At 39.2% G+C, this 72,089-nt stretch overlaps 1 protein-coding gene across 1 annotated transcript; it reads right to left on the bottom strand.

Moving 5' to 3' along the window:
* Positions 1-19,416: 19,416 nt before the first annotated feature.
* Positions 19,417-26,172, bottom strand: LOC131430587 (uncharacterized). The gene is made up of 2 exons (XM_058595672.1): positions 25,283-26,172; positions 19,417-21,979 (listed from the first exon to the last, which is right to left on the bottom strand). Exon 2 carries the CDS (start codon positions 21,975-21,977, stop codon positions 20,406-20,408), a length of 1,572 nt encoding a protein of 523 aa, XP_058451655.1. The 5' UTR covers positions 21,978-21,979; positions 25,283-26,172; the 3' UTR covers positions 19,417-20,405.
* Positions 26,173-72,089: the final 45,917 nt, after the last annotated feature.

The following is a 72,089-nucleotide window of genomic DNA, read 5'->3' as shown; positions in this document are numbered from 1 at the left end:
TTCATGACAATATGCATCTCTGAATTTCTCTGCTGGTGTCATTATCGGCAGTCATCAGTGAGCCCAAGTATACGAACTCGTCGACCATTTCGATTTCATCACCGTCAATCAGAACTCGTAATGGGTGGCTGACATTATCTACTTTGTCTTTGACACATTGATGTCCTCAGCTTTTAGTCCTATGTACGTATCTTCCATCTTCTCAAAGTTGTGTGCTATAATGTCAATATCATCAGCGAAACCATGTAGCTGGACGGACTTTCTGAAAATCGTGGCACTCGTGTCTATCCTCGCTCTTCTTATCACACCCTCTAAAGCAATGTTGAATAGCAGACACGCAAGGCCATCACCTTCCCGTAGCCCTCTGCGAGTTTCGAAGGGTCTCGAGTTTATCCCCGATACTCGGACAACGCACATCACTCGACCCATCGTAGCCTTGACCAATCGTATCATTTTATCCGGGAATCTGTAGTCGTGCATGATTTTCCATAGTTGATCTCGATCGATTGTTTCGTAGGCTGATTTGAAATCGATGAATAAGTGATATGTGGACACATTGTATTCGCGGCACTTTTGCAACACCTGGCGGATGGCGAACACTTGGTCCGTGGTAGCGCGTTCGCCCATAAATCCTGCCTGATATTGTCTCATGAATTCGTTTGCAATTGGTGAAAGTCGACGGCATAAGATTTCGGAGAGTACCTTGTAGGCGGCGTGCAGCAGAGTTATCGCGCGGTAATTGCAGCAGTCCAGCGTGTCGCACGTTTTTTAGATGGGACACACGATTCCTTCCATCCATTCCTTCGGTAAAATCTCTTCCTCCCAGATCTTGGTAACGACCCAGTGCAGTGCCTTCACTAGTACATTACCACCGTGTTTAGTAGCACGCTTGGTAGTTAGACCAACTACCAAGCGTGCTACTAATTCATTTGAAAATTCATAGTCGAGTTGAAGAAAAAGTTTTCACTTTGAGGTGGTTATGTCGATCTTAGTTTTTTTAAGTAAAATTTTTTATTGGGCTCATTTGCGTTAGCTTGACATGGCCGATTGTCTTGTTGTTAGGTGGAAAAGAGTGGAAGCCGTATTATGGTCCGACCTTCTCCCCTAGAGTTAGTAAATGATTGTCAGGAGGGTGGTACCTATACTGTATTGATTTTGAATATATTTTGATATTACAAATCATTCATTAGTAGCTTGCATCTTTTAAACACACTTTGCATTTCCGAGTTCTCGACGTTCTCCACATTGTAACGAGGAATAGACGATACTAAACTCGGATGCTTTGTTGGTGTACTTTGATATTGGTGTGTCATTTATGGATGGTTTCCAGCAATTCAGCTTGACCAGTGTTTAGTTCGTTTGGGGTAGGACCACTGTAGAAGAAAGAAAGAGAAAGAGAGGGCACTAGATTTGCACGTTTATAGCTTTGAGGAAGTTATAGAGGTAGGTCATGTAAAATAGATCTCGGGTTGCCAAAACGTCACGGACTGGAACATAAGGCCCGAAGGGAATCAATTAGCTGGAGTCTGACGTCGCAATACTCGTAGTACACCAAAACAACATGCTCGATGTCATGATAACCGTCTCCGCAAACGCAAAGATTACTCTCACTAAGGCCAACACGATAAAGATGCGTTTTGAGCAAAGAGTAGTTGGACATAAGTCTTGACATTGTGCGAATAAAGTCCCGGTTCACATCCAACCCTCGGAACCAAGCTTTCGTCGATGGAATGTAACCACCGTCCTAGATATCCATCATTCCAGGAGATTTGCCAGCTGACGAGCTGACGACTGAAAAATTCATTGAAGCAGATTGGTCTTTTATAGGGTTCACCTTGTAATGCGCCCACCTTGGCCAGTGAGTCCGCCATCTCATTACCCCTTACGGAACAATGTGATGGGACCAAAACCAAAGTAATCCAGTATGATTTTTCAGATAAAGCACTCAGTTGTTCCCGTATTTTCTCCAGGAAATACGGTGAGTACTTTCCAGGCTTCACTGAGCGAAGAGCCTCGATAGAGCTGAGACTGTCCGATACAATGAAGTAATGGTCTGTGGGCAAAGTTTCAATGATCTCCAGGGTATAGTGAATTGCAGCTAGTTCAGCGACGTAAACTGAAGCTGGATCACTGAGTTTATAGGAGGCGGTGAAATTTTCATTAAATATACCGAAGCCTGTGGACCCGTCGAGATGTGATCCGTCAGTATAAAACATTTTATTACAGTCGACTTCGCGAAATTTGCCATTAAAATTATTTGGGATCACTCGAGGGCGTACGGGATCCGGAATTCCACAAATATCTTCTTTCATGGATGTGTCAAAGAACACAGTAGAATTAGAAGTATCAAAGAAATGAACACTGTGAGGATTGTATGAAGAAGAATTATTGTTATGTGACATGAAATCAAAGTACAATGTCATAATTCGGGTCTGAGAATTAAGCTCGACTAGCCGTTCAAAGTTATCGATAACCGACACATTCAAGACACTACATCGAATGAGCTGTCGATATGAGAGATCCCAAAAACGGATTTTCAACGGTAGAACTCCCGCCAGAACCTCGAGTTTCCTCGTATGAGTCGATTGCATACAACCTAAGGCTATACGCAGACAACGATACTGGACTCTCTCCAGATTGATGAAATGTATTTTCGCGGCGGAACGGAAATAGAAACATCCATACTCCATAACTGATAATATCGTTGTTTGGTACAGCCTTGTTAGATCTGTTGGGTGAGCTCCCCACCAAGTTCCGGTTACTGTACGGAGAAAGTTGATTCTTTTTTGGCATTTTCGTTTCAGATACCTAATGTGACATCCCCAGGTACGTTTGGAATCGATCCAGACCCCGAGATATTTCAATGTGAAAACCTGAGCTATGGTTTGACCCATTAGATGAAGGTGTAGTTGTGCAGGTTCATGCTTCTTTGAAAACACTACCAGCTCAGTTTTCTCCGTGGAGAATTCAATACCCAGCTGTAGAGCCCATGTAGACAAAGTGTCCAAGGTAGTTTGTAATGGTCCTTGCAGGTCTGTAGACTTGGCTCCTGTAGTAGATACTACGCCATCATCTGCAAGTTGCCTTATCGTGCAAGAGTTTTCAAGACATTCATCGATGTCATTAACATAAAAGTTGTAAAGAAGGGAGTTGAGGCATGAGCCCTTGAGAAAGCCCATATAGCTAATCCGTGATGTTGTCAAGTCTTCATGTGTAAAAAACATGCACTTTTCAGACAATAAGTTGTGTAAAAAGTTGTTTAAAAGTGGGGAAAGACCATGCTTGTGCAGCTTCTCCGAAAGAATTTTTATGGAGACTGAATCAAAAGCCCCCTTTATGTCTAAGAATACTGATGCCATTTGCTTCTTGCGAGCAAATGCCATTTGAATTTCTGTGGTAAGTAGCGCAAGGCAATCCGTTCGTTCCTTTGCCTTTACGGAAGCCAAACTGTGTATCTAAAAGCAAGCCATTTGTTTCCATCCATTTGTCGAGACGAAACAGAATCATTTTTTCCAACAGTTTTCGAATACAGGAAAGCATTGCAATCGGCCGATACGAGTTGTGGTCGGAGGCTGGTTTACCCGGTTTCTGAATAGCAATAACTTTCACTTGTCTCCAGTCTTCGGAGACAAAGTTTTGTTCGACAAACTTGTTGAATAAGTTCAATAGACGCTTTTTCGCAAAATCGGGAAGATTTTTAAGTAAGTTGAATTTGATTCTATCGCATCCAGGTGCATTGTTATTGCATGATAATAGGGCAAGAGAAAACTCCGTCATCGAAAATGGGGTATCGTTACCAGTACATCGGGTGGGCGCGGCGCGTTAGGTGTTTAGTTCACGAACAAAATCCGGACAAACTTTCTTGGCGAAACCAAATATCTAGCGATTTGAATATTCTACGGATTCGTTACTACTGGTTGCATTTCTCATACGACGGGCTGTATTCCACAAAGTGGTCATCGATGTTTCCCTAGATAGGCCATTGATGAGCCGACGCCAGTAGCCCCGTTTTTTCGCTTTAATCAGATTTTTCATAGCCTTTTCTAACGATGTATATTTTTCGTAGTCTTCGCGATTCCCACTGTTGCCGAATCTTTTATACGCGGATAACTTAATTTTATACATTTCTGAGCATTCTTTGTCCCACCATGGAGTTGAAGGTCGCGTAGTGATTGTAGTTTTGGGTAATCGTTTTGTCTGGGCTTGAAGCGCGGCGCTAAGAATCAAGTCAGCTAGGGATTTGTATTCTTCTTCTAGCGAATCTGGTTGTTTCGTTTCGAGAGCTTAGAATATCACGGTCGAATAGGAATTCCAGTCGATGTTTTTCGTGAGATCATATGTCATATCGACTGATGTCGGTGTTTGTGCACCAGTGGATATTGAAACCAAAATAGGCAAGTGATCACTACCGATCAGAGATTACCTTCCACTTGCGATCTAGCTGTAGTGAAGCCAAGCAAAAGGATAAGTCCAGCGCACTAGGGCGGGCTGGCGGTCTTGGATTGCGTGTCATTTCACCCGTATTTGAAATTGTCATATTGAAGTTGTCGCACAGATCATAAATTAACGAAGAACGATTATCATCATATAGGCAACCCCACCCCGTACCATGCGAGTTAAAGTCTCCTAAAACTAACCGCGGGTGGGAAGAAGCTCCATGATGTCTGCAAGTCGTCGATGCCCTATAGAGACTCTGGGAGGTATGTAGATAGAAGCTATACAAAGATCTTTGTCTCTAATTCTGATTTGGCAAGCAACAACTTCAATGCCCGGGATCGAGGGGAGGTTAATTCGATAAAATGAATAGCACTTTTTAATCCCTAAAAGTACCCCTCCATAGGAGTCTTCTCGATCCAGTCGTATAATGTTGAAATTGTGGAGGTTAAAGTTTATATTTGAAGTAAGCCATGTTCCACATAATGAAAATACATCGCAGTTACGAGAATTTATCAAAAATTTGAAGGAATCTAGTTTTTGGATGATACTTCTGCAATTCCACTGGAGTATAGTGATCATACTCTCGATTTCTGTAGGTAGTTCAGCCATCGATAGATACGATCGCTGCATGGAGGGGCCATTGTTCTGTCATCTTTTTCAAAAATGTTCTTACTGTTGGTAATAAAGCCGTTAGAATATCTTTAAGAGGATCAGTTGTATTGAAGGCTGTTAATATCCAGTCCACGATATCAGAGAGTTTCAGTAATCCAACGTTTGAAGGGTTTTCTGGTTGTGTTTTGGGATCACTTGGGGTTTTCGGTGTCCCTGGAAGTGCAGGAAATTCCTGGTTATATTTTTAAAATCCAGGAGGTATTGGCTAGGGTTCTACGGAATTTTTTTGGTTCAAGTTTATTGTTTTATTTCCATTTTGATGTTCACTTTGTAGTATTTTTAGACCTTTGCGAGGATGGTAAGGAGTGGACATAATATGTCTTTTCCTATTTGTTCCTAGCTAAAGAGATGAAGGTCCCACACCGGAGTCATAAGAAGCATCAGCATCAGTCGACAAAAGAGCAAACGGATTGCCAGGGGTAGGGGGAGTGGCTCGTTTGAGGATTTCCGCGTAAGATCGTTTGGAATGCTCCCTTACAGTTCGCTTGAGCTTTTCCTCGCGTTGTTTGAACTTGGAGCATTCAAAAAGATCATGAGGATTCTCGCCACAGTAAATACACTTTTCGGTCGTTTTCCTGCAGGAGTCATACCCGTGTCCCTCGTCACATTTACCACACCGTGGTTTGTTACAACAGTATGGTGCCGTATGTCTCATCTACAACCTGACGGTACATACAACCTGACAGGTAGACGAACCCCTCCCACTCAAACGTAATTCGGAAGAGCAGAACCGACGAATGTTACACGAAAAGAGTCTGATGGGTAGTACTTCCCATTTTGTGTCGATTTAGAGTGCAATTGCTTGCACTCCAATATCTTCACTGGTTGAAGATCGGCATTCTTGAAACGGCCAATCCCATCCTTCATTAGATCTTCAACCGTTAATCTCTCCTCGCGAACCACATCGTCGATTTCCACCATCCGAGAAGGTACGTAGACGCGATACTCCCTCGTGAAGATTTCATTGCTAGCAATATCGTTTGCTTGTTTCAGATCAGTCACTACAACGCGCAGTTTATTTGGGGACACCTTGTCAATGCGTTTCACTGCCGAGTAACGCTTAGTCAGATCTCGAGCTATATTAAGGACTCTAAGAGATTTAGCTATGGGCCGGAAGTATACCATCCACGGGCCATCCGATCCGTCATCCTGATAGACCTTCCGACGGAGGGGTGGTTTTTCCAAAGAGGTGGCGGGGATATCCATATCAGATGTGTCACCATCAGAGTATTCATATAACCGTTCCACATTCACAGGTACATCATCATCTTCCCCGGGATTCCCCCCATCGGAAAACATATCTCCCACAACAACAAGAAAAATAGAGCAAATAGATAGGGTAGTAAGAAATAGAAAGATAAAAATAAGGAAAAAACTACTTCACCGGTATGGTTTGTTGAGCCGATAGATGAGTTTGCTTCGATTGTTTCCCTCGCGTGACTTTGATGAATCAACCACTGCTGGTGCCGATGCTATTGAAGCGACAGGTAGAAACGCTGAAGCACATAACTGTCTGCTGCCGGTGTGTATCACTGTCGATCACTTATTCGATCTAAGAAAGATCTCACAATAGAAATGTTTCCGCTAGCTTTTGCTAGGGAAACACCTTCGCACTCGAGATTTTGTAATTAATACCGTCCTGAAACGGAGCGAAAAAACAATAAGTGTATAGCGGACGACTGCTCGGATACGAATGTTGATCTTAGTTCATTGTGCGAAATCTACCGTTTATTCAGAATAGAGCATTAAACTTGGTTTGATACCATTTTTCGAATGCCTGGAAAAAACAAATAAAGTATCCTAAATAAATAGTACACGATCGATATACTCGAGAAATCTGTTTAAAAAAATGTTGATCTGAAAAAACCTTACCTTATCCAATTTAAAAAAATTCTGAAAAATTTTCCATGTTTAATCGTAGTTTACACTTAAAAAAGTAGTAGTAATCACTTTGAAATCGATTTTCTTCTACTCCTAGTGTCTTTTTATTGCTGATATCTATTTGTGCTATTGAATGTTGCAAATCACTACTACCGATATAAAAATTTCCCAAAGAATCCTTCTTTTCTTGGTTCCATTTTTATTGGTACGTGTCAGGTAAATCAGCTTGGCGACAATGTGCCAATTGAAAACACAAATTTTCTATTGTACAATCCAAAAAGCGTGGTCACCACGAGATAGCGTTACGGTGATTGTTTTGACATATCCCATGTATTTAGAACAAAATCAGCTTGGCGACAATGTGCCAATTGAAAACACAAACTTTCTATTGTACAATCCAAAAAGCGTGATCACCACGAGATAGCGTTACGGTGATTGTTTTGACATATCCCATGTATTTAGAACAAAATTTAACGATTTTTTCCAACTACTTGAGTTTAAACAAATGCAGATGGAAAAACCTTACAAATATGGGTAAAAAATCGATTATTCATGTGTTATCATCAAACATATGATTTAAAATTATCCTATCCACTTGAACATCTCGGATGAAATTTGAAATTTTCAGCTCACATACACATACGCCAGCGGCCTTATTATTTTTCAACCGGCTTACCTCCTCCTCGACTTCTTGGAGGTCTAGGACCGGCAGTCTATCGTCCTCCGCACGCGTTCCCAAGTTCGTTATTGGGCCGCCACTTTCGTATTCCGCCACATCGCCATTGAGGTGCTCATCGAAATACTCGATCCACCTCTCGACCACCTCACAGTCGTTCTTGAGAAGATTCCCGTCGGTGTCCTTGCACATATCGGCCTGTGGCACATGGCCTCGCGCGAACGGTTCACTTTCTCGTAGAACTTCCTTGTGTCATTAGCACGGAACAGCTGTTCCATAGCTTCGCGATCTCGATCTTCCTGTTGGTGCTTTTTTCTACGGGATACCGAGTTTAATCTGTTCTGTGCCTGTCTGTATCGCTCCTCGTTTGCTCTAGTCCGGTGTTGCAGCTTGCTCGACCACTAACTGTTCATATTCGTCTTCGAACCTGTCGTTCCTTATGTTCGGAGCCGCTGTACCTTGCGTAGATGAGGCAGTGCTACCTATGGAAAAACGGATGTCTCTCCATCCATCTTCAATAGTAGCCGCATCAAAACTTGGTCGTTTTGGTTTTCCGTCTGTTGGTTAGGTGATCTCTAGGTAGCTTTGTGGATATCCTTGCGGAGAAAGAAGGTGCTTATGACTACCATTCATAGGGAGGCCGCAAAGTTAACACATCGTTGGCCGTTGTTATTCAATGCGGCATGCAGGCTGTTCGGCCCGATTACCGGTCGGTACTTTGCCTCTCTTCCTACCTGGGCATTCATGTTACCGTTGACAATTTTTACGTTTCTGCGTTTGCATCCGTCATATGCTTGTTCCAACTGCACGTAGAACGCTTCCTTCTTGTCATCGGGCCTCCCTTCGTGTGGACAGTGCACGTTAATGATGCTGTCATTGAAAAAAACGGCCTCTAATTCTCAACTTACGCATCCTAGCGTTGATCGGCTGCCACCCACTCACTCGCTGATGCATCTTGCCCATCACTATAAAGCCTGTTCTCTGCTCGTTCCTTGTGCCACCGCTTTGGTAGAAGGTAGCCGCTCGATGTCCGCTTTTCCACACCTTCTGTCCCGTCCAACAAAGCTCCTGCAGCGCTATGACGTCGAAGTTGCGAGGATTTAGTTTATTTATTTATTTATTTATTTAATCAACAGACAAATTTAAGTCCTAATGATTGTTTCTAAGAATATTTAAAAAAAAATTCTCTTATTCGGTAGCGGGAAAAATGAAAATCGAATCCCGTCAAAACACCGTTGAAGGTTCGTTGCAATCCAATGACGGCACCGTTGATTCCGTAGTTAGTACGACGTAGAGGCAATCTGAAGAGGTTGTTGTTGCGAAGAGCTTTAGAACGAACATTGATGTTGATTTGACTAAGAAGTGCTGGGCAATCGATATTGTTCGTCAAGGCATCGGCAATCAGCATTGCACGGAACAGGTCACGACGCACTTGCAAAGTATCGAGCCCGATAATCATACCACGGCTTTCGTAGCTCGGCAGCGGATGAGGTTTGGTCCAAGGCAATTTGCGAAGAGCGAAACGAACGAAACGTCGTTGGATTGACTCAATTCTGCGAACACCGTTAACATAGTGAGGGTTCCATATCACCGAGCAGTATTCGAGTGTTGAGCGAACAAGTGAGCAGTAGAGCGACTTCAAACAGTATATATCTGTGAAGCGCTTAGCAATTCTCATAACAAATCCCAAACAACGAGAAGCCTTCGTAACTATGTAACCAATATGCTGCTTGTAATTCATTTGTTCGTCTAGATAAACTCCAAGATACTTGACACCAATGACTCTTTCAATCGCTGCATCATGGAGACAATAATCAAACCGCAAAGGGTCTTTCTTACGAGTGAATGTGATAATAGAGCATTTACTAATGTTTAAAGTCATTCGGTTGATCTCGCACCACCTTGAAAAAATGGACGTTGAAGGTATGAAGCATCCTCTGCACTCTTGATTATTTGGTATAACTTTAAGTCATCAGCAAAAGATAGTCGTGGGCCTTCTAGTGAGTAATTTACATCGTTGAAATAAAGGAGGAAAATCAGTGGACCGAGATGGCTTCCTTGAGGTATTCCGGAAAAAGCAAAGAACTCCTGCGATAGACTGTCATTGATTTTAACCGCCAGCCGTCGATTGCAGAGATACGATTGCATCCATCGAAGAATACTGGAACCGAAACCCAGCCTATCCAGTTTGGCGATCGTGATAGCGTGATTGATTTTATCAAAAGCTGGAAGCCTGGAACCATTAGACATAGCATCCATTATGAACGTCGTGAAAGATAAGAGATTAGTTGCATTGGAGCGTTTCTTCATGAATCCGTGTTGAGTTTCCGCGATGTATTGTTTACAGTGCTCGAAAATTGGCTTAAGAACTACTAATTCGAACAGTTTAGGTATGGCGCTTAGGGCAGTAATTCCACGATAATTGTCAATGTTCTCTTTGTCTCCTTTTTGGTGAACTGGAAACATGTAGGAAGATTTCCACATAACGGGAAAGACTCCGGTCGTGAGTGATAGTTGAAACAGTTGGCATTACTATTGCACTAGAACATCATTTCAAGACAACTGCCGGAATACCGTCGGGTCCAGGCGAGTGTTGAAATTGTCTTGGTGCGGCTGCACGCCGATGCAGGCTAAATGGTTAGATTTTTCGCAGAATTCGCATTTCCAAAGATAGCGATCGTCAATAATAATACACGATTTTACACCTCACTTCATTATTCTGAATAAAAATCGTCCGAATACGAATGCACTATGCACTAAGGCTATAAAAAGCCAGCGCGCGACGTTAACTATGCGTAAAAAAATAAATAAATATAAATTATTTGCGGTGGTTGCTAAACGGCTGGACAATGCGTAATTCAGTCCCCAGTGTGGCTCTTAGCCTCTTGTCCAGTAACTCTAATCCCTACATCCCCGCGGTGACAGCTGGGGTACGAGCAACCATAGGAAAGATCGGATACCCAACCCCGGTGGGACCTTGGTCGTATGCTGACAGGGAAGGGGGTCCTCTTTAGAGGATGTCGAAGCGTCTGTACTCCATGTTAGGAGCGGCTTCAAACAGCGTATGTTCTGATATCTTGCGGCTGAGTATGAAATGCTGCGTCCCGTCCAGCTAAATCCAAGATGGCAACCCCACCAACGGAATCATCCTAGTGCTAGTTGGGACGTTAAACAGAGCAAGCACGATGATCCTCTGATAAAATATTTATTACAAATAATACAGGAGAGAATACGACCCGGAACAATCGGCATAGACCCACGCGACGAAATAAGGACTATGATTGGAAACTTGGAACATGGAACTGCAAGTCGCTAGTTTTCGCAGGTTGCGACTGGTTAATATACGCCCAACATATACAATCGATAGACGAAATTACTTCCGTACTGATGAGATCTTTATTATCGGTGATTTCAATTTTCCCGGCCTGAAATGGCTCCCTGCTTCCGACGGTTTCCTGTATGTAGATGCGTTGCATTCTTCCTTCCACACTGGTATCACGAACTTGCTTGACCGATACAGTCTCAACCTGTTACGTCAAGTGAATTACGTTCAAAATGAGAATGGCAGAATACTCGACCTCCGCTTCTCGAGCCAATCCGATTGTGCACCCAGAATTATCGCAGCACCCTTTCCTCTGGTGAAATCTGTTAGACACCACCCTCCGCTCCACATTGTACTCGAATCAGATGGATCGTCGCACGACCGATATAATTCTCGCATCGTCAGCTACAATTTCAAAAAATCCGACTACAATAGTGATAGTTGAAACAGTTGGCATTATTGTTTTTCTTTCTTACTTGACCTGGAGTGAAATTCTTGACAACGACGATGTTAATCGTGCGACTCGAACCTTTTCTAACGTTATGACGTATGTAATCGATCAATACGTTCCTAAGCGAATTATCCAGCCCTCCAAACAGGCTCCATGGCAAACCGCAAGGCTAATACGTTTGAAAAGTTCAAAAAGGACCGCATTTAAGAAATACTCGAAGAATGGCGGCTTAGTGTTTCGACAAAATTACATGCAAATAAATAAAGTATATAAAAAGACAGCCAAGCGTTGCTACTCGAACTATTTGCGCAATGTGCAGACAAGGCTAAAGTCCGATCCAAAATCATTTTGGAAACATGTAAACGATCGTCAATAATAATACACGATTTTACATCTCACTTCATTATTCTGAATAAAATTCATCCGAAATACGAATGCACTATGCACTAAAGCTATAAAAAGCCAGCGCTCGACGTTAACTATGCATAAAAAAATAAATAACATAAATAAAAATTATTTGCGGTGGTTGGTAAACGGCAGACCTGTGTGAGTGACGATCATGATAACTTGTTCATCTATTGTGCCGAATCAAATTGTGATAAAATTTATGTGAAATACATTACTTTTCGTAAAGAATTCAGTGCAACACTAAGTGCGAGAATGTATTTTATTCAGATAAGTAGAGTGCATTTTCTGTGCATGCCTATATTTGATGCTATTTTGATTAAATTATTCACGATCAGCGTTCGCCTGAACAAAAGGCGTCGTTTCGGGTGAATTGAATGATAGGTGTATTGTTTTTGCATTCTGTTTATTTGTCCTTCTGCTGTCTCGGACCGTTTGGTTTGCGCAGAAATGATGGGTGAGTGTTGCAAATGCAAAGAAAAGCTAACAGTATCGGATCGGATAGTATGTTCTTTTTGTAATAATGGTTTTTATCGGAAGTGTTCAAACCTTACGAAGGCAATGGTGAACTGGCTTTCCGAAACTCCGATGCTTTTGTAAAATTGTGGAAAATGTCTTTCAGGTGCATCTAATGTGGTGTCTGGTGGTGGTGATCATTCGTTCAGTAGCGATATGAGGAAAGAGATGGATAAACTAACATCCATCGCGGAATCATTTGCTGGTGAGCAGCAGAGCATCATAACGCAGATGAACATCGCATTGGAGAACGGAATTGAGAGACTGATCAAATCCTACAATGATACTCTTGAGAGTAAAATGACATGCTTGGAAAAAAAAATTACATGCAAATAAATAAAGTATATAAAAAGACAGCCAAGCGTTGCTACTCGAACTATTTGCGCAATGTGCAGACAAGGCTAAAGTCCGATCCAAAATCATTTTGGAAACATGTAAACGATCGTCAATAATAATACACGATTTTACATCTCACTTCATTATTCTGAATAAAATTCATCCGAAATACGAATGCACTATGCACTAAAGCTATAAAAAGCCAGCGCTCGACGTTAACTATGCATAAAAAAATAAATAACATAAATAAAAATTATTTGCGGTGGTTGGTAAACGGCAGACCTGTGTGAGTGACGATCATGATAACTTGTTCATCTATTGTGCCGAATCAAATTGTGATAAAATTTATGTGAAATACATTACTTTTCGTAAAGAATTCAGTGCAACACTAAGTGCGAGAATGTATTTTATTCAGATAAGTAGAGTGCATTTTCTGTGCATGCCTATATTTGATGCTATTTTGATTAAATTATTCACGATCAGCGTTCGCCTGAACAAAAGGCGTCGTTTCGGGTGAATTGAATGATAGGTGTATTGTTTTTGCATTCTGTTTATTTGTCCTTCTGCTGTCTCGGACCGTTTGGTTTGCGCAGAAATGATGGGTGAGTGTTGCAAATGCAAAGTGTGGCCAGAAAGTTGGAAGATTTGAGAAGTTTCTCGATTTCGAGTATTAAGCGAAATGATAATGAATTGGATGTAATGAACAGAAAAAAAGTTGCAGTAGGAAGAAAGACTTACTCTTAGTCTGATGGTAATGAAGTTAATGACTGATAATGAAGATGAATCGACAGGTATGGACATTAACGATTTTGAAAATAATGACAAGGTAAAATGACATATGCGAATGTTCTGTCTGGAAAATTTACAAATAAGAACAAAGGTAATAAAAATAGTAAGACTCGTTCGGTCATTATGATAAAACCAGTCGAGTCATCACAAACGAGTGATAATACTAGGAAATTTTTAAAAGACAAGCTAGATCCAAGAGCACATAAGATTAGTAATTTTAAAAACGTTAAAGATGGTTCGATTATTGTTGAGTGTGCAGCCGGGGAAGATATTAATTTAGTGAAAGAGAACATTGAAAGCAATTTGGGTGCCAACTACAGTGCTGTTATACCCACACCCGGAAAACCGAAAATTAAAATAGTGGGGATGAGTGATCGATATTCCTCTGATGTCTTCATCGATCTTTTGAGAAGTCAGAACGAGGGCGTAGCGATCGAAGATGTGAAAGTTGTTGCTAATTTTGAAAATCCACGCTTCAGATATAACAAATATAATGTGATAATAGAGGTTAATAAAAACACTTATAGCAATCTGATGGCAGTAAAAACGGTTAGTATTGGATGGGATAAGCGTTCTATTTACGAGGCCTTTAATGTACTGAGATGTTTCAAATGTGGAGAGTTTGGTCACAAGAGTACAAATTGTGCGAATAAAGAGACTTGTTCTAGTTGTAATGCTGCACATAAAACTTCTGAGTGCTCTTCAACTGATTTTAAATGCGTAAATTGTCTAAAAATTAACTCGGAACGGAGAATGAATTTGGACATAAATCATCTGGCATTCAGTAAACAGTGTCCAGTGTACCGTAGGCTGCTTGAATCGAAAAAGAAAAACGTTTTGTCAAGGCTATCGGAAATTTTGTATTTGAATTTAGCCGGTTTGTCTACTAACTTTGTCGCAATGCGGCATCTTGTGGAGGATAGAAGGCCCTTGTTAGTTATGCTATCAGAAACACATATAGTTGATTCCAGTGCATTTGATCAGCTGGGTATTCCTGGTTACACTGTTGCTTATTGCTTATCGCATTCAAGACATACCGGTGGAGTAGCAATTTACGTCAGAGAATCGATTAAATTCAGCATTCGATCAAACGAAATGGTTGAAAATAATTGGTTTTTGGGCATATCAGTTGAAAGAGGCATGCAGCAGGGAAATTATGTAGTTGTATATCATTCTGCTAGTTCAAGTGATCGTCGTTTTCTGGAAATTTTAGAAAACTGGTGGAAAAGCTTCTTAGATTTCAATAAATTAAACATAATTTGAAGAGATTTCAATATTGACTGGCTCAGGGACCAAGATTCGAATCATTTGAAACAGTTGTCAGAATTCTTCAACCTCAAGAAAACTGTGAATGAATTCACGAGAATCTCCAGACATAGTAGACCTTTAATAGATCACGAGTATTCAAAGTTTGACGGTATTCGTTCATTAGTGGCGGACGGTTGTAAGATTTCGGATCATGAAACAATCTCAGTTTACTTGACGAAAGGTTCCATACTAAAAGAAAAGAAAATTAAAATAAAATGCTGGAAAAAATACTCAAGCCAAGCTATATCTCAACTGGTATCAAGAAGCCTGGATTTTACGCAGTCAGCTGGAAATTTAGATAGCAGAGCGACTATTCTGACTGACGTGTTGAATAGGTGTACTAGTTGCTTGGTATCTGAGAAATACGTTAGCTTGACTAGCTCGAGCCGGTGGTACTCTTTAGACCTTTTACGGTTGAAGCGAGAGAGGAATAAAAAGTATAAAACGTTTTGCAGAACTAACAACGAAATGCTGTTATATACTCACGAGCTTTGAAAAAGACTAGATGTGAATATTTCCAAAGGAAGATCGATTAACATCAACGAAATAGCAAGGAGTTGTGGAAAATCCTTAAACAAATGATTAAGCCAACACATGGTTCTTCGAAAAGCATGAGTTTTAATGGGATAGTAGAATGGTGTGAACAAAACATAGTTGAAAAATTGAACAGTTATTTCATAAACAGTGTTCAACTGATCAATCAGAGTATTGATCAGGTCAGTGAACCTAGTGAAATAACACAGTCGATGAATAATCCATCAATATAGCAGACCACGTGTTCTTGCAGTTGGCTTTCCATGAAACCTGACAACCACTCCTCTCTAGAAGGAATTATTACATGAAAAGTCCTATATGAAAAACAACACGTGAGTGTGATGTCACTAGGGGCAAGGATTATCTCATCTCATGAGATCATTTCGGGCTTCAGAATTGTATGGCTGTTACCTAAGTTTATTCGATTTTCTTTCCAGAGACTAGTCGCCTGTAGTCTGTAGGCACAAGATAGCGCTTCTTGTTTTATGCGCACGTGTAAAGGTTTAATATTGAACAGAGCCTCTAGAGCAGCAGTCAGTAGTATTGAAAGCTCCTGACAGCGCCATAAGTGCAATTCAGTGCAATGATTTAGCTTTGATTTGACAGTCACCACTTCTCTTTGCCACTACACTAGGCAACCGTAAGTCAGTATTGGACGTTTGATTGATACATAAATCCAATAGAAATATTTTGGCTTAAGACCCTACGTTGACATTTCCCAAACGCCATGGATGCTATCTTGATTCTGAACTCTATATGAGCATTCCTGTTCAGTTTGGAGTCAAGAATAACTCCAACGTACTTAACCGTGTCAGAGAACAGCAACTCAGAACTATAGAACTGCAGAGGACGGGTTCCGGTTGTTATTCGCTTCTTTGTGAAAAGAATCATTGAAGTTTTATTAGGATTTACTGATAAGCCAACTTGTTGACACCATTCTTCGACTACCTTTGATGCCTGTTGCATTATGTCAAAGATTGTAGCAATGCATAGTTCAGTAATTTGTATAAGATAATCATCTGCGAATCCATATGTGGGGAAGTTCATTTAATTTTACCAGCAATCCGTCAGCAACAAGGTTCCAGAGTAACGGTGGTAGAACTCGACCTTGTGGAAAGCCGCGAATGCTCACCTTCCTTTTCTCTGCCTGTCTCAATGACGAATGAAGAATGCGATTGCTGAACATTACGCCTATCGTGTTTGAGACGCAAGTGGGTACTCGATGTCTGCTCATCGCTAGATCTATGGTTCGAAAAGATACACTCTCTATGTCCAAAAAAGTGCCTAAGCTAGATTGCTTTATCGAAAAGGTTATTTCGATATTGTAAACAGCTTCGTGCAGAAGCGTAATTGTTGATTTTCCCCGTTGATAGGCATGCTGATTAGTGTGCAGTGGATACTCAGCGAGGCACACATCTCTGATGTGATGATCGACAATGCGTTTGAGGGTCTTCAGCAGAAAAGAGCTTAAGGTTATTGGTCTGAAGCTCTTGGCATCCTCATAGTTCGGACGTCCACCTTTTGGAATGAATTTGACACATATTTCTCTTCATGCTTTTGGGATGTAGCCGCAAGCTAGACTGCGAAGCAAAATTTTTTTCAAAACATGCTTAATTATGTTGAATCCCCTTTGCAGTAAAACATCCCTGTAATAGACGTGACAAGTTCAAAGTTGCAGTGCGCCTATGCTGAAGGTTGACCTGTGCTACCTCAATCATGTCCGGGAAACATAAGAGTACAAGAGACTGCCAAGAAACAAAAACACAGTAGCAAAAGAAAACCAGTCAAGATGTGTGAGATTCGCTTTCAGCGATAGTGTTCGCCCCAATAGAATGTCTATTGTAATAGTTGCTCGTAAGACGAGGGGAGCTTCTCCTTCAAACATTCGAGAAATGATGATATGCATTTGGCGAATTCGCAGGAAGACTGTCCTCAACTCATGTGTCCACCCGAAGGAAGAGACACAGTAGCAAGAGAAGTATAAAACCAGAACATGTTCAGTAAAATCATCGAAAGATGCAAATATTAGATCCACCTAAAAGTGACATGATGCACCGTTCGCTATGGACCGGAAAATGACAACTTTTTTTAATAAATTAACTTGTGTATTTTTATTTATTTCGTGATTAGGAGCTTTCTTTAATGTTACAAATAATGATTAAACCTGTGTGGAAAATGTATACACTGATAAAAAAACTGTTTCCTCATATCTTAAAAACATCAATTTTCTCCAGAAGGACTTATCTTAATATTATTATTTTCTGATATGTTGTAACATACAACTGATGTAATATATTCCACTATGATTAAAGAGGGATGAGTAGCAATAAACAAGTGTTTTTATTTTGTTTTTCACAAAAATATATTTTTTGGAAAATGCTCTGCATTTTGCATTTTTTAAGTTTTTCGACTTTATGAAAGAACACAAACACAAGTACAAAATAAAATTTGGTTGAATACTATCGTTTCACTAATAATAGTGGATTTTTATTATGTTAAAGTATCTTATTAAACTATGACGCTGAGCAAACATGCATAAAGTGGTTTTTGTGGTGCAAATTTGGGAATTTTTTATATGGACTGCAAGAAAGTTCCGGACAACAGAAAAAGTGTATGTGGTGGGATCAACTGGGCGCTATTTATTATAAGCTACTGAAATTAGGTGACACCATCACTGGTTCCATATACATATTACACATGCTGCGTTTGGGCAGAGCGTTGCATGAAAAGCGGACGTAATATGAAGATCTTCATGGCATAGTATTTTCGCTTCATGACAATACAAGACTCCATGTTTCGAAAGTTGTAAAAGCTCTTATTTTGTAATCGCTGCATTGAAAAGTTCTCGAAAAAAAAATCTTCACCAAAGACCGAAACGGTGGATATATTTGTTTGTGTTATAAGACAGCCAAAAACCGGCATGAAATGAATCGAAATTAATCTTAACTGCTAATAAGTTATATATGGATCCAACATCCAAAACTGTTGAGTGCGCTTAGCTAGATATGCCCCATTCACAATGCAAAATGTGAATATATAATAATCTGTACTGCTCTCGTTTTGTTAATTTCTGGCACTCGAGCGTTAAAAATAACCACGAAATAGTGCACAGCCTAAGAATGTTTCAGAAACAAATTTTTGAACCGATTCTAACAAATAACAGAAGATTATTTTGAATGAACAGCAGCCAAGCTTTCCAAAATATTTTGTGCTTTATAGCTCTATAGACATTTATGGAAAAGGCATCCAGTTCTCAATCTGATTCAGTAATATTCCTTTTTTTTCGAAAGTATGATCTGTTTGCAGCCCGTTGTACGCGATCCGAAACTTATTTTATATGTTTTACAAAAATCATATTTTATTTACAATATTTAAGAAAAAACCGATGCCCACCAAAATGGATTGAACGGTGGTATTGGTGATAACAACAAATTCAAAACTAAAACCAATGCTTAGTGTAATTTTTCAACCCACATAAGTCCGATCATCGGTCCGATTATCAAACCGATTGAACACGATATTGGGCCGATCGTAGCGCTACGATTGGCCTATCATTGGACAGTTCTGCACCATTTGCATCGACCGCGTAAACCTTCGAACAAGCGAAACGCATCGACGCATCGGGCTAACATGAGTCCAATAAAGGGCTTTACAACGTCGTACTTTTTTCGGTTCATTTTTTTTGCATGGGATTTCCATTTATGTGAAAATATGCTGTTATAGTTTTTAATTGGTATATTCATACACATGATACAAGTGTTGTCAGCCGTCAGAGCGACTGACTGTTCCCTGTCGCAAATTCTTTTTAATTTGCCTTAAGACTTTACGATTAAAGTTTTCGGATATCCGGGGAGAAGCAAGTAGGGCATAAAAGCGGAAGTACGCTTTTATGCTGGCTACGGTTCTCCAGCGGACTGTACCTGCGAAGGGAAAGGAAGAAATATTTATTGAAGTAAATTATACTTATACAATTCTCTTCTTAGAGAGAATTACTTCCTGGGCGATGATGCTTCCTTCTAGGGGAGGATGACTTCTTCTGGTGGGGGCTCGTCCGGGAATTTTCTTTCTAGTGATGAATGCGAACGACCGTTTTCTCTGGTAACTGATGACTGATTTATTTTTAATTTCCTTAAACTATATATACATGAATCTTATGGTAAAATATTAAAGATGTTGCACGACATGCAGTGCAACATTTATTACTATCTCCCTTTCTCCTTAGATGCTGACGTTACCATTCGTCAGAACGGTAAACAAATTCCTGGTGCCTCACTACTACATAAAGATTTGATTAGATGGTTGCACTTGCATTTCGTGCTATCCCACTCTATTCCCTAACGGCTGCAAGGGCCCTCCTAGAAGGTTCAAGTTCAAGTTCAAATCTTGCTTAGCCGTCCTATCTAAACATATGCGGCACCTTATCTGTATGCTTGAAGAGCATGTTAATTATTTCACCAGATGTTTCCATGACGGTTACTAGATCGTCGATTTATTGCATCCTTCGTTAGAGATGCATTTATGACTTTATTACCACAACCCTCCGAGAGCAAGTTCTAACCGATATTTGTTATCGTTCCCTTTTGGAGTTTGTTTATGTTTTGTTCCTTCGCATTTCGTCATGGTCCTTGCTAGTTAATTTACATTGCCATCAGCACCAGCTTATCTGGTGTCTCGACCCGAACTTAGGCTTCCGCCGCTATATGAATCAGTGCAATATTAATGCATACGGGATGCGAGATTTGATGGGTAAATAACAGCTCTCATGACTGCGCTGGGAACGAACTATCGGGACAATTACTTCCCATGATAAGTGCTCCTTTAAGCACGTATTTTTTTTATATTTTCGTTTCTTTTGGTTGATAAATAAAGTCTATTAATGCCATCATCTGATTAATGCGATTGTAGCAAACACTACGCTCGACATTTCTGGCCCCGTAAATCTTCCTGAAGAATTACCTTTATTGATAATCGAGCGACTGTCGTGGAATATTGGTGTTTACTCTTAAATTTTCAAATTGTGTTCGTCCTCTCTGTTAAGTTTATTATTCCTATAAATAATTGCAAAGACCTTATTTTTTTTATAACGAGCTTTCAGCTGTATTTCGCGGAAGTGGAAACAAACACTCCGCCGGTCTTCTGGAATTTCGTGTTGTATTACATTTTTTAACTCGTAGATAAATATATACTACCACATACATAATACCTAACAATCCTACACCCACTAATACATATTCAATAATGGGTTCACCTATATCTTGTTCCTTATAATCATCCGTTGTTATAGTGAAAATTTTGTTGTCAAATGGATTCGCAGGCTTATTTAATTCTGCTAATGCCGTTTCATTCTTCTCTAAATTGAAATTAATCTGAATTCTTTCTTTAAAGAATAAGTTTGTCCGCCTTTCTTCCCTATTCACGAATCCATATATAACACTCTTATTATTTTGGATTTTACAATCGAAATCTAATTTAACTACAGCCACCTTGTATGGTGGCGATATAATAGAATTCTTGCAGTGAATTATAATACTAGTTGTGTCGCTGGCGAAGTAAAGCACCTGGTTCTCATCCGTGAGTGAAATCATCTCGGCGTATGGTGGCGACAGGTGCGTAATATTGCAGCGGCTTTTCGAAAGTTTGTGTGCCACTAGTCCAGATACGCAGTCAAGCTCCTTATGAACCGGGCTAGGTTCCGCGATAAAATGAGTTTGGTTCATCCGTACTGGTTCCGTAGTTGGGTAGAAATATTCCCCGTTATGGTCAATCAGTATGCGTGGTTTTCCTATATCAATGATGGCATGATTTTCCATATGAGGTACAGGAATAATTCGAAACATTTCGTACACTGTTTTGCTGACAACTACAGTGTACATTGCGATTACGATAGTCCCATTGATCTGCTGCGTTTCATATTTTACCAATGAGGATTGTCGAAGAACTGTTAGTCCTGCTGGCAATGTTGACGAGATGTTGTCGAACGTTGCGGTAAGTTCTTCCGTCGAAAGTGGATATGATCTCATCCTTTTGTACTTGTGAAGCACTGCGTCAATAGTCTCTCGAGAAAGCATGATTATCTCGATCAAACGACTTTCCAAGTACTCCGTTTCACCTAGGGCGTACTTTTGCTTCAGGTGGTTTGTTTCCTTCATCAGACCGTAGAATTGATCGTTTAAGGTATTTCCCATCTCAGTGGTCTTTCCATTTAATTGAACTAACGACTCAGATAACTGATGTATTTTTTCATTGTCGTGCATTCTCATTGCTTTTAGTTCAGTTTCGATGTCATTTTCACCGAATAGGAAGCTCCACAAGAATCCAAATATCCCTTTTGAGCGTCGAGATCTTGTTCGCTCATAATCAATTTCGGAAATTGCATCCGAGCATAATTTGTCGAAGACGCTCAAAATTCTATTCATATTTTCTTTTTTTATGTCCTTGGTCATGCGCTTCCTTGTTGCTGACATATTACATCTTATGCCTTCGATCAATTCCCGGTCTTCATTCGGCGATATCGACGTATTTATATTCGTCCGCCATATGCCCCGTTTCATAAAAGTAGTTCCTATGTGGTCGAGAAATACCCCATCTTGCTCGACCGGTGTTACTAATAAGGAATTCGCCGTGCTGAGAACTGCTGCTGTAGTTAACATAGCTGCAAGTACAGAACGAGGAGAAAAACGAATAACTAGTATTTTCTTTTTGCCCGATTGAGAAATATTGTTAATTTCTCGTTTCATTTCAATCCGGTGATCTTCAAACTTAGGATCAGCGGATTCAGTTTCAGATACGTGCATTATTACATGCTCTGATTCTTGTTTACTTTGCGTCGGCTCAGGAGTTAAATCCTTCCTCTCGACGTCCAATATCGCGAGTTTAGCAACTGCGCGCCTAAAAGTACCTTTTCCGGTGATAACTTCAGCTTGTCTAGCTACGCCATCATCAGAAATGATTAATTTGACAACACGTCCTTTCAACCACCGTCCAGGTGGTTCTTCATTATCTACCATTAAGACTATATCATCAGTCTTAATTGGTTTGACATCTCCAGTCCATTTCTCTCTGGTGATAAGTGTTGGAAGATACTCTTTCTTCCATTTATCCCAAAATACCTTCATGGCGTGTTGAATCCTTGCCTGCGAGTTCTTATCGTAAGGTTTTGGATCAATCTCGAAGGGTGGTGCATATTGTCCCGGCCTTCCTAAGATCGCATGGAAGGGGGTTAATAGCTCATCATTCACATCCTTTAAGGCTCTATGTATCAAAGGACGTGAATTAACGAACCACTCCGCTTGAATAAAGGCTGATCGCAGCACTTCACTCGTAGGTGTCCTTTTAGACATATCGTCTATCATGACACTAAGCGCCTTCTTTACTATTCCTATTAACCTCTCCCATACGCCTCCAAAATGTGGAGCCGCTGGAGGGTTAAACACCCATGAAATTTCTAACTCTGCGGCTTCTCCTTGTCTCATTCTTGTGTCGAGTTCTTGTAGGAGGCGTTTCAACTCTCTTTCGGCTCCAACAAAATTAGTTCCGTTGTCGCTGTAAAGCTGAGTTACTTTACCTCTGCAACACTGAAAATTCCTAAAACATACGAAAAAGGCATCGGTACTCAAATTTTCTGCCATTTCGATGTGTATCCCTCGAGTTACTAACAAGTAAAAATAACTACCCTTTTTTGACATTTCTATCTTTTGAACATAGAAAGGTCTAAAATAATTCATCCATTATACTAAAATGGAAACGCGTTTACAGCAGTCCCTACACGTGAGAGAAGAGCTATCATGACTCTAATCTTGGTGCTAATAAAGGGATATAATTTTGTTTTAACTAATAATTTTTTGGGCGTATAGTACTTTAACATCCTTCTTTCTTCTAAATAATGAATGTCTTACCTTAACATGATTTTTATTTCCCTTTTAAAATTCTTCTATTTCAACATTTGTGAACATTAATTTTTTTTTTGTCTTTCGTCCAAGCAGGATCGAAGTTATGTTTGGAAGTAATAAAATTGATATTTTCCATTCAAATATTAGTCTCTGCATACTTTTCTCCAATCAGAGAATGCCCTGATACTTTGTGCCATTTTTTTTGGAAAATATTTTCCAATTCAGTCCAATCATTAACGAGCGAATTCTTCAATCGAACATTTTTCCACAGTCGAAGGTGGTTCGCTACCTGGTTCCTCATTCGACACACAAAGGTAACTTGGGAACCAGTTCTTATTCCTCTTGATTCAGGAGGGGTTTGCGAATTCGAGCGCAATGAAGGAGTTATACCTGATGAATTTACGGATGCACATACCAACGACACACATGGCGGTGTACTTGTTTCTTTGAGCATTTTAGTCTTTGGGATTCGTTTACCCAAATTGTATCCAGAAAGTGGTTCTGGTATAGGTCGTCGAGGCGTTAATCCATATGATCTGGCACTTCGTATAATTTCTTCATCTGATGATCCACCCACGGAATCTTTCTTAAACGTAAAATTATCCGACGTTAACCCCCCGTGTAGTGGCATGATGATATAATTATTTGTATCTTTACTATTGCCATCCAAATTTGCATAATAAACCAATTCCCTTTTCCATTCATATTTAAAGGGTACACTGAAGGCTTCATCGAGAGCATTGACAGGAGCGGTGACTTTTCGCTTAGTCACCATCGTAGACATAGCTAAAACTTCAGCGCTGTTGTCAAATGCATTCCCAGGTGCTGGTGCCATATCAACAACAGATTCCATTTTGTTCTGTTCGTCGGAAGATCCTAATGTGACACTTCTCACCGAGGCAACCACATTTTCCCCATATGCTTCCGTAGACGACCAAAGATTTGATTCCAGTTCTTGGACTTTTTCAGAATTTGTGAAATCGGAAATCGAACTTGAGGATCTTGTAGAACTTAACATTCCGTTCTCTCTACCAGCGACGTCCTCATCGAATCCGACAAAATCATTTTCATTACTATCACACTCTAACTCTTCAGAATCGCTTGTGTTCTTTTCTGAGCCAGTGGTTATTGTAATTCCAGTTGTTCCACCAGTCGTACTTGGCTGCAGCATATCATATCGGTGCAGCTTTGGTTGCTGCTCCATTCCTCTGACATTACCGATAATCTTAGGCACGGTTTCATAATAACTTTTCCATTCAATCGAGTTTCCTGAATTTACTGACATTGCGTCTTCTTTCATGCTCGTATTCTGAATGGAAGTCACGAGGGATAACATGGTCCTCTCGTGTATTCTCATCAGCTCAATAATTGCCCTGCTGCTGCCATTTTTTGCTTGGAGTGCCATATTTGTCACTTCCAAGTCTTTCGTCATTGCAGCGTATTCTTTTTTACGCTGCTGGCATTTCATACAGTACCAGTCCTCTGGTCTTGGTGGCCGTTTATCAAGATTCACACAAGATAAATGGAACCACCTATCGCACTCATCGCAAGTTATCATTTCGACCATTGCACGATCTTTCTTCGTGCAAAGGCGACAATGTCCATTTGGATTAGCCACAAACTCCATTTTAGTACAGAGAATTGCTATGTTAATCTATTTAGAAAGTTCCCGAAACTCAAATTATCTACTGCTAATGGCAATGATAATAATAAATTTTTTTTTTTCAACAAATATTCTCCAAAATAGTTTAAAGCAACTATTCCAGAGTCTTTTGATAAAGCTTAAGCAAGTTAAAAGAATTTGCGATACGCTCCTCTCTGGAGCCACCAAAATGTCAGCCGTCAGAGCGACTGACTGTTCCCTGTCGCAAATTCTTTTTAATTTGCCTTAAGACTTTACGATTAAAGTTTTCGGATATCCGGGGAGAAGCAAGTAGGGCATAAAAGCGGAAGTACGCTTTTATGCTGGCTACGGTTCTCCAGCGGACTGTACCTGCGAAGGGAAAGGAAGAAATATTTATTGAAGTAAATTATACTTATACAATTCTCTTCTTAGAGAGAATTACTTCCTGGGCGATGATGCTTCCTTCTAGGGGAGGATGACTTCTTCTGGTGGGGGCTCGTCCGGGAATTTTCTTTCTAGTGATGAATGCGAACGACCGTTTTCTCTGGTAACTGATGACTGATTTATTTTTAATTTCCTTAAACTATATATACATGAATCTTATGGTAAAATATTAAAGATGTTGCACGACATGCAGTGCAACATTTATTACTATCTCCCTTTCTCCTTAGATGCTGACGTTACCATTCGTCAGCACGGTAAACAAATTCCTGGTGCCTCACTACTACATAAAGATTTGATTAGATGGTTGCACTTGCATTTCGTGCTATCCCACTCTATTCCCTAACGGCTGCAAGGGCCCTCCTAGAAGGTTCAAGTTCAAGTTCAAATCTTGCTTAGCCGTCCTATCTAAACATATGCGGCACCTTATCTGTATGCTTGAAGAGCATGTTAATTATTTCACCAGATGTTTCCATGACGGTTACTAGATCGTCGATTTATTGCATCCTTCGTTAGAGATGCATTTATGACTTTATTACCACAACCCTCCGAGAGCAAGTTCTAACCGATATTTGTTATCGTTCCCTTTTGGAGTTTGTTTATGTTTTGTTCCTTCGCATTTCGTCATGGTCCTTGCTAGTTAATTTACATTGCCATCAGCACCAGCTTATCTGGTGTCTCGACCCGAACTTAGGCTTCCGCCGCTATATGAATCAGTGCAATATTAATGCATACGGGATGCGAGATTTGATGGGTAAATAACAGCTCTCATGACTGCGCTGGGAACGAACTATCGGGACAATTACTTCCCATGATAAGTGCTCCTTTAAGCACGTATTTTTTTATATTTTCGTTTCTTTTGGTTGATAAATAAAGTCTATTAATGCCATCATCTGATTAATGCGATTGTAGCAAACACTACGCTCGACAAGTGTGATACAAGTACTGTATTTTTAAAATTACGTCCTTTGCATTAGCAGATTGTAGTTTTTAAGTATATAGCACATGACATGAAGAACAAAAATATCCTCGAATTCTTCCAAGATGAGAACTAACACCTACCGAAGAATTAAAAACTCACGCCACTCGAATCTACCACAGAGAACAGACATCCAAGGTAGTACAAACATTTTCAAAAAATCTGTGTAAAGCATACAAGTAGAAATCCGTTAAAAACCACCGTTATGCACGACTTTGCACGCATTAATTACCATTGTACGAACGCAAGAGCCCATAAGGGATTACTGGGAAAAACAATTTATTTACCGGTCGGATCTACGTAAAACCATTTCCTTTTTCAGCTATTTAAATTAGTCGCACATTTAAACTGATAAAGTGAAAAAAATTAACATGCGTGAGCGAGATAGATGCTTTCGAATGAAGGAAACGCAAAAAATACTTCCACCCTTTCGCTCTAACTGAACAGTTTAAACGTCTAACTTAATCGAAACCAATCGCAATTCGCCCGCACGGTTCGGGCGAGCTAACTGGGTGGCCTCAGGAAGTATCCCACTCAGCAAGCGAATACATTTTGTTGGTCGTTGAGCGTTTGTTGAAGGGCATACTGCACGAATTAATCGATCAGTTTGCAGGAAAGGTTTGTTAGTCCTACAAAAATGGTGTGGAAATTTGGTGTTATCTTAATATAGAAAGAAAGTTTGTTGTTATTCTACATACTTCTATTCTACATAAAGTTGAAGTACAGGTACAGGTATGTACTGTTCATTTAACCAAATAAGTGGATAAAAACTTCCAAAATTCTCCAGTAAAGCTAGCCTAACGGGGCTTCAATTCCTCATATCGAAAATAGCTCAACAACAGCCCTCTGTCTTTCAGATTTGCTGAATGAAAAAAATGGTGCCTGGTCTGTCTCTAAATCGGCAAGCGAAGGTCTCGCGTTGGCCTCCCGTTGAACGATTACTTGAACGTTGATTACACTATACATCGTATTGGGCCGACGAAAGACCACCGTAGAACGTTTCTGCCTTTCTCATATAGAAGGGTTATGCAATCACTTTAAAAACCGATTAGTAAAAATTGGTCCGGAGGGCCAAGTGTCATATACCATTCGACTCAGTTCATCGAGCTGAGCAATGTTTCTATGCGTGTGTGTATGTATCAAATAATCTGACAAATAATAGGTTTTCTCGGCGATGGCTGACCGATTTAGACAAACATAAATTCAAATGCTAGGTCTAACAGTGCCATACGGAATTCCTGAATTTCATCCGGATCAGACTTCCGGTTATAAAAGACGGGTGGGTAATGTCAGAGACATAACTGGATGTCGTGAATACGAAAACAAATGACATGTTCCTTAACACTTCCGAATATCAATTAGTTGATCAATTGAATGAATTATGCAAGCATTCCCCTTTTCCACATTTTTCGCAAAACCAAAGAAGGCTTCACTCGATCTCGAATACTGTGAATTTCACACAGCGAAAAGTGCAAAAATCTAACCAAACTGTTCTACATTTGCACTAAACTGAGGATATTTTCTTTCGATTTGCGAACAACACATCCTAATAGTTCTTCAGAAAACTTTTGAGCCATTAGAACGACTTGATTTTTTATAATGCTCTCCAACGTTGCTTTTTCATCCATCGAAATGACTGGCAGCTGTGACGTAATCGCTCTTGTCGGAAGCGAAACTTGATTTTTTATAATGCTCTCCAACGTTGCTTTTTCATCCATCGAAATGACTGGCAGCTGTGACGTAATCGCTCTTGTCGGAAACAAAACACATCTTCTCGCAGTGGCGATTAGGGATGTCGTAATATCGATCGATTAATCGAGTAATCGGTTAATAACCCAGATAATCGAGTGATATTTAATCGAATAGCTTAAAACTAATATTCGATTATTGAGCTAATCGAAAATAATTAAAAATATCCCATAGTAATAATCGAACGAATAATCGAGTAATCGATTGATAATTCAGATAATCGAATAAATTTCAATCGATTAGTTTCAAAATTATACTCGATTATTGAATAATCGAGTAATTCGAAATTTCCGACATCACTAGTGGCGATAGAATCCAAACTGATTCAATTTTTGTTAAGAGATTTCCTTTTATGTGATTTCGTTTGTAGCTTTTTCACTAATGGGCGGTCCTAACGGCTATAAAAATAGCCGCATACAGAATTTTTATGTCGATTATTTCATTTCGGATTTGCATAATTTATTGAAAAAAAACTATCAATATGCTGTAGGGATTCATTTCCAGCATTCAGAAGGGTCAAATTGCGTAATTCTCTACGATATTTAACTCTGGAACATTTTTCGCAAAAAAAAGGCTTCACTTGATCTCGATTACTGTGAATTTCACACAGCGAAAAGTGCACAAATCTAACCAAATTGTTCTTGATTTGCACTGAACTGAGGATAATTACCTGCGATTTGCAAAAAACAAATCCTAATAGTTCTTTAGAAAAATTTTAGAGCCATTAGAACGGCTGATATTGTGTAATGCTCTCCACCGTTGTTTTTTCCCAATGCTAATGACTGGCAGCTGTGACGTAATCGCTCTTGTCGAAAGCGAAACTAGCTTTGCAGACGACACAAAACACATCTGCTCGCAGTGGCGATAGAATCCAAACTGATTCAAATTTTGTTAAGAGATTTCCTTTTATGTGATTTCGTTTGTAGCTTATTCACTAATGGGCGGTCCTAACGGCTATAAAAATAGCCGCATATAGAATTTTAATGTCGATTATTTCATTTCGGATTTGCATAATTTATTGAAAGAATCTATCAATATGCTGTAGGGATTCGTTTCTAGCATTCAGAAGGACTAAATTGAGGAACTCACTACGATATTCACCACTTTTCGGAACATTTTTCTTGAACGATTTGTTGTACAGCAGCAGCTATTTTTTTCTCTTCTTCAGAACGCGTTCTGATTGGCTGGTGTTGACATGGGTCAAATGAGATAGGTTTTTCAATAGTGTACTATTGAAATACTTCAATGCTTTTGCTATACACGTTTAAGTTGAATAATTTCGATTCTTTTTTTTTTTCATAAATACGTTTATTTCTTAAGGCAGTTTACATAAGTTTTTCTTCGCCGTAGCATCACTTTTACATAATATTCTTATCCTAATTTAATTCTAACATAGTCACAACGTTTTGCATTATTAAAACATATTCTCTTATTACTTAAATATCATCTTAGGTAACTCGTCATTAATTATGAAATCTACTCGGAAATATTATTTGAACCAAACGATTAACTTCTATAAATTATAAAATAAGCTGTTATTTTCAGACATTTTGTTAATAATTTCATAAACTGTTTCGAGTTTGTTTGTATCATTACATTATTTTTATTCTAATTTAGCTATTGGTTGAACTCATGGACGCAGCTGGGATCAGAACTAAGTCTTGAAAGGGGCCTTTATTAAATTGAAACTCCAGTTTTCTTTATGAAATAATAAATAAGTTTCATGTATGAAAGGTCACGACAAGCAAGAATGTCTCGAACTGGGATATTGGATAGTCTACCTTGGGTACGCAAAGAATTTATTAGTTGAGATCTGACATCACGATACTCCACGCATGTCCAAACGACATGATCAATATCTCGATAACCTTCGCCACAAGCACAATGATTAGTCTCGGAGAGCCCAATTCGAAGGAGATGTGCATCTAACGTGTAGTGATTGGACATGAGTCTGGACATCACGCGAATGAAATCTCTACTCACATCCAGTCCCCTGAACCATGCCTTTGTCGATATTTTCGGAATAATTGAGTGCATCCACCGACCCAGATCATCTTTATCCCAAGAAGCTTGCCAGCTGGCAAGTGTTCTTTGGCGAGACGAACTATAGAATTCGTTGAAAGCAATTGGTCTCTCATAAATTTCACCCTCAATAGCACCACGTTTGGCTAAAATATCGGCTCTTTCATTGCCAGGAATGGAGCAATGAGCCGGGACCCAGACTATAGTGATTAGATAATTATTGTTCAATATGTCGTTCAGGCACTGTTTTATTTTGCCCAGGAAAAACGGTTCAGTCTTGCCAGTCATGTTTGAGCGAATGGCTTCAATTGCACTCAGACTATCTGTGAAGAGGAAATAATGGTTTGGAATTAATGTGACGATTACACTCAAACTATAATGAACTGCTGCTAGCTCTGCTGTATAAACAGATGCAGGTTCTTGAAGCCTAAATGAGGCCGAAACATTATTGTTGAACATACCAAACCCTGTCGCTTCTTCAATTCGCGATCCGTCCGTGTAAAACATTTTCTCAGAGTCAATATGCCTGAACTTACTTGAAAATATTTTTGGGATTTCCGTCGAACGTAGATGATCCGGGATTCCACGCACTTCGCGCTGCATGGATGTATCGAAAAATAAAGTTGAGTCAGGGACATTTAGGAGGCTGACACGGATAGGAATATATCTTGAAGGGTTGATTTCCTGTGACATATGGTTAAAATATACTGTCATGAATTTTGTTTGAGATCGAAGCTCGACTAGTCGTTCGAAATTATTAATTACCATGGGATTCAGCACCTCACATCTTATTAGCAGGCGTGATGAAAGCTCCCAAAATCGATCTTTTAATGGAAGAACTCCCGCCAGAACTTCAAGACTCATTGTATGTGTCGAATGCATGCACCCTAAAGCAATTCGCAAACAACGATACTGAATTCGCTCCAGTTTGATAATATGAGAGTTTGCAGCGGAACGAAAGCAAACGCATCCATATTCCATAACTGAAAGTATCGTTGTCTGATACAATTTTATTAGATCTTCCGGATGAGCACCCCACCAAGATCCTGTTATTGTTCGAAGAAAATTTACTCTTTGTTGGCATTTTGTTATCAGAAACCTAATGTGTCCTCCCCACGTGCATTTGGAATCGAACCACACCCCGAGGTATTTAAAAGTTAAAACCTGTTGGATCATTCTTCCCATCATATGGAGCTGAAGCTGCGCGGGATCATGCTTTCTTGAAAAGACGACTAACTCTGTTTTCTCCGCAGAGAATTCGATACCAAGATGAACAGCCCAATCGGACAAGTTATCTAAGGTATCTTGCAATGGTTTATGCAGATCAATAGCTTTGGGTCCAGTAACTGAAACCACGCCATCATCTGCCAATTGTCTTAGTGTACATGGGGTTACTAGACAGCTGTCAATGTCATTTACGTAAAAATTATAGAGGAGCGGACTGAGGCATGAGCCTTGCGGGAGACCCATGTAACTATTTCTGAGTGTTGCCAAATCGCCATGTGAAAAATGCATGTGTTTCTCTGACAAAAGGTTGTGCAAATAATTATTTATAACCGCTGGGAGTCCATTTTGGTGAAGCTTGTCTGAAAGAACATCAATGGAAACTGAATCAAATGCTCCTTTAATGTCTAAAAATACAGATGCCATTTGTTGCTTTTGAGCGAAGGCAATTTGGATGTCAGACGAAAGTAATGCAAGGCAATCATTCGTCCCTTTATTTCTACGGAAGCCAAACTGAGTATCTGACAACAAACCGTTCGTCTCGACCCAAGTGTCGAGACGTCGTAGAATAATTTTTTCGAACAATTTTCTGATGCAGGACAACATCGCAATGGGTCTATATGAGTTGTGATTGGAAGCTGGTTTCCCCGGTTTTTGAATGGCGATAACTTTCACTTGTCTCCAGTCAGGTGGAACAATATTTTGCTCAAGAAACTTGTTGAACAATTCCAACAAACGTCTTTTTGCGAGGTTGGGCAGATTCTTCACCAAGTTGAATTTAATTCTGTCCAACCCTGGAGCGTTATTGTTACAAGACAAGAGTGCTATAGAAAATTCCATCATTGAAAATGGGTTATTAATAAAACCTTTATTTGGAGGAGATTCCCGTATAATGCTCTGCGTAGGAACAGAATCTGGGCAAACTTTCCTAGCAAAGTCAAATATCCAACGGTTCGAGTATTCATCACTCTCATTGCCCACGTTACGATTCCTCATTCGTCTGGCCGTGTTCCAAAGAGTGCTCATTGAGGTATCTCTTGACAAACCTTCGACAAAATGTCTCCAATAGCTACATTTTTTGGCTCGAAGTATGCTCTTGTACTTGGTTTCTAAAACCATAAGTTTTTCAAAATTCTGAGGAGTTCCTCCTCCCCGTTTTAGAAACGTCTTGCAAGCATTTTGTTTTGCGAGTTTAGCCTCTGAGCACTCTTTGTCCCACCAGGGGTTGGGAGGCCTTCTGTTAGTCGTTGGCCCAGGAAAGCGTTTAGTTTGGGATTGTTCTGCTGCCTCCAGAATCGAACAAATGAGGAAGTCATATTCTTCAAGTGGAGGGAGCTCTTCCATTGAATTCAAAATACTAGAGATACTACTTTGGTATTTAATCCAGTCGATATTTTTTGTCAAATCATATGGAATACTAGCTGAAGTAGCAAAATTTCGATTCTATTGGTAATTAGATTATATAAATCCTTCCACAGATCACTGACCTATGAGCTTTCAAAATACGAGAAAGGCAAACGCGCCATATGAATTATCCTCTTTGATACTCGTTTATACCAAACATTTCAGAAAAGTTTAATTTTGAACTATTTGAGATTATGTCACACAACTGAACATTTTATCAAAAAATTGTGATCATATTTCCGATGGCATGTAGCAAAAATTATGTTGATTCGTTAAATACAACAAGAGATATTCACGATCAAAAACTTATCACTCTCTCAGAGGGTAAATTTTGAAAAGGCACCCCATAGTAAAGTAAGTCGTATTCACGACAAAAGTTATAAGGTAAAGTGTATCAAATATTGTACACCGTCACTTACAACGGCGAAACAAAAACCGATAGCCATCATCAGTAGGCAAATTAGCAAACCGATTCCGGCTATCCTGGTTCCCGGTCTCCGGTTCCTATAGTACCAGAAATAGTGGTCATATATTCCGAAATGGTCCCACGTTGGCGGTTCAATTCATAGGGCACTGGTCTTACAAACCAGTTGTCGTATGTTCGAGCCCCGACCTGGAAGGATTCGTAGCGTCAGTAGAATCGTAGCACCAGCCATGTGAAAACGCCTCGTTGTTTCCGGCCGAGCGGTGGCGGGAGAAAAATAACGAAAAGGGATGTTTCTTTCTGTTTTGAATGGAAACTTGTAACTCTCTGCGGCAATAAACCTTTTTATCCTTATTTCTTCACGTCTATTTCTTCTCAATTAACTGAATACACTCTTGGATCAATTTAATATAGGAACTTTTACACTTTTCGTTCTGCTTTTGCCGTAATCTACCTACAGCAGAAGTTAATTGATGAACTGTTTCAGTTATCGCGTATTACACTACTAACGGCTATTTTCCGTCAACTAACTAACTTGTCTACGGGTCCACGCCCGAGACTAACGGATATTTTCCGCGCGCACTCTGAGACTGACTGGATAACCTACTACTTGAATCGACTACTGACTAACTCTCTCCAACTATGGGTTTTTAAGCTCCTAACATTTTCTTTCGGGTGAAGCCCGAAGATTTTAGTACAAGCCGAGCTTGTAATTCTAAGTAGAAAGTTCATCCCACTTTCTCCCGAAGTTCTACCAAAATTTCCGAGAGCCGCGAACCGAAACCACTGCCACAATGTCAATGACAGTGACTGGTGCTCGCGAAAAGATATTTTTGTTGTTGCTCGTCGCGTTTACGCTAACGTGAAGGCTTGCCTGAAAGGTGACAAGTTTTTCCTTCACGAATGTTGCTATTCCTACTTTTTCTACAATACTAGCAAGTTCGAAGGAAAATTTGCTAAGGGCGCTGCATGCCCCCTTACTTACTGAGCCTGATGTTACCTGAAGGGCAAACATCAATTCGAATGCGTTGGTTTATAACATTGGGGTTTGTAGCTGGATCATAAATTTCCTTATTTATAATTACTATTTCCGGACTTCTTTACATATGGTTTATTTTTCGTTTTTGGCTATACGCAAGTTAAATTTCCTAACCTTACGATGGTCCTCGTGTGCGTGTTCTCCTCTGATGCCATCCTGTTCCATGGTATGCTTTTATTGTTACTTTATCTGTGGGGGTGATCGAACGGTTGCTAGTCTTGGCTCTGGGTTCCGTGTCGTTTTCATTCCTAGCAGCTCGTTCTTCTGTGCTACTTACATTACCTAACAGCTATAGGCCTGGGGTGTCCTTTGCTGTATCAAGCATACGTCTCCACATAACTCGGTCCATGGCTGCTCGTCGCCAGCCACTCAAGGCACGGATGCTTCTGAGATCACCCTCCATTTGATCGATCCACCTTGCTCGCTGCGCTCCTCTTCTTCTTGTACCAGTCGGATTAGATTCAAGAACCATTTTCACTGGACTGTCGTCCGACATCCTTATGACATGCCCAGCCCACCATAGACGTCCGATTTTAGCTGTCCGTACGATAGGTGGTTCTCCTAACAGCTGTTGCAATTCGTGATTCATACGCCGTCTCCACGTTCCGTCTTCCATTTGCACTCCGCCATAGATGGTCCTCAGTACCTTCCTTTCGAAAACACTGAGGGCGCGTTGGTCCTCTGCCAACATAGTCCAGGTCTCGTGGCCATAGAGAACAACCGGCCTAATTAGCGTTTTGTAGATGATCAATTTCGTGCGGTGACGTACTTTTCTCGATCGGAGGGTTTTTCTGAGTCCAAAGTACGCACGATTCCCTGCCAAAATACGTCTATAAATTTCTCTGCTGGTGTCATTATCGGCGGTCACCAGTGAGCCCAAATACACGAACTCATCAACCACCTCGATATCGTCACCGTCTATCAATATTCGTGGTGGGAGGCGTAGTGTTTCTTCCCTAGAGCCTCTTCCTCTCATGTATTTTGATTTCGACGCATTTATGGCCAGTCCGATACGCCTAGCTTCAGCTCTCAGTCCGATGTAGGTTTCCGTCATCTTCTCAAGGTTACGTGTCACAATATCAATATCGTCAGCGAAGCCGAAAAGTTGTACGGACTTTCGGAAGATCGTGCCACTCGTGTCGATCCTCTCTCTTCGAATCACACCTTCCAGGGCAATATTGAACAATATACAAGAAAGTCTATCACCTTGACGTAGCCCTCTCCGAGATTCGAAGGGAATCGAGAGCGTCCCAGATACTCGGACGTAGCACATCACTCTATCCATCGTTGTTTTGACCAATCGCGTCAGTTTATCCGGGAAACCGTATTCGTACATTATCTGCCATAGCTGTTCTCGATCGATTGTGTCGTATGCCGCTTTGAAGTCAATGACGACGGCAAAGGATTTGGGAGAGTACCTTGTAGGCGACGTTCAGCAATGTGATTGCGCGGTAATTGCAACAGTCTAGCTTATCGCCCTTTTTTGTAGACGGGACATACCACTCCATCCATCCATTCCTGCTGTAGAATCTTCTCCTCCCAAATCCTAGAAATCATCCAGTGCAGCGCTCTAGCCAGTGCCTCTCCTCCATGTTTGAGCAGCTCGCCTGGCAACTGGTCATTGCCCGCGGCTTTGTTGTTCCTTAGCTTGCCGATCTCCTCAATTATCTCCGACAGATCAGGCTGGGAATCTGTCGTCGGCTGAGCGTGCACCCAGATTGATTCCTGTACCGTTCTCTGTATCTTGTGCTTCGCCATTCAGATGCTCGTCATAGTACTGCTTCCACCTGTCGATCACGTCACGTTCGTTCGTAAGAAGGTTACCACTGGTATCTCTGCACATTTCGGCATGTGGCGTGTAGCCTTTACGTGAGCGGTTCACCTTTTCTTAGAACTTCCGTGTGTCATTTGCGCGGTATAGCTGTTCCATCGCTTCGCGATCTTGGTCTTCCTGTTGGTACTTTTTCCTCCGGAAAACCGTGTTCTGTCTGTTCCGTGCCTGTCTGTATCGTTCCTCGTTCGCCCTCGTGCGGTGTTGCAGCATCCTCGCTTTTGTTGCATTCTTCTCTTCGACCAACTGCTGACATTCGCCGTCAAACCAGTCAATTCCTCGATTCGATGACCTCGTACCTAGAACGGTTGCAGCAGTGCTATTCACGGCGGACCTTATGTTCCTCCAGCCGTCTTCAAGAATCGCCGCGCCAAGCTGCTCTTCCGTTGGTAGCACTAGCTCCAGTTGTTGCGCGTATTCCTCTGCTGTACGAATGCTACGTTGCTGCTTGAGATTGAGACCCGGCGTTCCTGTGCAACGAATATTGTGTGACGTCGATAGTTTTGAGCGCATACAAACCGCGACAAGGTAGTGGTCAGAATCAATGTTGGCACTGCGGTAAGTGCGGACATTCATGACGTCGGAGAAGAATTGCCCGTTGATGAGAACGTGGTCGATTTGATTTTCCGTATGTTGATCAGGTGATCTCCAGGTTGCTTTGTGGATATCTTTGCGGGGGAAGAAGGTGCTTCGAACTACCATTCCTCGGGAAACTGCAAAGCGTACGCATCGTTGACCGTTGTCGTTTGTTACCGCTTGCAGGCTCTCCAGCCCGATCACGGGCCTGTACATTGCCTCCCGGCCTACCTGAGCATTCATGTCGCCGATGACGAGTTTTACATCCCGCCGTGGACAGGTTCGTTCCAGCTGCGCGTAGAATGCTTCCTTCTCGTCATCGGGTCTCGTCTCATGTGGGCAGTGCACGTTGATGATGCTGTAATTGAAGAAACGGCCCTTGATCAACAATACGCACATTCTATCACCCAATCACGCGCTGGCGCATCTTGCCCAACACTACAAATCCCGTTCCTAGAACGCTGGTTGTCCCACAGCTCTGGTAGAAGGTAGCGGCTCGATGCCCACTTTTCCACACCTTCTGTCCCGTTCAATAAAGTCCCTGCAGTGCTACGACATCGGAGCCGCGGATTTGAAGCTCATCATGCAGCATTCGGTCGTTCCAAGCGATTTGCAGTTCCATGTGCCAAGCTTCCAATCGTAGTCCTTTGTTCGTTGCGTAGGTCTTTGCCGATTATTCCGAGTCGTATTTTCTTCTTGATTGTTCGTAACAGGTGTTTTCCGGGCGGCTTGTTAGGCCTGCACCAACCTCCTGTCTCGCCAGGAGGGCCATCGTGTCAGTACTGTTTAGAGTCCCACACTGACACAAGGACGGTTGGTTACCCGATCTTTCCTATGGTTGCTCGTACCCCAGCCGGCACCGCGGGGAGGTAGGGATAAGAGCTAAGAACCACATTGGGGCCTGAATTGCGCATTGTCCAGTCGTTCACCAACCTGTGTTGGTGATACGTATTAGGGCTTCTCGTTGTTTAGGTACTTGCTTCATTGGGCATAGTTGAAAATTGATCATTGACTCCTTTGCGTTTTGGACATCATTTGTAGTACTGTCAGTAGAAATAATAGTTGCGTGAGAAATGTGATGAAGCTTCTTCGTTGATTAGTCATGTTTTGGTATTCTGTATTGTTGATTCTCATCATGGCTTCTCGTTGGGTACAATGTGTTGAGGCTCCTAGCAGCTTTCATGCATTTCATTTGATTTCTTGGTTATTTTCTTCGTAGTGTATTTTTTAACAACAAATTGTTTAAATTTTTACGTATTAATAAACTTTGATTTTCATATTGGTTTATGGTACCCAGCTGAGCTTTTGACGATGCTCACAGAACAAAATATAGGGTAGCAATTTGTAACGTTGTGGCATACCCACGCAAGTCATCTTTAACTGTGTTGACTGCATTTACTTCCTTCTTGTTTTGTTATCAGTTGTACTTGTTGATGTAGCAATTTGTAGCATTGCCATTATTTCGATTTGTTATCACGTCTTCCATATTAAACTTTTTCGTAACTTTTCTGCCTCGATTTTTCAACTCGTAATTGCCTCGATTTTCAACTCTGCTATTCTTCCTTCTGACATCTTCGTGATTCCCCGGTTCCCTTTGTGTTCAACTTGCCACCGCATCCGATCACACCTTCTCGTTCTCTTAGGTAGCTTGGTTAAGCTACTGACATCCTTCCTTCTGCGACGACTATTTTCGGGCACACACACACTTTTGGGACTCCAAAAAAAACTTTTATTCGTTTTGTATCATTCTGTGCCTTTAGTGTAATCATTTTTCTATTCTATGATTGTTATTATTATTATTTTTATATACGTGCTACGTAATCTATTGTCTATTCTATTATTTGTTTATACGTATTTTTTTTATAATCGCATTGTGCATCATATTCTCTTAGTTTTTTCATTATTATATCTTTGTGCATCGTAATTTTTTGTTTTCGTTTGTTCTTCCTTTAATTTTTTTTTTGCATTTAATTTGTTTTTACCTTTTTTTATAAATATAAAAAATAGGTATAGCATTCGCTCAAACTTTCGAAAAATTTTCCGAGGCCCGGAGGGCCGAATGTCATATACCAACCGATTCAGCTCGACAAACTGAGCAAATGTCTGTGTGTGTATGTGTGTGTGTCTGTATGTGTGCTGTCAACTAAGAGGTCGAGATCTCAGAGATGGCTAGACCGATTTTGATCAAACTAGTCGCAAATGAAAGGTCTACTCGTCACCCAGAACGCTATTGAATGGTTTTGAGATCGGATGTTTAGTTTTTGAGTTATATGAAGTTTTATGTCAAAATTTTCAGTTTTTTGACAGTATCTGTCACAATTGACCTTGAAAACAGAATATGTTTTCAGACTTAGATTCCGCATGGTAAAAGCGGACCCAACAAGCCATAGATTGTTAGAATCCGTCCATTTTTAACGGAGATATCGAAATTTTTGTGTAAGCGACTTTTCTCCCATATTCCAGCTGTAGAAGTTCTGAGCGCTGTTTGGCAAAGAAAGGCTTGGGAGCAACGTGAAACACGATTTTTTTTACTGTAACATACAATTTTTCTAAGTACCAAAAATACTGTGTACAGCATCCTTTTTCATGACATTTTGCCTCGGACCGATTTTAGCACGGTCCGTTTTTGGCAACATAATCGTTCGAATATGACATATTGGAAAGATGGCAGTACTTCCGAATTCAGAACAATTTCATAATTATAATGATTTAAACTGCTTAGAGCAATAAATGCTGGAAGAAAATAACACTCATATACCATTCGAATCAGTTCGTCGAGATCAGCAAATGCTTAATAATTTCACTCAATTTTTTACCTTTTTTTCGAAGATGACTCAACCGTTTTCTACAAACTCAGATTCATATGAAAATTCGTATGCTCCTAAACAAGGTTCCTGAATTATGTTTGGATCCGACTTCTGGTTTCGGAACTACAGGATGATATGTGAAACGAAATTAAAATTGTGTAACTCATTTTCCTCGTAGATGGCTGAACCAATCTAAGATTCAAATGAAATCTAACAATCGTCTAAGTTTTGCTGATTAGAATAGTCGACAACCAAATAAACGTATCTCAGTTTTAGTGGTATTCAGTTTTCGATTCGGAAGGCATCCAACAATTTAACTCGTACTACGATTTCTCAAAGATGTCTACACTGATTTTTAAACATTTTGAAACAAATGTAAATTACTCAGGTAAATTTGTCTGACTTCGGCTACACCGATTTTCGAATTCCGGCTCCAGTATCGAATCGTTTCTCAAAGCTCAATCGTTTTCTTAAAGAAAGCCAAATCGAATTTCAGATAAAAATCCAATTTAAATAAACTTATATTCCCACACAAAATTAATTAGATTTATCCAATGGCGACTTCCGATTCTGGAATTACAGGATGATGAATTTTTAAAATTCAAACCGATATGAAAGATGACAATCCCGAAAAGCTTCAAAGCTGGACTCAAAACTGTTGTAATTTATTCGTCATATGGCCATACGAATCGGTTTGGGTCATATTGGTTCCTGAATATCGGCTCTGGAAATACCTTAAATTACCGTAAACTATAAAGTGGAACTTTCTTCGACATATAATGGAATGTTTAATCGATTATCACACTTTTAGATTCAAATTCGATCTGATTTGCAGTTTCGACATTACAGAGTGATGAGTGATTAAAATCTCAAATTTCCGCTTAAAACGACGGTCATTAAAATAATGTCATGGAAACTTAAACACCGAAGAATATTCATACAAAAAACACATGCGGATTGATAAAAAAAAGGTATCATCTCACTGCCAGGTGGATTAAACACGTTTTTTTTTTTTCAATGCATTTGATGCAATGTGTCTGCGATATATTTATTCGCTTATATGTTATCTCGTGCACTTTTTCATTAATCGAGAAGTTTTTATGTTTATTTATATTTTTTTTCGTTGAGATACCTTGCACCTTTTTAATCCGTAGATAAAGGCCGACAACCCATCTGTCGACAATACGTCTGTCTGTGGAAATAAAATTGTTATTAAAGTTACGGCCTGCGAATTCTTGTTGCAGGTTATAATGAATCTTTTCTAAACCGTTTTTCTAAACTGTCCAACAACTAGCTTCTATGCCGTATTCATTTTAATGGTGCCTTACCATCCTCGCCTTCATATCTTAAGAATTCGTCCTTCCGTTCTAGTATTGGAATCTAAACTGGTCGGTTGTGTAAAGTTCATGCCGCAGCTCCTCTCTCCTACTACCTGAGCTAGTTCTTTCGGTACGTGTTCCTGTTTTCCTTTCTAAAAATAGACTCAAATCTGGGATTTAATATTTTTCCAAAAATAACAGTAACCCATGAAGTAACTTAGATTCTAATTCCGTATTGAACGTGTTGCCTTAAAAAAAATGTTTGTTATGTTTGGATCACCCATGTGCTGCCTTTTGGCGTTCGTTTTGTTTCCGAACTATTCCCTTTTATGCTGCCAATTCCTATCTCTCTGTTTCCTGAGAATTATAATATTATTAATTTGTTAGTGACAAAGTTTTTATAGATATGTATTTTTGTAATCCCCCTTGAATTCTTTATTATATAATATTTTAATTATTTGTTGTATCTTTCTTTCATTGTGTTTTCGTAACTTTTACATGTCCATATTGTCGTATCTGTATTTTATTGAAATTTTGATTTGAGTGCGTAATTTGCACTTGAGAAATCCTCAATTCATTCATATAGTACGCATCTCTTATATTTTTCATTCCGGGGTCGCGATCCCCTTGTCCACACACACTTAATCAGTCATACTAATATCATTGCATAAATTCATACACTAGATAGAAATTATGTGCTGGCCAACGTCGTTTTGATAGTCTGTTCGCTTGTGTCTTATACTTTTCTTGTCGTATCCGTCATATCTCATCCCTATTTTCTTTTTAGTTCGAAGTATTCTTCTAGTGTATTTTCAGTGTTAGATTTATGTTACTGAATGATAAACCATCTTATTTCACCATAGAAATTCTCCTTTTTTATAACATCATTTCCGTATTCTATGCCATTATGTTTACATTCCTTGTGTAATGTACTCTTCTTTTTTTGCCGTTCTTATATAGAAAGGTTATGCAATCACTTGAAAAACCGACTAGTGAAAATTGGCCCGGAGGGCCAAGTGTCATGTACCATTCGACTCAGTTCATCGAGCTGAGCAATGTCTGTGTGTGTGTGTGTGTATGTATGTGTGTGTATGTGTCAAATGATCTCACTAGGTTTTCTCGGAGATGGCCGAACCGATTTTGACAAACTAGAATTCAAATGAAAGGTCTCGTGGTCCCATACGGAATTCCTGAATTTCATCCGGATCCGACTTCCGGTTCCGGAATTATAGGGTAAAGTGTGTTCAATATTGTACACCGTCACTTAAACCGGCGAAACAAAAAACGTGAAAATTTTTCTAAACTGGTCTCAAAGCTACACAAATCGATAGTCATTATCAGTAGGCAACTAAACAAACCGATTCCGGCTATCTTGGTTCCCGGTATCCGGTTCCGGAAGTACCAGAAATAGTGGTCATATGTACCAAAATGGATCTCACTCGCTTTTCTCAGCGATGGTTTGACCGATTTCCACAAACTTAGATTCAAATAAAAGGTCTTTCGGTCCCATACGGAATTCCTGAATTTCATCCGGATCCGACTTTCGAATCCGGAGTTATATGGTGCGTATTAAAAGAGTTTGTGTGTCATGTTAGTTGGTGGCCGTACGAACCGACTTCGATTATACCGGTTCTCGGGTTCCGGTGCCGGAAGTGCATATAATAGTGAACCCATTCCGTTCTCTTAAGGATGGCTTACGCAATCAAAGCACTGTTTTATACTGTATGTTATGCATAAACAATCACTTGGTTTCTTTCAAAAATCGAAGAGAAAATTTTTGAATAGAATACCACAATATTATATGTACATGAGAAAGGCATCATTACACCACTAGGTGGATTAAAACAGGTTTTTCTAAACGCATTCTATCTTTTCCCAAGTTCATTTTAATTTGTAGCATTATAGCTTCCTCCCAAGAACACATTTTTCTCACATCTATTATCTTCCTTTTCAATTTAACATTTTTTTATACTTCTTATCAGCTCGATATTGCTGTGTATGACATGATTCCCATGTTTATAATGTATTTGAATTTTCTTGATTGGTTGACTCATCTAGGATCATTAGAGTCGTCATGTTGGTATATTTTTCATGTTTTTATCTTATCCATTGTTTCCCTTACGCTGTGGTTTTAAGATTTTCGTTGAATTCTTATGTCAACGTTTCATTGTATGATGTTAATTCTTGTTATAACTGTATCCTATTTTTCTTTATATCAATTACTCTCAGGATTTCAGTTTCCCTTATATTTTTAATATTGTTATTTTAATTTAGATGAAACTCTTAATGCAATATGTTTCTTTTCGTGCATCACTTTGTATACATTTTGAATCTTTTTATTATTTTTCTAATGTCTCTTTAATGCTTTCTTTAATTATCTTGGTGTTCGGTGCAAACGTTCGATTCCTCGATTCGTATATCTTTTCAATCGGTTATTATGAACATTTTCTAGTCTATTCCCATTTATTATAGTTGTTGTTTGCTCACTAGGAAGAGCGACTACTTCATGCGATCCTCTCCAAAGTGATTGTAACTTTTGTCCTGCGCCAGTGGGATTGGCTTTTCTAGCACTAAGTCTCCCCACATTGTTTGCTATTCATTGGAGTTTTTATCATATAATTCTTTGCGTTTTTGTTTGGACGCAATTAGATTCTCTCGGGCTTGGTGATGAAGTCGTTTAAATGTAGATCGCATTTCATTGACGTAGTCCTCATAGTAGAGACCATCATTATCGTATTTATAAACGGAGTTTGGAATGTTCGCCCGTCTTCCGTATAATAATTCAAACGGTGTACAACCCGTTGAGGAATGTACAGTGGTTTTATATTCGAAACTGAAGAATGGGAGTAATTGATCCCATGTTTTCGGTTCGTTACCTACGTATTGTCTTAAATAGGTTTTCAATTCCCTATTCGATCGTTCCACCAAGTTTGCTTGTGGATGATATGTACTTGTAGTAATTTTTTAATTTTTAAAATTTTACATTCATTTTTCATGAGAGAACTAACAAAATTGGTTCCGTTATCGGTTACCAATTCGGCGGGTGTTCCATATTTACATATATAATTATTCACGAAAGTTTGCGCGACCGTGGCACTCTCTTGATTTTCCATCGGTGCTACAATTAGATATCTAGTCAGATCGTCTTGCATCACAAGTCCGTATCTGTTCCCCCATTCTGACTCGGGTAATACCACTATGTCCATATACAATTTCTCGAACGGTTCGGAAGATGTCGTGGTAATTCTCATTGGAATTTTGTTCGCTCGACCGATTTTGTTTTTCTGGCACGAGTTACATTGTTTAACATAATTTCCAATATCCTTCCGCATATTAGTCCAATGGAATAGTGGACTCATTCTTTTCAACATTCGTTTGCTTCCAACATGTCCGCCTAGAGGAGCATCGTGGAATTCTTTCAGTGTAGTTTCGCGGTCTTTTTCTGGCACCCACATCCTGTCTTTTTCCGGTGCATATAGTGTGAAAATTTTATCAAATTTCTCGGCAATCTCAACACATTTGCCTCAGGGGGTTTCTTTATGTTTCGAAAAGAAATAATTAGCATGTTCTTTGCATTTTTCATGTCTTCAGGGCAGTTAGTGAATGCATCTACTAACCCATCTATTAGAATTCTCGTATTACGGTTACTGATCTACTCGAGCCGTTTAGAACCAATCTCCATATTTTACGATCTGGAATTGAGAATACTCTTCCATTCAGATAGTCTTTCAAACCGTGTGGTAAGTCTACCAGCTCGGCTAGTTCTTTATATGCTGATCTACTGTTTATTATTACGAAAGTACCATCAAAGTCGCTTTCGTTAGTTTTTGCTTGTGCTTGCTGCTGTTGACGCTTTTGCTGTCTAGTGACTATTGAAATAGGGTGTAAGGACTCGGCCTGTTCGGGCAGTCTGGATAAAAAGTCTGCCACAACATTGTCTTTGCCTTGTTTATAGCGAATGTCCATTTCCAACCCTTGTAGTTTCAGACGTAGACGCGTTAGCGTAGGCGAAGTTTCGTTTAAATGCCATATTGAAATCAGCGGTCTATGATCAGTGTATACAATAAATCTCTGATTATAAATAAAATGTTTGAAGCGGTTCACTGCCCATACGATGGCTAACAACTCTTTTTCAATCGAATGGTTCTTTATTTCAGCATCTACTAGACCTCTGCTTGCATAAGAAATAGGCCTGTCGATCGATTTTTCATTAGAAATTACTGCTCCAATAGCGTACTCGCTGGCATCTGTCGTGATCACGAACGTATCTTTATAGTTCGGTCTAACTAACAGTGTCTCAGAAGTTAAAGAATTTCGCAATTCCTCAAAAGATTTTTGACACTCTTCTGTCCAAGTAAACTTAACATTCTTTCGCAACAGATCGTTCAATGGTTTACGTTTCTCTGCTATGTGAGGTATGAATTTTCCATAGAAATTTACTGTTCCTAAAAATGACCGGACACCTTTGACTGTTTTTGGTGCCGCCATCTCTTTTATTGTTTTTATATTGTCCTTCATAGGACGAATTCCTTCTTTGTCAATTATGTGTCCTAAATACTTAATCTCATTTTTCAAAATTTGGCACTTACCTGGCTCGACTTTTAGATTATGTCGGTGGAGAGCCTCTAGAACTTTGCGTAAGTTTTCATTGTGTTCTTCGATGGTCACCCCGAAAACAATTATATCATCTAGATAGACGATTGCTTTAACCCCTTCTATCTCATAAAGTACCGTGTTTATTAATCTTTGGAACGTCGACGGGCTGTTACGCAGGGCCATATGCATTCTTGTAAATTCAAAGTGGCCTTTTGGAGTTGAAAACGCTGTCTTGGCCGCATCTTTTGAGTTAATTGGCACTTGGTAAAACCCTGATTTTAAATCCAAGGCAGAAAAATATTTATTGTTTCCAAGATTATCTAGAATCTCGTCAATCAGTGGAATTGGGTATACAAATGGCTTTGTAACCAAATTTAAAGCCCTGAAGTCAACCACGATTCTGTATTTCTTGTTACCAAATTCGTCGTCCTTCTTGGGAATACATAGGACTGGTGCATACCACGGACTTTTGCTAGGCCTTATGATACCTTGTCTACTCATTTATTCAATTTCTTCATTAATATGCTTCTTTTTAGCTTCTGGAAATCTGTATTGCCGTTTGTTGATAGGCACGTTTGAAGTGGTCTCAATTTCGTGCACTGCCGCATCAGTGATAGTTAATTAATCCCCTTTCAGATAGAATACATCGCTATATGATGCCATAATTTTCTCTATATCCATACAATTTGCCCTTTTTAAATGATTTATATTTAGTGATTTTAATACTTTATCCGTTCGGTCTCGACCAGTTATTTGACCGTATCGTTTATTTTCCGTAAGCATTACGTCTTGATTTGTATCTAAATCAAGGAAACATTTGTCTTCCTCGTCACACTCTCCGTCTATAAAATCTTTTTCTTCTTCATGAGTAATATTAGTCCCGCAACCGGGGAGCAAATTATCTGAACGATCGTCGTTTTTGTATAACTCATAGTTGCTCTGATACGATGCATTAATGTTTTCATTTTTATTCACTTCATATTTATTATACTTTGCTAAACTGCCCTCCAAGATTTCAGCATTGACGATAATTACTTCATTTTTGCAACTCTTTGCATCCGTTTTAATATGTTTTTCGGTTGTCCTATTTCTACTTGGAGATTTTTCTATTTCAAAATTATTGTTTACTTTAGTTGCACTGTTTGAAGACATCTTTAGCTTCTCATTATTATCATTTGCTTCATCATTTCTTTCATTATTTATGCGGGTTGATATTTCAATATTGTACTCATTCTTATCTGCAGGACGCATCCCATAATACTTAGTTGCATGTACCTTTTCTTTTCCTGTTACTGGTTTATTTGCTACATTATTGTGGTGTGTATCGTTTATTACACTTAGGCATATGTACTCGAAATTCCGAGTGACACAAATCACACAAATCTCCTACTATATAAAATCTAACTCTGTAATGAGTTTTTCCAATCATCAACGTGACTTTTACTGACCCAATAGTCTGTGATTGAGTTCCATCAAAGCCTGCAATGTATAAATTATCTTTATAGTTTATTTTCTCTGATCCTATTTTCACGACAGTATCCCATCTCATTACGTTATAAAATGCTCCAGTATCGAGCAAATATTTAATTTTTTCGTTAGGCCTATTTGTTGCAGCAACTTTTACAAATAACTGATTGTTTTTAGCACAATCTATTTTTAACATTTCGTGAGGCGGCATACCTTCTTGCCATTGCCCCGTATAATTTTTTGTCGTTTCTATACACTGCGTTCCCTGTGGACTAAGCTTGGTTTGATCATACGCTTGGTATTTTTCCTGTATTTTGACATTGTTATCTGCCTCGTATTTTGCGACTCTCTTCTCCTGTTTCTGATGAGCTTCATATGATTCTGTTTTTGGTTCAAAGGTTAGAGGTATTTTCCGTAAGCATATCCACCCTCGGTCATTGTGCATACTAAGAACATACTTATTCATAAATGTCATTCCCAAAATACCCCCTGGAGTCAAATTCTCCACTACGTCAAACTTCGTTTGGAAAATTCTTCCTGCGATGATGAAGTTCAGTTCTACGGTACCTAATGTTTTTCTAATAGTTCCTGTTACCCCGGAATATTCTATGACTTCGTTTTCATTAATTGTATATGCTCCCATATACTCTGCGTTTCGTCTGCTTATCAAGTTGCCAAATGCTCCAGTGTCTACCAGCAACTGCATCTCGTTATTTGGATCGTTCGCCGATCTCAACAGCATCATAAATTCGTTGTCTTTCGTCTTATGTAATTTGACCCATATCCCTTCTTTGCGTTTTTTGCTATCTTTTTCTTCAATGTAATTGTTCGCATCACTCTTCATTGGTTTTCTATTATCGTCATTTTCATTCTTCCCGTATCGATCCCAATTTTGCATTTTACATGTTTGCTTGACTAAATTTGCACTCGGAGTTCTTGATGCTCAATATCTCATTTGATCAGGCATATTTCTGGTCCTGATATTATGATCATATCTTCGAAATATTTTTTTTACTGTATGTCATGCAGTTTACCCATGTTTCGCATTATTGTTGAAATGTTTATTATCAAAATTGTTATCTTCGATTAGGCACCCGTTGTTGCTATAATATTCGTTGCGTAAGCTTCGGTTGCGTTTATGAGAATTTTAGATTTGCTCCCCTGGATAACATTTATATTTATTTTTGGTCCAGAGTTTTGGTTTATCAATTGCATGGTAGGATAGCAGCCGATTTTCAATATTTGATAATAAATAGCTGAACTCCGCCTCCTCTTTTAGGAATCTTATTAATTCTTGAAACTTAAGCTGCCTATGATTTTTGGCTGAATGTTTTAAGCTTTCATTCGATATTCCTGCTATAAAATGAATCGTTAATCCTCTTTCTGCGAAGAATTTCTGTACTTTTTCTTGACCTTGATTCCCTTGCTGAGTGTCAATATATTCCATTATTTGGAGCGCTCTTTCAGCGTACTCTTCAAAAGATTCTCCATAATGTTGTTCGAGTGTTTTGATTCTCATCAAAATCTCTTCTACTGTGATTTTCAAACCGAATACGTCTCTTAAATTCTTGAACATATCCTTTACTGTGTCGGCTCTTGTTCTATTAATAAAGGTTGCCGCTTTTCCTTTCAATTTCATTAGTACTACATTTAGTAGTGGTGTCTGGTTTTCCCCTATCGGGATGTCTTCTGCAAAATACTCTATTTGCACAATAAATGGCTCTAATTCGTATACTGACCCGTGGGATTACGGGATACATTGTATTACCTATAGCATTGGAAATTGGTACCCACCGTTATTTCTAGCCATCCTGACTTCGTTAACCTTTTTACTGGAAAGTGCTATAATAATAATTTTTTAGCTGTAAATAATTACGATCTTGACCGTGGTTATGGTCGACATTCATCAACCTAAATAAACTTGACCTAGTCTCACATTACTGGTTATTGTATAGTACAAAGCTTCAACTGCTACGAGCCCTGCGTGGTCAAATTTCGTTCGCATTGGCATTTTTTGTTTATTATTGAGCCAGCCGAGCTCGGTGCTCTTAAATTTGTCATGCCCGCCGTGTGCGCACTGTCTTTGTTAATTCCGTTATAAGGGTCGACGGCATAGGCTTCAACAGCACATCGTACCATACCCGTGGTTTAACATTATAGTTTACCGTACGCGACTCAAAGTCAATGTCGGTTTATTATTATTATTGTCATATACCGCTTCTTTTCCCCGTACTCTGTTTTTATTTCGGTTGCCAGACTTTTATATATAAATATGGCCGCGATTGTTTTGATGTGTCACCTAGCAAAGCATTTTTCCGTAGGCTCCGCCCATACGGGTTGGTTCACAACCTTTTTTTTTAATATCTACTTCGTGGCATGCACTCCTGGTGCCTAACTCGCTGACTTGCTTTGTTATTTCAGACGGTTACCTTTGCTTATTCGCAAAATGATGCGTCAAATGACCGATTCTATCGCTCATACGCGTGAGGTTCGGTTGGTTACCTTGACCCTATGAACATTACACGAGTGTTAACTGTTCAGCTGGTCGTGGTTTTCTGGTCTCTTCAAAGAAGGCGACAACAAAAGCGGGAAAAAAAACTTCGTAGGTCTTCATGCCAGTATGGCCACTTTTGTAAATATGATCGCGATTTTTTTCTTTAACACATGTGCCCCTAGTACATGGGCTCCGTATTGTCAAAACGTAAACAAATCTCGATCGGGCTCATACCAGCTCCGATGTGCAACCGTATTAACAACACACTGATGGAATCTATTTCAATCCGTTACCGAGCCACTTTGTCTCAGGCTTCCATGTAAAACAAGAAAAAGTGAAATGTACGTAGACTCACCATACTAGTACTGCTCCGCCAAACATCCTCAATTCCGAAATCCTCGCCCGTAGTCCTGGCGTGTCCTTGCTGCTATAGCACGTACCGCTGTCACCACTTTCAAACGCCTCGTTGTTTCCGGCCGATCGGCGGTGGGAGAAAAATAACGAAAAGGAATGTTTCTTTCTGTTTTGAATGGAAACTTGTAACTCTCTGTGTCAATAAACCTTTTTGGTCTGTATTTCTTCACTTCTATTTCTTCTCAAATAACTGAATACACTCTTGTGCAAGACACCTCGGCCGAGCGGCGGCGGGAGAAGAATAACGAAAAGGGAATGAAGTTACAGTTAGAAAAATAATAAATTTGTTTCTTATTTAAACTTTTATTTGTTTTGTAATTCACAATAACGTCTTGTAGCAAATTGTAGCATTACCGAAAAAATAAAATATTGTATGGCCCCTCGCGTTGATGGCCAACTCTCAGTATCGCAAACAATTCTAAATAAATTCTCTCGAGAGTGCCATTCGAGAGTACCAATGAATATTATAGTACGCACTCTCACGCCAGGCCTGGTTGACTGGTTGGAACTGAGTTACGTTCGACGGGTGGTCGCGACGCGGGCGTCACCCCCCTATTTGAAGTAGGTTTCTTTTTCTTAACTGATAAACTTGATAATGCGATATACGGAGAAGAATATGTCTTTCTCTGGGGTTTAAAAGGGATCGTTCGGACTGACTCAAACTTCTTTGTTAGGAGGTCAATGCTCTGGGAACATTCGGGGGAGATTGAAATCGTGTGCAGGAGAGTTTCGGAAAACTTCGTAATTAATTACGTAGTTCCGGAAGGGAATATTTTTCTCACGCTTAATCTGAGGACTCCAAAGATCTGATCATCCACTTTGTTCTGGATCGTGGTAGAGAGAGAGAAGTAACAGTAGCCAGATCAGTTCGTATACCGCACACAAAGCTAGCTAGCATGTAGAGAGTTTGGAGTTCGATCCCTACTAAGATGAAAATATAATATACTTTTTTGTTTGTAATAAAAGTAGAATTTCGTTTGTGAATTTTAAATAGTGTTTAATTTTTTGTTAGCGGTGACTATTTATGGTATTTTCAGGTGAAGGATTTCTCAAGATATTCGGGCGATTAGATTTCGGATAATTTTTTTGTAGACCTACCCTCCCTAATCCCCTCGCGAGCTGGAGCCCTGTGGCTGCTAAAGTCTTTACCAGTGATGAAAAGCATCGATTGAGTGAATCTTCTTTATTCGTCTTGTCTTACTGTAGCGATTTCGGTTTTCAGCGGGTGTTTTCTTTGGGGTGTTGGCGGACTATCAAGGTCACCTGAGCCACGTTGGACCGTCTCGACCAGAACTCAGAAACAGACAATACCCGCCCATGGGAAGGGTCTCAATTAGCTGGGCAAACAAACCAGGCGTTTGGTCTCCTTAGGGAGTGGCGCAAAAAAATCATTCGCTAAATTTGGAAACGGGTCTAGTTCCAACGGTCTCAGGTTGCAAATGGCGCCCAACGTGATTTGGCAAAATATCTTAAGATTAAAGTAATTAAATTGTGTATATATACAGATTTTTGAAATTATTTGTTAAAATGCTAAGATTTATGGAAACCATTTTGTTTGTGTGTTAAATAAGTTTATTGTCAAACTGATTCTTCTTTACATACATTGGGAATAATTGTAGTAATATTTGTTGTATCATATATTTTTTCCATTTAACATAAGTAAGCGATACAATACGGGATAGTACATCATTTCTCAAAGATGGATCGATTTCCATATGCTGAGCATTTAAATTCTGGAAGGTTGACTATGAACTCCTGATCAGAGGACAGTTGGAAGCATCCAACTGTGAACTTGACCTGGCTGGTAAACAAAGGCTTCTAAGAACCCTATTTAAAGCCGACATCAAAAATAGTCAAAACTATCGATCACCTTACAATATTTCGGCAGAATTCTCTCACATTTCAGGATGGGTTGCAGACTTATCTAGATCATTAATGAGAATTGGGAACCGATTTGAGTCGCGTATGAATTGAACCGCGATTTGAGTCGCGTATGAATTGAACCGCGATTTGAGTCGCGTATGCTACACTACTGGTATCGTGCAAAGCGGTGCCAGGCAGTGACTGAAGATCAAAAAAAGATGCGAAGAGAGTTAGTGCGCCGAATTGAAGAGTGCATGCGAACACATAAGATAGGCCCACCAACGTTCACAATCAAGCAGTTGATTAACGACAAACTACAAACGACAAATGCAACGAGTAGCCAGAGCCAGAGTGACAAACGACACGACCTCGATCGATCCCTTCCGCAACAAGGTACAAAATCGGCAAAGGAGACGGGTACTAGACCAAAAGACAGTCGCCGAATGCACACGAGTACACCGAGTGAAACAGAGAACAATTTAGAGTTGAGCTGTAAAATCGAAAAGATGGAGCAGATGCTAAAAGACTTGACTAGCAAGTTTTCGGGGTATGGTTTACAGGGTAACAATAGAAGGGGGAAAGAGAAGTCTAGCAGCGACGACGAACCGAACGAAGGATCCAATGATACTCGTCGCAGAACATCGAGTCATCATTCTAAGATGAGTGAACTGGACAGGCATAAAACAAGACAGTATGAGACGGATGATTCACAAAGTAGTTACGAATCATCATTTAGCTCAAGTTGCCTAACACAACAGCGTTCAAGAGGACCTTATCGATCCGGTCGATATAATAGGAACAATCGTCACAATCATAGGTATACTGATGGAGGCAGGGACCATGCGTACCGTGTAGACAAATGGAAGCTGAGATTTACAGGAGATTCTAGGTCAATGAGCGTTGAAAATTTCCTGTTCAAACTGAATAAGATAGCGGAAAGAGAGGGCGTTTCACAAAGACAGGTTTTGCGAGATATCCATCTGTTACTGGACGGTCCAGCATCAGATTGGTTCTTCACCTTTGTTGATGAGTTCGACGACTGGGCGACTTTCGAAAAACTGATTAAATACCGCTTTGGAAATCCAAATCAGGATCAGGGGATTCGCACGAAGATCCAAGAGTGGAAACAAATGCGAGACGAAACTTTCATAGCATTTGTCACCGAAATCGAGAAGTTGAATCGAATGCTGTCGAAGCCACTGTCACGGAACCGGAAGTTTGAGGTGATCTGGGATAACATGAGACAGCATTATCGATCAAAGATCTCAATAGTGGAAGTCAAAAACCTGCAACATCTGCTGAAGTTAAACCACAGAATCGATGCAGCGGATTCAAATCTACAACAAGCATGGGAGCCGCATCCCAGAAGACCATTGAACAACGTAGAGGTCGAACAGAGTGACTCAGAGAGCGATAACCTCATAGACGTTAACGCAATGCGAATGCGATCCACAGAACACACGAAGCCAGTAGTAAACTCACAACATCAGCGAATAATATCTCCAAGTATTACCAGAAATGATCAAAGTCACCACAAGACCAATGAGTCAATTTGGCTATGGACCTGTTGGAATTGCCGACAGGAAGGACACACGTGACGGGATTGCACCAAACCGAAGGTTATATTTTGCTACGGTTGCGGAAATTTAGGTAGAACTTTAGGTACAACACCAAATCGACGCAGAAATTGAGCGCTTTAAGACGCTGGATGTAATCGAAGAATGCTATAGTGAATGGACTAATCCGCTAGTCCCAGTCAAAAAGGCGAATGGAAAAATTCGCGTTTGCCTAACCTCTCGGAGAATCAATGCAATGACGGTGAAGGATGGATACCCGATGCAGAACATGCAAGATTTCTTCCACCGTTTGGGGCACGCGAAATTCTACTCGATCATCGATCTAAAAGATGCATATTTTCAGATTCCCTTAAAGGAAGAAAGCCGAAATTACACAGCGTTTCGCACTTCGAAAGGACTATTCCGCTTTAAGGTCTGCCCATTTGGACTAACAAATGCACCCTTTACTATGTGTCGCTTGATGAACAAAGTCATAGGGTTCGATCTGCAACCCTACGTCTTTGTTTATCTGGCCGACATAGTAATAGCAACCGAATCATTTGATGAGCACTTAAGGCTTCTACAAATCGTTGCACATCGATTAAAGATGGCAAACCTAACGATATCGTTGGAAAAGTCAATGTTCTGCAAGAAGCACGTTTTGTATCTAGGGTACCTGCTGACAGAAAGAGGAGTCTCAATAGATCAGTCAAGGGTACAGCCGATATTGGACTACGCACGACCAAAGTCTGTCAAGGATATACGCCGTCTGATGGGGCTGGCGGGATTCTACCAAAAGTTCATTGCAGGTTATAGCCGTATAACAACTCCGATCACTGATTGAAGAAGGGAAAGAAGAAGTTTGAGTGGTCAGAGGAAGCTGAAACGGCTTTCGGTGAGCTGAAAGTAGCATTGACATCTGCCCCTATTTTGGCGAATCCCGATTTCAACAAACCATTCGTCATCGAAACCGATGCCTCAGAAAACGCTGTTGGAGCTGCGTTAATTCAGGACCATGATGGAGAGACTAGGGTGGTGGGGTATTTTAGCAAGAAACTTAGTTGTACCCAAAGGAAATACTCAGCGGTGGAAAAAGAGTGTCTCGGAGTTCTGTTGGCGATAGACAACTTTAGACACTACGTCGAAGGAACGCGTTTGAAGGTAGTAACAGATGCAAGAAGCTTGTTATGGCTGTTCAAAATAGGAGCTGAAAGCGGAAATTCAAAGCTTCTCCGATGGGCATTGCGAATTCAGTCGTACGACATCGAACTGGAATACAGGAAAGGGACGAACAACATCACTGCTGATTGTCTGTCAAGATCAATCGAAGCCATTGTCGTAGCGCAGACCGACCCAGAATACGATGAACTTGCCGCTCAAATCGTGGCCGATCCCGTAAAATAGGAAGATTATCGTGTGATTGATGGAAAAATTTGGAAACTGCTTAAAAGTTCCAGTCGGCACCACGATCCCCGGTTTGTTTGGAAACAGTTACCAAAGCCTGCAAATAGAGACGAAATCATACACCTAGAACACAGTAAGGCCCACTTCGGATTCGAGAAGACTTTGGCTGCCATCAAGGAACGATACTTCTGGCCGAAGATGAACGAGCAAATACGTAAACACTGCAGAGAGTGCTTGCGTTGTCAAACAAGCAAGAGCGGAAATGTAAATGTAACGCCGCCGATGGGTTCGCAAAAACCAGTTGAATATCCGTGGCAGTTTGTAACATTGGACTTCGTCGGTCCTTTACCCGCTTCCGGTAAAAATCGTTTCACTTGTTTGTTAGTGGCGACAGACGTTTTTAGTAAGTTCGTACTAATGCAGCCATTCCGAGAGGCTAAAGCAGAACCACTAGCTGAATTTGTAGAAACAATGATATTCAAGCTATTCGGTGTACCGGAAACCATACTGACTGATAATGGGACTCAGTTTATTTCTAAAATTTTCAAAAACTTACTCGATGCCTACCATGTAAATCACTGGCTTACCCCAGCGTATCACCCTCAAGTTAATAACACGGAGCGCGTGAACCGGGTCATCACGACGGCCATAAGGGCCACGCTGAAAAAACATCATAAGCATTGGGCGGATGATATCCAAACAATTGCTAACGCAATCCGGACTTCAGATTCGAACCTTGTGTTGTTAGGAAATTGCTAGGATCCCACACATACGAACTTGAAGACCTTTCAGGAAAAAGAATCGGAGTTTTTTTTGCTGATCAGCTGAAGAAATTTACCCCTAGTTCTTCCCATTTAAGCAGGTAGGTGGGCTAAGCTGCCAATTGAAAAGCTATGTCACTCTACAGGGTAACTAAAGATTGCAATAAAAAAAACACCTACAGGGATTTAAATTTCGAACGGTACCAACCGACGTCTTTGCTGGGTTCTTGGGCATTTCACTGGGGCGAGACAGAGGCTTGCAATGACTCGCTCACAAAGTAATGCAATCCACGATGCCCTAGACGGAGCCAGGACAATGACCTGGGAAAAGTAATAGCTGTGCTATGAATCTAAAGCGAGACCTTGCGATGATTTCGACTAAAGGCCGTGGAAATGCGAAGAAAAGAGGAGCAAACCTCTACCAGTCCTCAGTGAACTGTCGGAGAATGCAGTGGAGACGACCGCGGCTGGAAACGTCGCCTGGGCTTGGTAGACCCTGAATCTATTCGACGTTCTACGATATAATGAAACGAGACAGCGAAGTGATTGAAACATCACAGCGGAACGCATACAATAGTATTCGTTGGTGTAAATAACCTTGTAAATAATAGTTTAGTTAGATTAGTTTCAATTCCTACGATTCGTCCTACCACTTAGCTTAGTATTAGTACTTACGATAATATTAGTAAAAACTTTAAAATCACGTACGGGTTTCCTTCTCGAATTATGCTGGAATCCGGTTATAATTTCGAGGAAATGCATAGTTTGTTTCCGTATATTTTGTTCTTCCATTTGAATCATTTCCTAAAAAGAAAGGCACTGAAATGTTTTGCTTCAAGTGTTATTTGGTTGTAGATTCGAACGAATATAGTAACTGGGATATTAAGCTGATCCATGTTAGAGATCGATATGCCTTCAGTCCAAAATTGCAGCTTATAACACATCCTTCAAATAGCACCCATCAGTTTCTTGTTGTCTTCTTACTCCAGTTAGCGATCGGTAGATGTCGATAAGCAGCTACGGTAACTTCGGAGCAAACAAACAAAAACAGTTCTTTTCAAACTTACATCGACAAGATACTATAGTCAATGTACTCTCCTGAATGTAACTTTCTGAAATGCGAGATATCACTGGATGTTTGCACCATTTTCGTGTTAAAGCCGCATCCACCGAAGTTGTCCGTGAAATATGCGCCATATTGAATACAGGCTTGGTGACATGTAAGGGTATTGAGTTGTGGTATTGGCAAGAGAGTGAGTGACACATGAGAGAGATGAATGATAATTCATTACGTGTGGTAGAGGGGTGAATAAAGAGAAATTTATTTGTTGTGTTGTAGTTAATTTGCGAGTTTCGTTGTCAATTTAAGTTGATGATCAGAAAACATCGTACGTATGAATTCGAGTTTCAATTATAGTTTCAATTATGCCTCTGTGATTTGTCAGAGGGTGAACTATAGTTGAAACACTGTTAGTATGTTGAGTTGAATCGGGTTTCTTGGATATTATTCCGAGGTTAGATCAACGAAATATATGGGTTATTTATAAGTGAGTTTTTTTGGATTTGGGAGTGTATTTTTAGCTTCTCAGTTCTTACACTGAGGTATGCAGAAATGCCTCCGTTTTTTTGTTGTTGCTGTAAGACTGATTGGGAGTGCCAAATGCCACAAGCCAAAGTTTGTCGAAAGTGTCAAGTAAAGATGACCGTGTTCAGAGTATGTAGATCGGGTTGGTGTGTTTGCATCGCTGTATTTTTACTAGATTACTGCTGGAGACCGGAGTTGAAAAACGGTGATGGTCAGTAACAGATAATAATCTGCAAAAAGAGGATGAGTCAAAATATTGACAATAACCACATATGACCCCAGTAAGCGGGTGATACACGTATGCAAATACCGAATACCTTCGAAAAGCTTCAGCTTACAACTTCGATATTTAATTCTATTTATCACTATTCAGAAACTGTTTCTGTCACTCATATTCTGCGAATTCTCTTCTTTGTGACGATTTTATACCCGAATTGATATCACTAAAGAAAACGTTTATTAACACGAGAACTCGGACGAGACGGCCTAACTTATCTGCGGGTCGAATCCACGAGACTACCGGCCATTTACCGTTCACTCTTTAAAACTGTACTAACTAACTTGTCCACGGGCCGACTAACTAACTGACTACGCGAAACGACTACTTAATTTGTCTCCAGGTCGACGCCCGAGACTCACGGCTATTTACCGCGCACTCGTTAAAACTGAACTGGAAGCTAACTCTTCCCAACTATGGGTTTTTAGGCTCCTAACATTTACTTTCGGGTGAAGCCCGAAGATTTTAGTACAAGCCGAGCTTGTGATTTCAAGTAGAAAGTTCATCCGACTTTCTCCCGAAGTTCTACCGAAAGTCGAGACCACTGTCGCTAGGCCAGAGGCAGTGACTAGTGTCCGTGAAAATAATAGCTTTATTTTTACAACATTGCTGCGCTGACTAATGCTCGGAACTGTCTATGGTTTTATAACAAAGTTTCTTAAACATCGTTGCGCTGACTGATGCCGGGAACTGTCTATGGTTTTATAACAAAGTTTCTTAAACATCGTTGCGATGACTAATGCTCGCAAATGTGCACGCTTCAATAACAAAGTTTATACCTGACGGTTGCAGCTACGCTGATATGAGAGTTTCCTTCACAATTTCCTATTTTTTCTACAATACTAGCAAATTCAAAGGAAAATTTGCTAAGGGCGCTGCATGCCCCCTTACCTACTGAGCTTGATGTTACCTGAAGGGTAGACATCAAGTCGAATGCGTTGGTTTATAACATTGAGGTTTGTAGCTGGATCACAAATTTCCATATTTATAATTACCTTTTTTGTTTTTTTTTTCATTTTGGCTTTACGCAAATTAAATTCCCTAACCTTACGATGGTCCTCGTATGTGTGTTCTCCTCTGACGCCATCCTGTTCCATGGTATGCTACTATTGTTATTTTATCTGTGGGGGTGATCGAACGGTTGCTAGTCTTGGACTCTGGGTTCCGTGTCGTTCTCGTTCCTAATAGCTCGTCTTATGTGTTGATGATACGTGTTAGGGCTTCTCGTTGTTAATGTACTCGCTTCATTGGGCATAGTTGAAAATTGATCATTGACTCCTTTGCGTTTTGGACATCATTGAGATTACTGCCAGTAGTAATAATAGTTCCGTAAAATATATGTGATGAAGCTTCTTCGTTGATTAGTATTCTGTATTGTTACTTCTCATCATGGCTTCTCGTTGGGTACAATGTGTTGAGGCTCCTAGCAGCTATTATGCATTTCATTTGATTTCGTGGTTATTTTCTTCGTAGTGTTTGTAGTTTTCCACGTATTAATAGACTTTGATTTTCCTATATTTGTTTATGGTATTCGGCTGAGCTTTGACGATGCTCATTGAATAAATTATGGGGTAGCAATTTTTTTTGACGTTGTGGCATACCCACGCAAGTCATATTTAACTGTGTTGACTGCATTTACTTCCTTCTTGTTTTGTTATCATTTGTACTTGTTGATGTAGCAATTTGTAGCATTGCCATTATTTTGATTTGTTACCACGTCTTCCATATTAAACTTTTTCGTAATTTTTCTGCCTCGACTTTTCAACTCGTAATTGCCTCGAATTTTCAGCTCTGCTGTTCTTCCTTCTGACATCTTGGTGATTCCACGATTCCCTTTGTCTTCAACTTGCCACCGCATCCGATCACACCTTCTCGTTCTCTTAGGTAGCTTGGCTAAGCTACTGACATCCTTCCTTATGCGACGACTATTTTCTCGGGCACACACACAGTTTGGGACTTCAAAAAAAAACTTTTATTCATTTTGTATGATTCTGTGCCTTTAGTGTAATCATTTTTCTATTTTATGATTGTTATTATCATTATTATTTTTATATACTCATTACGTGATCTATTGTCTATTCTATGATTGTTATTATTTGTATATATATATTTTTTTTCATAATCGCATTGTGCTTCGTAATTTTTTTTTATTCGTAATCATACATGTTCTTTCTATTAATTGAATCTATGTTTTTTTTCTATGCATTTAAGTGTTTCTGCGATATATTTATTCGTCTATATGTTATCTCGTGTACTTTTCCATTAATCGAGAGGTTTTTATGTTTACTTATATATTTTTTTTTGTTGAGGTACCTCGCACCTTTTTTAACCCGTAGATACAGGTCGACAACCCGTCTGTGGACAATACGTCTGTCTGTGGATATGAAATTGTTATTAAAGTTGCGGAATGCGAATGCTTGTTGCAGGTTATAATGAGTCTTTTCTAAACCTTTTTTTTCTAAACTTTTCCCGCAACTAGCTTCTATGCCGTGTTCATTTTAATGGTGTCTTACCATCCTTGCCTCCATAGCTTCAGAAGTCGTCCTTCCGTTCTAATACTGGTCGGTTGTGTAGTGCTCATGCCGCAGCTTCTCTCCCCCACTACCTGAGCTGGTTCTTTCGGTACGTGTTCCTGTTTATCCTTCCTAAAACTAAACTCAAATCTGGATTATAATATTTTTACAATAATAATGGGAACCTGTAAAGTAACTTAGATTCTAATTTCGTGCTGAATGTGTTATCTTAAAAAAAATTGTTTTGTTTACATCACCCATGTGCTGCTTTTTGGTGTTCGTTTTGTTTCCGAACTATTCCCATTTATGCTGCCAATTCCTATCTCTCTGTTTCTTGAGGATTCCAATATTATTAGTTTGTTAGTGATAGAGTTTTCATATATATGTATTTTTTCGATCCCCCATGAATTCTTTGGTACATATTATGTTAATTATTTGTTGTATCTTTCATTCATTGTGTTTCATGTAAAAGTTATTATATGTCCATATTGTCATATCTGTATTTTATTGACATTTTGATTTGAGTGCGTAATTTGCACTTAAGAATTCCTCAATTCATTCATATAGTTCGCATCTTTTATTTTTGTCGTGAATACGACTTACTTTACTATGGGGCGCCATTTCAAAATTTACCCTCTGAGAGAGTAATAAGTTTTTGATCGTGAATATCTCTTGTTGTATCTAACGAATCAACATAATTTTTGCTACATGCCATCGGAAATATGATCACAATTTTATGATAAAATTTTCAGTTGTGTGACATAATCGCAAATAATTCAAAACTAAACTTTTCTGAAATGTTTGGTATAAACGAGTATCAAAGAGGATAATTCATAAGGCGCGTTTGCCTTTCTCGTATTTTTAATGCTCATAGCTCAGTGATCTGTGAAAAGATTTTTATATTCTAACTCTCAATAGAATCGAAATTTTTCAACTTAAACGTGTATAGCAACAACATTGAAGTATTTCAATAGTACACTATTGAAAAACCTGTCTCATTTGACCCATGTCAACACCAGCCAATCAGAACGCGTTCTGAGGAAGAGAACAAAATAGCTGCTGCTGTACAACAAATCGTTCGAGAAAAAGGTTCCGAACAGTGCTTAATATCATAGTGAATTTCAGAATTTGGTCTTTCTGAAATATAGGAATGAATCCTGTACAGCATCCTGTTAGTTTCTTTCAATGAAATTTAAATCCAAATTGAAATAATCGACATCAAAATTCTGTATGCGGCTATTTTTATAGCCGTTAGGACCGCCCATTAGTGAAAAAGCTGCAAACAGTTTAGCACAAATCTAGAACTGTTTGATTAGATTTGTGAACATTTCGCTTCTTTGTTTTTGCAAAAAATGTGAAAAGGGGGAATGCTTGCATAATTCATACAATTGATCAACTAATTGATATTCGGAAGTGTTAAGGAACATGTCAGTTGTTTTCGTATTCACGACATCCAGTTATGTCTCTGACAATACCCACCCGTCTTGTTTTCATTCCGGGGTCGCGATCCCCTTGTCCACACACACTTGATCACTCATACTAGTATCATTGCATAAATGAATACATTATATAGAAATTATTTGCTGGCCAGCGTCGTTTTGATAGTCTGTTCGCTTGTGTCTTATCCTTTTCGTGTTGTATCCGTCATATCTCATTTTTATTTTATTTACCTTTTTTTTATTCGAAGTATTCTTTTAGTGTCCTTTCAGTGTTAGTTGTCCCACCGCTGTGTTAGTGTCCCACCGCTGTCACCACTTGCAAGCACCTTGGCCGAGCGGCGGCGGAAGAAGAATAACGAAAAGGGAATGGGTCTTTTTCACAGTTAGAAAAATAATAAATTTGTTCCTTATTTAAACTTTTATGTTATTTAATGATAAACCATCTTATTTCATCATAGAAATTCTCCTTATTTATAACATTGTTTCCGTATTCTATGCCATTATGTTTACCTCCCTTGTGTAATGTACTCTTCTTTTTTTCTAAACGCATTGTAACTTTTCCCAAGTTCATTTTAATTTGTAGCATTATAGCTTCCTCCCAAGAACAAATTTTTCTCACATCTATAATCTTCCTCTTGAATTTAACTTTTTTTTCTTATGACCAGCACGGTATTGCTGTGTATGACATGATTCCCATGTTTATAATATATTTGAATTTTCTTGATTGGTTGACTCGTCTACGATCATTAGAATCCCATATTTTCCCATAGTTTATTTCCACTTTGTATTTCTTCAACTATATGTTTGAATTTCTTTAAGTATACTCTCTCTTTTTCCTTTTTTATATGTTTTCTCCCTATTATATATCTTCTTTGACAATGTAACCTATTGCTTCATTGTCCCTCTGATGTATCTTTATTATCATCAGTTTATAATCATCAGTTTCACCATATTTTTCATTCTTCGTTTGATGTCCATTTGTTTTCATTGTGTTCGTTTCATTGCATAAGTAAAATTTTATTTCTTGTTAACCTCCTCTTATTACCCTCTTAATAGTTTTAATATCCTTCTGCTCGCATTCATGTTTTTTCCTCGTATTCGAATTGATTCATTTCGACTTTGATCTTACATATTTCGCTGATATTTTTCCCTTCTTGGTATAATTTTTCCATGTTTTTATCTTATCCATTGTTTTCCTTACACTGTGGTTTTAAGTTTTTCGTTGAATTCTTATGTCAACGTATCGTTGTATGCTGTGTGCTGTTAATTTCTGTTATAACTGTATCCTATTTATCTTTATTTCAATTACTCTCAGGATTTCAGTTTCCCTTATATTTTTAATATTATTTCCTGTCTATTTAGTTTTCCGATGAAACTCTTAATACAATATGTTTATTTTCGTGTATTACTTTGTATACATTTTGAATCTTTTTGTTACTTTTCTAGTGATTCTTGGATAATTTCTTAATTATCTCAATATTCTGTGGTAAGATTCAGTTTCTCAATCCGTATACTTTTTCAATCGGTTATTGTGAACCTTTTCTAGTCTATTCCCATTTTTATAGTTGTTGTTTGCTCACTAGGAAGAGCGACTACTTCATACGGTCCTCTCCAAAGTGATTGTAGCTTTTGTCCTGCGCCTGTGGGATTGGCTTTTACTAGCACTAATTCTCCCCACATTGGCTGCCATTCGTTGGAGTTTTTATCATATAGTTCTTTGCGCTTGTGTTTAGACGCAATTAGATTCTCCCGGGCTTGATGGTGAAGTCGTTTAAATGTAGATCGCATTTCATTGACGTAGTCCTCATAGTAGAAACCATCATTATCGTATTTGTAGACGGAGTTTGGGATGTTCGCCCGTTTTCCGTATAATAATTCAAACGGTGTATAACCCGTTGAGGAATTTACAGTGGTATTATATTCGAAACTGAAGAATGGGAGTAATTGATCCCATGTTTTCGGTTCGTTACCTACGTATTGTCTTAAATAGGTTTTCAGTTCCCTATTCGATCGTTCCACCAAGTTTGCTTGTGGATGATATGTACTTGTAGTAATTTTTTTAATTTTTAAAATTTTACATACATTTTTCATAAGAGAGCTAACAAAATTGGTTCCATTATCGGTTACCAATTCGGCGGGTGTTCCATATTTACATATATAATTATTCACGAAAGTTTGCGCGACCGTGGCACTCTCTTGATTTTCCATCGGTGCTACAATTAAATATCTAGTTAGATCGTCTTGCATAACAAGTCCGTATCTGTTCCCCCATTCTGACTCGGGTAATACCACTATGTCCATATACAATTTCTCGAACGGTTCGGACGATGTCGTGGTAATTCTCATTGGAATTTTGTTCGCTCGACCGATTTTGTTTTTCTGGCACGAGTTACATTGTTTAACATAATTTTCAATATCCTTCCGCATATTAGTCCAATGGAATAGTGGACTCATTCTTTTCAACATTCGTTTGCTTCCAACATGTCCGCCTAGAGGAGCATCGTGGAATTCTTTCAATGTAGTTTCGCGGTCTTTTTCTGGCACCCACATCCTGTCTTTTTCCGGTGCATATAGTGTGAAAATTTTATCAAATTTCTCGGCAATAAATCTCAATACATTTGCCTCAGGGATTTTCTGCATGTTTCGAAAAGAGATAATTTGCATGTTCTTTGCATTTTTCATGTCTTCAGGGCAGTTAGTGAATGCATCTACTAACCCATCTATTAGAATTCTTGTATTGGTTATTGATCTACTCGAGCCATTTAGAATCAATCCCCATATTTTACGATCTGGAATTGAAAATATTCTTCCATTCAGGTAGTCTTTTAAACCGTGTGGTAAGTGTATCAGCTCGGCTAGTTCTTTAAATGCCGATCTACTGTTTACTATTACGAAAGTACCATCAAAATCACTTTCGTTAGTTTTTTGTTTTGAAAATTTCAGCAGGTCAAAATTGATGTCATTGTTATTTATGCATATTTCATATTCTTCGAAATATGAGAGTGCTCCCAAATCTTCCTTTTCGTCCCATCCAAAATCGATGTTTTCTAATCCGTCCATGTGCGGATTCAATTCTGTCTTTTGTTTATTTTTAAATAACTTAAACCTACCTGATTTGTCTTTCAGTTGTTTTGGGGAAGTTGTTTTATTTCCCCCGTCTTTCCGCTTCGCAAGTTCATTTTTTTCTGCTTGCTGCGGTTGACGCTCTTGCTGTCTAGTGACTATTGAAAATAGGGTGTAAGGACTCGGCCTGTTCGGGCAGACTGGATAAAAAGTATGCCACAACATTGTCTTTGCCTTGTTTATAGCGGATTTCCATTTCCAACCCTTGAAGTTTCAGACGTAAACGCGTTAGCGTAGGCGAGGTTTCTTTAAATGCCATATTGAAATCAGTGGTCTATGATTAGTGTATACAATAAATCGCTGATTATAAATAAAATGTTTGAAGCGGTTCACTGCCCATACGATGGCTAACAACTCCTTTTCAATCGTATGATATTTTTTTTCAGCACCTACTAGACCTCTACTTGGATAAGAAATAGGCGTGTCGATCGATTTTTCATTGGAAAGTACTGCTCCAATAGCGTACTCGCTGGCATCTGTCGTGATCACGAACGTATCTTTATAGTTCGGTCTAACTAACAGTGTGTCAGAAGTTAAAAAATTCCGCAATTCCTCAAAAGATTTTTGACACTCTGCTGTCCAAGTAAACTTAACATTCTTTCGCAACAGATCGTTCAATGGTTTACGTTTCTCTGCGATGTGAGGTATGAATTTTCCATAGAAATTTACCGTTCCTTTGACTGTTTTTGGTGCCGCCATCTCTTTTATTGTTTTTTTATTGTCCTCCATAGGACGAATTCCTTTTTTGTCAATTATGTGTCCTAAATATTTTATTTCATTTTTCAAAATTTGGCATTTACCTGGCTCGACTTTTAAATTATGTCGGCGGAGAGCCTCTAACAATAATATCATCCAGATAGACGATTGCTTTAACCCCTTCTATCTCATTAAGTACCGTATTCATTAATCTTTGGAACGTCGACGGGCTGTTACGCAGGCCCATAGGCATTCTTGTGAATTCAAAGTGGCCTTTTGGAGTTGAAAACGCTGTCTTGGCCGCATCTTTCGAGTTAATTGGTACTTGGTAAAACCCTGATTTTAAATCCAAGGTAGAAAAATATTTACTGTTTCCAAGATTATCTAGAATGAGTAATATTAGTCCCACAACCGGGGAGCATACTATCTGAACGATCGTCGTTTTTGTCGTTTTACGGTGCATTAATGTTATTATTTTTATTCACTTTTTGGTTCATTTCATATTTTTTATGTTTTGATAAACTACCCTCTAAGACTTCAGCATTGACGATAATTACTTCATTTTTGCCACTCTTTGCATTAGTTTCAATGTGTTTTTCGGTTGTCCTATTTCTACTTGGAGATTTTTTTATTTCAAAATCATTGTTTGCTTTAGTTGTACTGTTTGAAGACACCTTTGGCTTCCCATTATTATCATTTACTTCGTTATTTCTGTCATTACTCATGCGGGCTAATATTTCAATGTTGTGCTCATCCTTATCAGCCGGACGCATCCCATAATGCTCAGTTGCATGTACCTTTTCTTTTCCTGATACTGGTATATTTGCTACATTATTGTGGTGTGTACTCTTGGTACTCTTCGTGCGTTCTAAACTTTTGATTCCTCATAAGAACTCTATAGCCCAGCTCTGTTGCTTGAAGTCTGTGTTCAAGTACTTCGATATGTTTTCGTTCTATATCAATTTCTTCTAAATACTCCAGTAACTCATACAATGTCTTTTTTTGTGGCCTTGTGCCATTCGTATCAATTGGTCGTTGTATAAGTCTGCTAAGCAATGTAGTCTTAGACTGACTTCCATTGGCGATTCCCGAGCAAAGCACCCTTCATTGTAATTGTCCAACTGCTCTTTAATTTTCATTATGCGCTTTTTGTAATTTTTGAATGGTTCATTGGGTTCTTGCCGCAAAGTTTTAAAACAACGTCTTCGATACTTTCGATTTCCTCAAATTCACATATAAGATTTTCTTTGATTTTAGGCCAATTTTCGGCTTTTATGTGCAGTAATCTAGCTGCTGCTTCTTTTTTCAACTTCAATAATATTACGTAGATCAGATCGTCTCTAGATGTTTCTTCTGGGTATTGTTTTTCGAAATGTTCAATATGATAGATGAACGCATCTAACTGTTCGGTAGTTCCATCGAACTCTGGAATGCACTGCAGTGCTTCCGCTTTAGGGAATTGAAATTCCATGCTTGTTTGAATTTGATTCTCGTACTATGATATCTCTGTCAAGCCTCAAAATTATTATTTGGCTTGCGGTATGTTTAGAAAATGCTGAAATGAATCCCCCTGGACGATATTCATTTTTGTTGTAAATAATTACAATCTTGATTCTTGACCGTGGTTATGGTCAACATTCATTCACGTAAACAAACTTGACCTAGTCTAACATTACTGGTCATTGTATCGTACAAAGCTTCAACTGCTACGAGCCCTACGTGGTCAAATTTCGTTCGCATTGGCATTTTTGTTTATTATTGAGCCAGCCCAACTCGATGCTCTCAAATTTGTCATGCCCGCCGTGTGCGCAAACCAAACTGTCTTTGTTAATTCCGTTATAAGGGTCGACAGCATAGGCTTCAACAGCGCATCGTACCATACTCGTGGTTTAACATTATAGTTTACCGTACGCGACTCAAAGTCAATGTCGGTTTATTATTATTATTGTCATATACCGCTTCTTTTCCCCGTACTCTGTTTTTATTTCGGTTGCCAGACTATTACCCGCAAATATGGCCGCGACTGTTTTTGGTGTGTTACCTAGCAACGCATTTTGCTATAGGCTCCGCCCATACGGGTTGGTTCTTCACCAAATTTGAACATTTACTTCGTGGCATGCACTCCTGGTGCCTAGCTCGCTGACTTGCTTTGTTATGTCAGACGGCTACCTTTGCTTATTTGCAAAATGATGCGTCAGATTACCGATTCCTTCGCTCATACGCGTTAGTTTCGGATGGTCACCTTGACCTTATGATCATTACGCCAGTGCTAACTGTTCAGCTGGTCGTGATATTCGTGTCTCTTCAACGAAGGCAAAAAAAACTTCTTAGGCCTTCATGCTAGTATGGCCACTTTTGTATTGTTTTTTTTTTCTCTTCAACACATGTGCTCGTATTGACGTAACGTAATCTATACGTCCGCAGCTTTTAAGGAAACTTGAACAAAATTATTGCTTGCCAAATGACTCAACAACGGAATGTATATAACCAAGTTGCTGATCCTATCAATGAAACATTACTCGTGAACTATTCTCTTCACCGGCGATGCTCTACCCGTGCGGCGAGCAGTTTGTATATATTCCGTGTCTGCTTTATTCATTCTTTCCTTCCACTCAGAGAATTGAACCGCTTGGCAAAGCAAGCAAGCATCTTATATGCACTCTGTTGACTCACAGTGAGTTCGTTTCGAAGCATGTAGGTAGAAAGCTATTCAGTGGTGCTGATGACTCGCGTTGAGTCGAATTTTCTACTCACGGTGATTCGTTCTCTGCGACGTATGGCGGTACAACTGAATGACCACCCAGGATAAAATTTTATTCCTGTATAAAGCTTATAAGAAAGATGTCGAATCTTTTTGAATTGTCTTCACTGCACATTTCTTCGGTGTTTGCTATACTTCAATCGTGATTTGTAGCGTTAGGGACAACTTTGATACCTGCCAGAATATGTTATTGATTATTAATCAAACTGTAAAGGGTTATTAATGGAGCGTTTTTGTGTGTCGTAAATATGTAACTTTCACTCCTATTCCATAGTTCTATAATAAATTCATTTTGTGTTTCGATCGAGTTCGACTTTTCCAAACCAATTATACCTCATTCGAAATGCCAAATTGGTATTTTTCATTCGGTCGAATGTAGGGTTGTTTATTATGCCTGAGAAGTAATAGTCCCAAGTTTTTGTCAATTATTATTGTTTCTCATGATCGTGAAACTATTTATATACCGATTACAAAGCCATTCGACGATCGTTTCCTTAATAATTATAAACATATGTGATGATTGCTTTTAATTTCATGTTAATCATTCATAATAAACTAATAGTATTTGTATTGACTTCGAGACAAGTTGTGTCGAACCAAGTCAACTACCAAAAAAGTTGAGACCAACTTTGATGATAAACACTATCAGTTCGTACAAATACTAGAAGAACCATAAACACCAAATAATTCCGTCACATTCAATATACAGGGCGTTAAAGCTACAATATAATAGAAACTAAAACCGAAATAGAATTTCTATAATTTTGTATAAGGCACTAATTTGGAGGCCAACATAAGATTTTACTGAAGAATGATATTTCTATTATTATCAAAAACAAACAAACTCTCTACAGTTACTTGTTGGAAACTGTGCCATGGATAATCGTGCAATGAAGACCTTCCGCAGTTTCCAATAACGAAATAAATATCTAAAAATCAAGTATCATACAATCAAACACTACAAAATTATCTGTCTCGTGACATTAGTGACGTTAAATAAAGTGGAATTAAATGCATATTTTTTTTCTTGATCCTATATTCTCCTACTATCTCCTGATTATGTGATAACAGAATTATATTTCATTTGGACTCTTTGTATGTGATCCTTGAAGTATTCACTTAAAATTTTTTTTGCTCAACACAGTTTTAAGGTAAATAATACAATGAGTAGTTTCAAAACTGAATGTGTGATATGAGTAACAAAAATTCTAAATCGCACTATCTGACAAATCGATAAACCACGCGGATTGTGTTATTTTTCAAATTGAAATCGTTTCCTCTGTAATATGAATATTGTAAAATATTATGAAATTGAATTTACAATTTCTTCTATCGGATTTTCTTTTTAAAAAAAAAGCTAAACCGATCACTTCGGGAGTCAATTGTAGAACATTTTATTTTCAATACATTTTTGACAGCAATATCAGATTGTAATCTTAATTTGATTTCAGCTCATCAATTTCTCAACTGATATCACATTACGTTATTATTTTGCTGTTTGCTTTTGGAAGAAAAACTTACGAGGCAATAGTTTTGTGAAACTCCAAAAATGATAATATTAAATGCAAAAATTTAATGAATGCATTAAAATAGGACTAAGTTAATAAGGCGATACAAAATTGCAAAAGTAAATTTCAATGGAACATCTATTCCTCCAATATTATGTTGCGTTTTACAAAATGCTTCGACATCCTGTGGCAGTTGGCCGGAACCACAACCGTGATTCTCAATTTAAAAGTCTTAATTTCCTGATCGTAGTACAGTTATTCTAATCGATAATTTGCGTAGATGTATGGTAAAAGATGCTGAATGAGTATTTAGTTAGTAATGACTATTTCTTTGTTAGTCATTCTTCTTAATTGCTTTGATTTTTGCAGAGCAAGTTACATGGCGTCTCAGTAGGTTCAAACGTTGTGGAAAACCCTGCACTCCTATTACTTCTATAAATCAAATCTATGCGAAGAAGCGTTAAATTGTGTTTAATATAATAAAAACATGAGAAAATAAATCATCCCTGGAATTAAAAGATTAGACTTGCCTCTATAATCAATATTCAGAATATATTTTTGTCACTCTATTTGCATTGCATATTGATATTGCGTATTGGACTTGATCATTCATAATCATATGTGATTTTAAAAAATATCACTGTAGATATTTCAGTCCATTTTCAAAATCATAAATAAAATAAATATCAAACCAACCGGAAAGAGAATCAAAAGTGTTGCTACAGTTATATGTGGAAAATAATTCCTTTTATTTTATTTCTTATATAAGCCATATAAACTGCAAAATTTTCACTTTACAAAAGTGATTGCCCTCAGGTGATTCAACTCCAGCTTTTTTAAAATCTATCTGCCATTACTTGCCGCAAAATTTCAACAGCACGGAGTACGAACGTGAGAATAGTATTCGGTGAAATCTGAATCAACTGTTTCATTAGTTTTATTGCAGTAGGAAGTACATTATATGTACATTAGTATACGATTTTAAACGACGTTTTGAAGTGGACTATCAGTTTTATTTATCAGTTTAATTTTTATCCAACCCAATCGTTTCGCCATCTTCCAATAATAAGTAATGATATTACGTTTAAAGTTTTCCAAGCTAATTTGTGATGTTCAACGCACACTTTTTATCAGGGCAATATCTACGAGACAATTAAACTAAGCAAAATAAAAAATTGCTTCCATCGCATCGCTAATTTTTGTCTTCAATTTTTTTCGTACACTTGCATTCATGATTGCTGGCATTTTGACTCGCAGTGAGTCAAAAATTGACTCAATGTAAGCGCTACTCGTGCCTGATGATACCTGCTCTTGAAATGGTAGAGAATGGCTCACGGCGGAATAACAACAAGCATGAAAAAGCAAGATCTCTTCTCTCTTGCGAGTCGCTCAGGCAGTCACATATTGAGCATAGCTTTTGCCTCGTTCGGCATTACATGCTTTGCTGTCTCCGTTCTTGAATCGTTCGCAGGCGATGAACGTTAATGAGTTGCGTGAGGCGAATTTCAGCAACCCTGTATATAACTGTTCTAGAAACCAGTTGATGGATTGTGTGTAATGGAGTTAGAAAAATAATATTGGTCATTGTGAGCGCGAGTTAAACAAATCAATCGCTCTAATGCCATCCTAATAGATTTTCCTTGCGTTTTGCTTTCTAATGATTTAACACTCACAATAAGTGGCAACATTCAAGTATGGGTAATTCCTTTTAAACTTTAAGTAATCAGAAAAATAATGCAGACTCACCATACTAAAACTGCTTCGCCCAACATCCTCAATTCCGAAATCCTCGCCCGTAGTCCTGGCGTGTCCTTGCTACTATAGCACGTACCGCGTCTTTCTTCTTCACCCCGCGGTCAGTACCACTGTCACCTTTTGCAAGACACCTCGGCCGAGCGGCGGCGGGAGAAGAATAACGAAAAGGGAATGGGTCTTTTTCACAGTTAGAAAAATAATAAATTTCTTTTTTAATTAAACTTTTATTTGTTTTGTAATTCACAATAATGACTTGTAGCAAATTTTTCGCAAAAACTGTTATCACTTGTTATCTTTTCTCGATGACACTACAGTGGGTCTGTACTGGTCTATGCTTCTTGCGCTATATGTTTTGTTCACGCAATCTATCTTATTCCTTAGAGTCAGCTTACAACTTCGATATTTAATTCTATTTATCACTATTCAGAAACTGTTTCTGTCACTCATATTCTGCGAATTCTCTTCTTTGTGATGATTTTATACCCGAATTGATATCACTAAAGAAAACGTTTATTAACATGAGAACTCGGACGAGACGGCCTAACTTATCTGCGGGTCGAATCCACGAGACTACCGGCCATTTACCGTTCATTCTTTAAAACTGTACTAACTAACTTGTCCACGGGCCGACTAACTAACTGACTACGCGAAACGACTACTTAATTTGTCTCCGGGCCGACGCCCGAGACTCACGGATATTTACCGCGCACTCGTTAAAACTGAACTGGAAGCTAACTCTTCCAACTATGGGTTTTTAAGCTCCCAACATTTACTTTCGGGTGAAGCCCGAAGATTTTAGTACAAGCCGAGCTTGTGATTTCAAGTAGAAAGTTCATCCGACTTCCTTCCGAAGTTCTACCGAAACTCGAGACCACTGTCGCCAGGCCAGAGGCAGTGACTAGTGTCTGTGAAAATAATAGCTTTGGTTTTACAACATTGCTTCGCTGACTAATGCTCGGAACTGTCTATGGTTTTATAACAAAGTTTCTTAAACATCGTTGCGCTGACTAATGCCCGGAACTGTCTATGGCTTTATAACAAAGTTTCTTAAACATCGTTGCGATGATTAATGCTCGCAAATGTGCACGCTTCAATAACAAAGTTTATACCTGAAGGTTGCAGCTACGCTGATATGAGAGTTTCCTTCACCATTTCCTATTTTTTCTACAATACTAGCAAATTCAAAGGAAAATTTGCTAAGGGCGCTGCACTTGGATCAATT

The sequence above is a fragment of the Malaya genurostris genome, chromosome 2 (assembly GCF_030247185.1).
Source record: "Malaya genurostris strain Urasoe2022 chromosome 2, Malgen_1.1, whole genome shotgun sequence".
In the NCBI taxonomy this organism is placed as follows: Eukaryota; Metazoa; Arthropoda; class Insecta; order Diptera; family Culicidae; genus Malaya; species Malaya genurostris.
This window is presented reverse-complemented; position numbering and strand designations above follow the sequence as displayed.

What these genes read in the sequence shown, in the direction of transcription:
- LOC131430587 (XM_058595672.1), bottom strand. Translation starts at nt 21,977, where the DNA reads ATGTTAACTACAGCAGCAGTTCTCAGCACGGCGAATTCCTTATTAGTA.